General features: G+C 44.7%; 1 long non-coding RNA gene and 1 pseudogene across 1 annotated transcript; one reads left to right on the plus strand and one right to left on the minus strand.

The window, feature by feature from the left end:
• The window catches only part of LOC141247578 (adenosine receptor A3-like), a 2807-nt pseudogene extending 2557 nt beyond the window's left edge, over positions 1 to 250 (minus strand).
• A 19563-nt stretch (positions 251 to 19813) lies between these two features.
• LOC141227012 (uncharacterized) lies at positions 19814 to 43054 on the plus strand. The gene is made up of 5 exons (XR_012294129.1): positions 19814 to 20198; positions 21834 to 21969; positions 23164 to 25361; positions 41502 to 41610; positions 42580 to 43054. It is a non-coding gene; the product is annotated as an uncharacterized lncRNA (long non-coding RNA).
• The last annotated feature ends 29035 nt before the right edge of the window (positions 43055 to 72089 follow it).

The raw sequence follows: 72089 nt of genomic DNA on the forward strand, positions 1-72089 counted from the left end.
GGCATAAAAGCTTTGATGAATTTGGGCCAAAGTCTTCCCTGGAGGGCAACAGATACAATTTCAGAGTAAAGGATTCACTTTTGTTTTTAGTTTTCAAAGATGAATCTATTTTATGTTCACATCTTTATAGAAGTTCCCTTTCCTTAATTATAACATCGATATTATACAATGTCCAGATCACAAGGGTATTTCCAAGAACCCCAATGACCACCTCCACTGCAGTATCCACAATGGTGAAGCTCTCAGCCATTGTTGTTTGATTAGACATATTACAGATTCTTTATACCTTGGCAGAAAAGAAATGGCACATGGTATCCTAAAGCATAAGATCTAACTCTTTATCTTTACTCCTATCCTCTGAATGTAAGTACAGAACTGACTACTTCTGCTGAAAAAAAGGAAACCAGCATTTCCTCTTTGGTCAACTAAGAGCCCCAGAGAATATTTACTTTAAAACATTTTATATTTAGAAAAGTGAGTTATTTGTGTATGTTATACATATCATTTTATTTTATTTATCTTCCACAATCACATTCAGTGGTGGCCTGGAGTGCCTAGGACCCATAGGTAGAATTGACTCTAAGAGTCCACACTACAGCTACATGAAAATACATGTTAAGCGGTTTCCCAGTTAGAGCAGAGTGTTGACTAGAAAATACATATAGCTCCTGCACATCTACTGTGCCCATATCATAAATGTGATGTACAATTATGGTGGTTTGCATTGAGACAGCGACTAAATTCTAAAAATACCAGAATCATAAAAAACATAATGTTTATTGTATTAATAAGTATTGTGCAAGCACTGCCACCTCCACAAGGCATCTGTTGATTGATAGACTTAGTTTATGAATACTGGGGGCTTTAACTGGTGAAAACAAACTAAAACCACACGTGACAGTCACAGTGCTGTTAACATGTTATTCTTCCATCTAAGAGGAACGCATAAAGGTGGTGACAGATTTCTTTAAAGGCTCTGACCTTCAAAGAAATCAGCAATGAAGGCATTCCAGAACGTTTCAATCACCACTCACTACACAGTTAGCGGCTGTAACCATGCCTCTGTACTGACTGACATTCAGATTTGTACTGATGCACTTCTTAGCCAGCTGTTAGTGCTGGGTGTGGTTTCAGCTGCCGCTCCCTGTGTATTAAGTGGTGACTGAAAATACACTGGAACGCCTCCTTAACTGAAAGCCAGAGGCTGCGCTTTCAGTGCGTTGGCCGGGCAGCTTTAGAATGCTATTAATCTGCAGATTAACCCCATATCTGCAGGATAATAGCATTTGGGGACATGAAAAGTTCCCTTACCCCCTTCACGACATATGACATATGAGATACACAGGGACAAACAACTTGCATTCAGGAATATTGGAAGGAGCCAAGGATTGAGCAGTACGGATTTCCAGCTCAGAGGAAACCATGGCCACAACTATACCCTGAGGAAGAATGGAGTAAGGAGGCTCCGGACGAGACACAGAATCAAGGCTACGAAACAGGGCATCAGCCCTCACCTTCTTAGACCCAGGTCTGAACGTAATAGAAAAATTAAATATTGAAAAAAATAAAGACTATCTGGCCTGTCTAGGTGTCAACCGCTTAGCAGATTCGATATACGCTAGATTCTTGTGATCTGTCACCATGGTGACCAGATGAACGGCTCCTTCCAAAAAATGCCTCCATTCTTCAAAAGCCAATTTGACAGCAAGTAACTCTCGATTACCCACATCATAATTTCTTTCAGCAGGAGAAAATTTCTTAGAGAAAAAGGCACATGGTCGCAGATTAGTTAAAGTCTTAGGACCTTGAGACAATACAACCCCCACTCCAACCTCAGTAGCATCCACCTCCACAATGAACGGCCTCTGGAGGTCTGGTTGAATAAGTACAGGAGCAGACATGAAACATTTCTTCAAGTTTTCAAAAGCCCCGACTGCTTCTAATGGCCAAACCTTTAGCTCCACCCCTTTGTGAGTGAGGTCCGTAAGAGGCTTGACGATCTGAGAAAAACCTTTAATAAATTTTATGTAATAATTTGCGAACCCTAAAAAGTGATGCAAAGCCTTAAGGTCTCTGGGTTGAACCCAGTCAATGATGGCCTGAACCTTCCCAGGATCCATCTTAAACCCGGAGGCTGACACAATGAAGCCCAAGAATGATATTTCTTGAACAGAAAAGGTACATTTTTCAATCTTGGCGAACAAACAATTATCTCTTAACCTTTGCATAACCAAACAGACAAGTTTATAATGAATATCCAGATCAGGTGAAAAAATTAGAATATCATCTAAACCACAATAAATCTCCCAATATAATCAGAGAGGATATCATTAGTGCTGAGCGAGCACTAAAATGCTCGGGTGCTCGAAGCTCGGGCCGAGCTCACCGTGATTCTCGGGTGCTCGACCAGAGCAACGAGCCCAATGTTAGTCTATGGGAGACACGAGCATTTTTGCGGCAGCACCCCCGGCAGTCTGTAGAAAGCCTAAAAAGTGCCCAAAACGATAGTGAAAGTGCTCAAATAACATGGGGACAGCATGGGGATCGCCCCAGGAAGCATTTCTGACCCCCAGGTCACTACTGTCAACAACGTGGTCAGAGGTATTAAGCCACTTTTACAGGCTCACAATAAAACGTTCAAAAACGAAACTGATTTCCTGTGAAATATGTTAAGGAACATCCTTTCCAGGGTAAAGACTTGTGTATAAGGTAAAATAAATAACCAAAAACAAAAATACTCCTCCACACCTTGGGCTATGTTCACAAGTAGCATTTTTTATGCATTTTTGCACTTTTGTATTGCTTTCAACCGTGACAAATGCATTCACGGGGGAAATGTCATTTTACAACCTTATCTGGCCATGTGCTGTGTGACACATGCATACAGTGCTGAAAAGACATGGGAACAGCATGGGGAAGACCCCTGGAAGCATCTCTGACACCCAGGTCACTGCCTAAAAGTGTGCCCATCAGAATTGATCCTTGCCGCATCAGAAGATGCAGACTTGCAACTATCCCCGTGCAAATCCTTGTCCCAGGGCAGTGTTGAATTGTACCTCCCCCATTCTTTGCAATGCAAGTGCAAATATGCAGCCAACCACCCACCCGCAGGCTGCAATACTATACTGCTAGCTTTCACTTGAAATGGGGCCTTTTAGTTTGGAGGAGGCCGAAGCTGGCCACGACCTCATGGCTGCGTCGGCCGCGAGGTCTCCATACTCAGTCCCCAGCCGCCCCTATTTGTCCTGGTAACCTTCCCCACACTTTTCTTAGCCTGGCCTGCTTTAGGGCAGCATTGGATGAGCCCACCAGACAACCAGACTCCTCCCCTGGGCCCTGGCTTTTCCATCAGGGGAGTTGAGAGTGCCAAGCTGAGGAGCATGATGATGATGATGATGATGATGAAAGTTAGCATCTTCTTTGTTTTCTTGGAATGCAAGCGTAAGTGTGCAGCCTGCCACCCACCCACCCCCAGGCTGCAATACCATACTGCTAGCTTTCACTTGAAATGAGGCCTTTTAGGCTTGTGGAGGCAGATGCCGGCCACCATGTCATGGCTGCGTCGGCGGCCTGGTATCCATACGCAGTCCCCAGCCGCCAGAGGGCGGCCGGGTGTCCATACTTGGTCCCCAGCCGCCCCTATTTGTCCCGGTGCGCCTTATATACAAGCGCGCATACCAAAACATTACCTGTGCCCTCCCCAGTGAATTTAGTGGGAAGGACAGCCTAACCACAAACACGTGGACAAGTGAATGTGGCCAGGGATGGTCCATCTCATTGACGCCTTCACACTGGGTTAATATTGTGGAAGCCGGGACACAGTTGGACACTGGGATGCAACACATCCTCCAGACATAGAGGATTGCGGGTCCTGGGTCAATCAGGCTTCAACACAAAGTTCAAAAGGTAGACAGCAGCAGTGGTCGGCCTCCTACACAATGAGTAAATTATTCATGATCATGAGGCCATCCATCTCCTTAGCTTTCTGTTCCTTGGAATGCAAGCGCATGTATGTAGTAGTGGCTAGGCCTGAGGTGGTCAGCGTTTTGGTGCATATCCTACCTCCTCCGAGGATTGCTGGATGTTTTCCTGCTACTATCCCAGTTCTATGACTCCCGTTAAAACAAAGCTTCAGGTGATGAATGATGGATGAGGTTGTGGCAAAGGAGAAAGAGCAGGAGGAACAAGGACCATTCACATCAATATCAGGCCAGTCAACCACACATGTCTTCTAGGATATGTTTCTGTACCAAAGGAGCGGTTCGGCTACACAGTTATAGGGCATACAGTGAGTGCAATGCCTACCAAAAATTTCGAGGCACTCCAATGCCCCTTGGAAGTGACATGGAGGTCAGAGGGCCTTAACGAAACCGTTTTTCCATTTATAGCAACTGGGTCTCCTGTACACTGTTGGCCTAAGCAGTGAATGGAAGGCTTTCCAAAAATTATGAGGAACTGCAATGCGCCTTGAAACAGACGTGGATTACAGCGTACTAAAAACTTTCTACCCATTATTAGGGAGTGGGTCTCCCTTAGTGTTCGCCTATGCGTTGAAAAGCAAAAGTTGGCTAAAATTAGGAGGAAATGCAATGCCCGTTGGCAGAGTAATGGTGGTTAGAGGTAATTAAAAACAACATTTCAATGCCCCTTGGAAGAGCTGTGGAGTTCAGAGTGGTTTAACAAGACGGTTTTAATGCCCCTTGGAAGAGACGTGGAGGTCACAGTAGCTTAACAAGACGGTTTTAATGCCCCTTGGAAGAGACGTGGAGGTCCCAGTGGAATAAAAAGACAATATCAATGACCCTTGGAAGAGACGTGGAGGTCACAGTAGCTTAACAAGACGATTTTAATGCCCCTTACAAGAGCCATGCAGTACAGCATATTAAAAACATTATTCCCATTATTGGGGAGTGGGTCTCCCATAGTCTTTGCCTATGCCTTCCAAGCAAAAGCTGCCAAAAATTATGACGGAGGAACTTGCAATGCTGGCAACACAGACCACAGTCACCCTGGTGGTATAGTGGTGGTGGAGGCTGAGGATAAGGAGAAGAGCAAAAAACAGCCGAAATGAGGAAGAGTATACCCATGTGTCGGTGTGAAGCAGTACATGGGAATACACCTCCCGAAATAACATAGTGGATTTGACTTTATGTTACTCTGCTGTCATTTGGTGGTGATGAGAAGTCTGGCCCAATCCAGCCCTTGTTCATTTTGATAAGGCTCAGCTTGTCAGCATTGTCTGTTGACAGGCGAGTGCGCTTATCAGTTATAATTCCCCCAGCGGCACTAAAAACACGCTCCGATAACACGCTAGCGGCAGGGCAGGCCAGGACCTCCAAGGCATACAGAGAGAGTTCATTCCAAGTGTCCAGCTTGGATACCCAATAATTAAAAGGCACAGAGGAATCACGGAGGACACTGGTACTCCCTCACCATCTTTTGAAACTTTCCACTCCTTGTGAGAGTACCCCGCGCCTCAGGGCCTGTAAGCTGGGCAGGTCTCAGAAAACTGTCCCAGAACGTTGACAGTGCTCCCCTGCCTTTGCTGGATTGGAGTTGCGTCTCTCTCGCCTGTACGTCTTGGTTGGTCAACGAACTGTGACCTCTGCCGCTAGCGTGTTGAGATGGGAATTTTTTTTTAACAGTTCTGCAGCAAGGGCCTTCTGGTACTGTCCCATTTTTGTAGACCTCTCCACCTCAGGAATAAGAGAGTGAAAGTTCTCCTTGTAGAGGGGGTCTAAAATTGTCACCAACCAGTAATGACTATCACCTAACATTTTTACAACGCGAGGGTCACGGTTAAGGCAGCGTGACATAAAGTCAGCCATGCGTGCCAGACTGGTAACGGGCAAGACTTCCGTGTCCTCACCAAGATGACGACTGACCATGCTCTCCTCCTCCTCCTCCCCCCTGTCCTCAGGCACCCTTGCTAAACCGATAGTATGACAGTTGTACAGGTACTACCGTCTATAGTGCATGATACCAGCTCCTGTTCTTCCTCCTCCTCTCCCTCATTGTCCCCCAATGCACGTTGGGATGAGATGAGGCTGGACTGTGTGTAATCGCCCGCTACAGCTTCTTGATCCATCTCATCATACTCTGGCTGCAATGCCTCCTCTTTAATTCTCTGCAGAGAGCATTGCAAAAGACAGACAAGTGGGATGCTGACGCTAATGATGGCGCCATAGCCACTCACCATCTTGGTGGACTCCTCAAAGTTTGCCAGGATGGTACATATGTCAGACATCCAGGTCCACTCCTGAGGTCTTATGTGTGGAGTCTGACCTGAATATCGACGGCCTTGTTGCAGCTGGTACTCCACAACTGCTCTATTCTGCTCACAAATCCTTTGCAACATGTGGAGGGTAGAGTTCCAACGTGTTGGAACATCACACACCAATTGGTGTGCCGGAAGCTGCAAACACTGCTGCAACACAGCAAGGGTGGCGGAAGCTGTAGCCAACTTGCGAAAATGAGCTGACTGGCGGCATACTTTGATGAGCAGATCTGGCAACTCTGGGTACGATTTAAGAAACCGCTGAACCACGAGGTTAAGCACATGAGCCTGGCATGATACGTAGGATGTAGGTTCAGCAGTCTCAGCCACAGATCTGCCTGCTCTTTCACAGCTGTCCACAACTCACAAGCAGTGTGAGGTTTATCACCTAAGCTTATGAGTTTCAGCACAGCCTGTTGCCGCTTGGCTGAAGCAGTACTGCAGTGCTTCCAGCTTGTAACTGATGTGGTGATATCTGAGATGGAGGCTGAACATGAGGAGGAGGAAGATGCGCAGGAGCTGTACACTGTGGGGGCAACTCTGACTGACATAGGGCGCGCAATCCTCGGTGTGGGGAGGATGTGTTCCGTCCCAAGGTCCGACTGAGTCCCGGCTTCCACTATGTTTACCCAGTGTGCTGTCAGGGAGATGTACCATCCCTGGCCACAAGCACTTGTCCACGTGTCCGTTGTCAGGTGGACTCTCCCAGTAACTGCGTTGTTGAGGGCACGGCAGATGTTTTGGGACACGTGCTTGTGTAGTGCGGGGATGGCACACCGGGCAAAATAGTGTCGGCTGGGACCGAGTACCGAGGGACGGCCGCCGCCATAAGGTTGTGGAAGGATTCCGTCTCCACCAGCCTAAAGGGCAGCATTTCCAATGCAAGCAGTCGTGAAATGTGCGAATTTAGGACCGTGGCCTGTGGGGCGTTGGCTACGAATTTGCACTTTCGTTCAAAGGTCTGGTATATGGACAATTGAACGCTGCGGTGGGACATGGACGTGGGTGTTGATGCTGTTTCTTGAGAAACTGCCATAACAAGTGAAGGAGGGGGCATCTTTGCATGCAGTATAGACAGGGGATTGCCTTGCACGCACAACAGGGGGTTCTCTCACACACACAACAGCGGAAGAAGCAGTGGTGACACCCGCTGACACTGGTCGTGGACCCTGGGGTTCTCCCCACAAAGTCGGGTGCTTTGCTGACAAGTGCCTGATCATGCTGGTGGTGGTCAGGCTGGTAGTTTTGTCACCCCTGCTGATGCTGGCATGGCAGGTGGTACAAATGGCCTTTTTGGGGTTATCAGCAGAGTCTTTAAAAAAATTCCAGACTCTGGAAGACCTACCGGTTGTACTGGCAACGTTCCTCGTGTTGGCGTTACGGTGAACGGTTGCCCGCCTTCTGTCTGTGGCCACCACACTGCTTCTTCCTGCCTGTTGGGGTACTCTGCCTCCCTCCCCCTGTGTGCTGCTGGCCTCACTCTGCGTGTTCTCCTGCCACGTTGGGTCAGTTACTAGATCATCCACCACCTCCTCCTCTTTCACTTCCGCACCACGGTCCTCCTCCTCACTTCATGGCAATTGTGTCTCGTCATCGTCCACCTCTTGTGACAAATTGCCAGCGTCGCCTTCCTGTGGCCGTGGCTGTTCAAATATTTGGCCATCGCTACATGGGATCTCCTCTTCCACCACTTCAAGCGGAGCAGGCGAGGGGCCCAAATTTGGAAATGGACCAGTGAACAGCTCTTCAGAGTGTCCAATTGTGGGATTAGTTGCTGTCTGACGACACTCGACATGGTGGGACGAAGGAGCATCAGGGTGAGGAGGAGTATGCGGTCGAGACTCACGGCTACTAACACTTGACCGTGTGGAAGACAGACCGGAGGTGGTGGTGCCCAGGTGACTGTAAGTATTATCTGCTATCCAATTAATAACCTGCTCACACTGATCAGTTCGCAATAGTGGTGTTGTTGTGTGCTTCCATAGTAATTCGGTCAAGAACTGGGAGCAAGAAGATGTGGCTGTTGGTTGTGGCACATTTTCACCTTGGCCACGGTCCAGTCCTCTGCACGCACCATCACCAGAACGTCCAGTTCCACGTCCCTTGCCACGCACCTTGCCCATTGTAAGTGAAGTAAAATAGCTTACACTCACACTATCAATGGCAAAAGGGTAATAAAAAGTAGATTTGAACCGTGGAAGAGGAAAACCACAGTTCTAATTTCCTGGCGTATACCAGACTTTTTTAAATAGATATATTTGTGTCTGAACAGTCAGCGAGACACTCAAACTGTTTTTTTTTTATGGAAAAAAGGCAAAAAAGTGGATAATACAGAGATTTGAACCGTGGAACTGCAAAACCACAGTTCGAGTTATCTGGCCAAAACCAGACTCTTTTAAACAGATATATTTATGTCTGAACACTCACAGACACACTCAATTTTTTTGACGGGTATTTGTACAGTCCGACTGAGGAAGGAAAAAAGAAAAAAGAGGATTTAGATGAAAAAAAAACGATTTTTCCTGGCCCCTGAGACCTGGGGCTAAGTCTAGCAATTTGAGCAGCGGTAGCACACAGGACTGTAATGCAGTTTTTGTTGGTATAACCACTGCGTTTCCTATACAGCCTGCCTGCCTGCCTGATATCTGGGATGGATATTAGTCCTCAGAAGGACTGTGTTCGATTTTGCAGGCTTTAGAGAACCTACACTACCTATTTCGCAGTATAAATCTCTCCCTAGCTCAGCAGCACTCTCCCTACACTGTCTGATCCAGAGCGACGGTGTCCAAGATGGTGGCGCCCGGTTTTAAATACTCGAGGTGACACTGTGCGGCCAGCCAATCACTGTAATTCCCACTACCAACATGGCTGCGGCATTACAGTGACTGGCTGGCAATCCCTGCATGTTCATTGGCTCTGTAAAGAGTGCCAAACATGCAGGGCGGAGACCCGAGCTCCCGCCCGAGTAACCCGAAAATGCTCGGTGCTCGCCGAACATCCCGAGTAGTGAGATGCTCGGGCGAGTACCGAGCAGTGTCGAGCATGCTCGCTCAACACTAGATATCATTCATAAAGTTCTGAAAGACCGTGGTGCATTTGTTAGCCAAAAAAGGCATGACGAGGTTTTGAAAAAGACCTTCAGAGGTTAAAAACGCTGTCTTCCACTCATCACCCTCACAAATACATATCAGATTATATGCCCCTCTGAGATCCAGTTTGGAAAACCATTTGGCCCCCGAAAGCTGATTATATAGATCGGGGATAAGTGAAAGCGGATAAGTATTTTTAACCGTTATCTTGTTTAATTCTTGGAAATCGAGGCAGGGACGGAGACCTCCATCTTTTTTTTTAACAAAAAAGAATTTGGCGGCAACCGGCGATGAGGAAGGACGAATATGACCTTTCCGTAAACTTTCGTTAATATAAGCCTTCATGGTTGCCCGCTCAGGGCCAGACAAGTTGTACAAGCGAGCTTTGGGTAATTTGCCGTTAGGAATGAGATTAATAGCACAGTCATAGGGACGGTGAGGAGGTAAGATCTCAGACTCTACTTCCGAAAAAACATCTCCGAAGTCCTTCAGGTATTCCGGAAGACCCTCCAGACTAACGGAGCAAGCATGCACAGATTTAAGACATCTTTCAATACAATGAGGGCCCCATTTGACAATATCTTTCTGATACCAGTCAATGATTGGATTATGCATGCGCAGCCAAGGAAGACCCAACACAATCCCAGTAGGTAAGTTGTCCAAGACATAACAGGAGATTAATTCTGTATGAAGTGACCCCACCTTGAGTGTGAACTCCACCGTAACTAACTGAACCAGATTTTTTAGCAACGGTGTTCTATCAATAGCCACAATTTGAATAGGGTCTTCTAGCTTAACTGTCCCTAATCCTACCTTCTGAACAAGTCCCAAATCAATGAAACTAGCCACGGATCCACAGTCAATAAAGGCAAATGTTGACAGACACTGTTTTTGAAACAGATGTTCAGCATTCAACAGCACTTTATGGGAGGAGTAAAAGGGTAACTGTAAGTCTGGGTGACCTCCTCGACAATCACCCAGACCTAGGCGTTTCCCGATGGCTTATTCGTCGCAGGTCGTGCCAGGCAATCCTTTAAGAGATGTTCAGCTTGGCCACAATACAGACAGAGTCCAAGTTCCAGACGGCGTCTCCTCTCCTTAACCCTTGAGCTGGCAGCTCCAACCTCCATAGGTTCTACCTCAGGTAAACGACCCTGGCCCGGTGGACAAAATGGAACCTCTTGTTGAACCTTGCGTCTCTCCCGCATCCTCCCATCCATGCGGATAGCTTGAGTCATGGCCTCCACCAATCAACCAGGGGAGCATGCAGAGCTAGAGCGTCCTTTAGAGACTCCGAAAGACCCCTGAGGAGTTGGCACCTAAGAACCACGTCATTCGAGAGAACCTCAGTAGACCACTGACGAAACTCAGAACAATAGTCTTCCGCTGTGTGGTTCCCCTGTGTCAGGTTCATGATCCTTGTCTCTGTCACCTTGACCCTGTCAGGTTCGTCATAGATCTGTCCTAAAGCGTCAAAGAAAGTGTCCACAGAAAGACATTTAGAAGCAAAAGGGGGTAGAGAAAATGCCCAAGTCTGGGGACCCCCCCGCAGGAGTGACATTATAATTTCCACCCGCTGTAACCCATTCCCTGATGACCGAGGCCGCAAGGTAAACAATAATTTACAACTCTCTTTGAAAATTCTGAACTGATCTTTCTCCCCCGAAAATTTGTCAGGGAGTGCTATAGCCGGTTCAGGGGGGCTCAAAGATACGTCAGATGGTTCAGAAGTCATGACAGCGGTCGGAGAGGAAAGATTCTGAGGAGCAGTAAGCGTACCAGAAATCTGGTCTTGTAACTGAGCCTGTGAGGACGCCAGTTTGTATTGTTCCAAGGCCAGATCCTGAACTAACTGAGTCAGATTCGCCACCTGATCACACAAAGTATGTAACGGATCCATAGGTGGGAAAAAGAAAAAAATTAACGGTCAATTGTAATGTGACGCGAGTCACTACAGAAATAATAGTCTCAGAAGAGGTGAGAAGAGAAGAGACTAATATTACTGAAAGAAATATTATGTAAGTACTACTTACTGCATAAATAGACGGAGGTCAAACGATCCAAAGTCAAGTCCTGGAAAATGGCACAGTACAACAAGGAGAAGTCAGAGACATAATCCACCACACAAGCCGGGGTCAGGAAAACCAGAAAGACAAGGCAGTACACAGGGAACAGACAAAAGAGTAGTCAGATAACAGGCAAATGGTCAAAATCCAGGTAAGGGAAAATAGTCAGGCTGGGTCAGGCACAGAGCACAGAGAGATCAGTCCTACACAGGTATTAGCAAGTGTACAATTGACACTGGGTGAAGGAGCTAGCATGCTTAAGTAGAAGACTAATCAAGGGAAGTGAACACAGATGATTGCAGAACCGACCCAGCAAAACCAAAACAGACTGACAGCCTCCACACAATAGTAACCTAGCAGACAAGGAAAGTGTGGAGACCGTGACAGTGGCCAAGAGGAGGTTGCCAATGTAAACAGCTCGCTTGGCCACATAGTTAACTCCCTACAAGAGAATTTTTGAAAGAGTTACAACTTGCTATAAGATAGATATTTTGTAAAAATTCACAATATCAAAAAAGTGATTACTTTGTATCTGTTTCAGGATTTTGTGATTGTACAGTAAATAAACAGCCCAAGGTTTTGCTGCTACCTTTAGATTGAGCCCTATTATAGACACTTATATATCGCCTTTGTAGAGTTTATTCCTGATAACATCATATTTAGGGCTCATTCAGATGTGCAATTTCCATGTCCGAGTACTATTCTTGTTTTTCACAGGTATCTATCATACCTGTGATAGTCTATGGGGCCATTCACAGGTCCTTGATTTTTCTTATTGTTATTTCTCTATGTATGAGAAAAACAGATGACACTTGGACCACACTCTGATCAAACGCTGGTCAGAGTCTGATCAAAATATTCAATCCACTTTTTTCATATGTGAGAACATCAGAAGTCTGAATGAGCCCTTGGGAAAAAAAACTTCTATTTATATAGTCAACGCCGAAAGTGTTGGCACCCTTAAAATTGCTCCAGAAAATGACGTATTTCAATTACACTATTGCAATTACACATGTTTTGCTATACACATATTTATTTCCTTTATGTGTACTAGAACAACATAAAAAAAACAGAGGAAGAAAAGATAAATTGGACATCATTTTACACAAAACCCCAAAAATAGGCCGAACAAAATTATTGGCACCCTCAACTTAATATTTGGTTGCACACCGTTTAGAATAAATAACTGCAATCAATCGCTTCCTATAACCATCAACAAATTTCTTACACCTCTCATCTGGAATTTTGGACCAGTCCTCTTTTGCAAACTGCCCTAGGTCTCTCATATTTCTCTCATATTTGAAGGTTGCCTTCTCCCAACAGCAATTTTAAGATCTCACCACAGGTGTTCAATGGGATTTAGATCCGGACTCATTGCTGCCACTTCAGAACTCTCCATAGCATTGTTTCTATTCATTTCTGGGTGCTTTTTTAAGTATGTTTTGGGGTCATGGCTCGAAGACCCATGAACTAGGACGCCAATGCAGATCTCTGACACTGGGCACTACATTATGACCCAAAATCCTTTGGCAATCTTCAGATTTCATGATGCCTTGTACACGGTCAAGGCATCCAGTGCCAAAGGCAGAAAAACAACTCTAAAACATCTTTGTCCCTCCACCATATTTGACTGTAGGTACTGTGTTCTTTTCTTTGTAGGACTCATTCCATTTTCGGTAAACAGTAGAATGATGTGCTCTATCTTGGTCTCATCTGTCCACAAGACGCTTTCCCAGAAGGATTTTGGCTCACTCACCTACATTTTGGCAAACTGTAGTCTGGCTTTTTTATGTCTGTTTGTCAGCAGTGGGGTTCTCCTGGGTCTCCTGCCATAGTGTTTCATTTCATCCAAAATGTCGATGACACTGATGCACCCTGAGCCTGCAGGACAGCTTGAATTTCTTTGAAACTTGATTGGGGCTGCTTATCCACCATCTGGACTATTCTGCGTTGCAATATTTCATAAATTTTTCTCTGCCGTCCACATGCAGGGAGGTTAGCTACAGTGCCATGGGTTGTAAACTTCCTGATTATGTTGCGCACCGTAGACAAAGGAACATCAAGATCTCTGGAGATGAACTTTTAACCTTGAGGTGGAGTTCTGAGATAGTTCTCTTCTCCTCTTTCTGTTCACCATGCTTAATGTGGCACACACAGACACACAATGCAAAAATTGAGTCAACATCTCCCCTTTTTATCTGATTTCAGGTGTGATTTTCATATTACCCACACCTGTTACTTGCCACAGGTGAGTTTGAACGAGCATCATATGCTTGAAACAAAGTTGTTTACCCACATTTTTGGAAAGGTACCAATAATTTTGTCCGGACCATTATTGTGGTTCAGTGTGAAATTATGTCCAATTTGCCTTTTTTCAGTTTTTTTTTGTGTTGTTTCAATACTCACAAAATAAATAAACATGTGTATGACAAAAGATCTGTAATTGCAATAATTTTCTGGGAGAAATTGGAACAATTTCAAGGCTGACAACACTTTTGGCCATGACTGTAGAATTGACATGACATACTCTCACACATACCCCAACGAGCACATTTTTATTTATATTAGTGGGTGGCTGCAGGAGACATGAAGAAGAATAGCCCCGCTAGTCGACTTCTTAAGCAAACTAGTTTTAATCTTACCTTTCCGTACATCACCCTGCAAAAATACATCCAAAAAAGTAGCAGCATTTTCATTACTGTCCAATATAAACCTAAGGTTGAGAATATTTGTGTATAAATAAGTGTTACATTCCACAACCTCTTTCTCCTAAGCGTGCCAGCAAAATAGTTTTTATTAAATGAAAGTAATAAAACTTACAAAAAAAATAAGAAAAAACATATTAGTAATACATTTCATCAAACTATTGATTACAATAATTAAGTAAAGAATAAATGTAAGTGTCCTTTTTCAAAACAAAAAACTTGACATCAAAATGAGACGAAGGAAACGAAGAAAACAGAATATATGACACGTGGCGTTATAATGGTAATGCCATCAGAGAAGTACCATGTAAAAGCACTTAAAGAGAGTCTGTCACCCCACCAAACTCCAATTAGACTGTTAGTACAGTCATAGAGTGGACTTATCCTCTATAAAAGTCATGCCTGTACTATAGATTTTACTGATTTTGCTGTGGAGAACATTTTTTTTAGTCAATATGTAAATCAGGTTTCCTTGATGAACATTTGCCTTGGTCAAAGGCTCCATGCACCATCTCACTTCCTCAATTATCATGGTACGTATTCCCCCTTAGTTTTATTGACAGCATTCACATACCAAAAGCAAGTACTGCCTTAACTGACTTGCATGTGCCCACTGAAGCTTCTGGAGCTTAGCATACTGATGCTCTTGCTTCTACACCCTTTGGAGTAGCGAGCGATGGCTACAATCAGGAATGAGAAAGAAGCGCATGCACGCACTAACACTGTGTGCACAACACTGGGCTCCACAGGACAGTCAGTGCACACATGGTGCCAATTAGGCTAAAGGGCAGTGCGGACTATGCCAATTGAAGTGGCAGAATTGTGGACGGAGTCCTTGGTCATGCCAAAGGTGCACCAAGATGTCCTGATTTACATATTGAATTAAACATTTTTTATGGAGAACAAAAATAGTAAAATCTATAGTGCATGAATGATTTTTATAGGGACCAAGTCCCCTATATGACTGTACTATAAGTTTAATTGTAGTTTTGGGGATGACAGACTCTGTTTAAGGCTTATGGAGCAAGTGGCAAAGCGAGTGGCAAACTACCCCCAACACATTATACTCTTAGTGAAGTGAGAAGTCATGAAAACCATGTAGCGTTCATTACCTGTATTAGCTCCCGTCTCTGTCTAGATTTATATTTGTGTACTATTAAATATTGATTGTTGATTAGAATATGGAAAATTTTAATTTGTTTGGAGGGGGAGACACAATTAGCTAATTGTGGGGTGGAAGACAAGGTAATTGATAGGAGGTTTGTGAGTAGGCCCTCAATCTAGACTGTAGCAGGCAAGACAAAGTGGCTTGTGTTATGGTGCCTCAACACATTTACTCCATCATGCGTCTGATGTATTCGAGTACATGTGAGCTAGTTTAAAGGGAAATAGGGTTTTACAATATACTTTCCATAAGATCCAAATTTTGATGTAGTAAATAATGCTACAGTATGTCTTACACCCAGAAAAACACCACTTGAGTAATCAGTTTAATAAGTCTATGGGCACCAGCTAGGGCTTGTCTTTCCTTTTTGAAAAATACATGATTGCTGTTTATTAAACAGAACTATGCTAATATTTAAAATTAACTGTTACCCAGACAACCCCCTATTAGAACAAAGTCCAGTTTCTCTATGCCATCTTGATCAGCCATTATCGCAGGGGAGGCCACTTCTGAGCACTCATTTACCGCTACAGAGAAGATCTCTGTTCTGGCTCTTAGAGGGAGCTTAGGAGGGATATTGTCATAAATGTAATAAACCACTTAAGTAGTAAAACTTGGGAAAAAGTTCTAAAGTGTTTTTGAGTCATTTCTTGATTGCTCCTGTTGCTGGACCAAAAATAGTTAGTTGAGGTTATGCCTTCAGTTCTGGTACGAGAAAAGACTTTTAGATACTGCAAAGTTTTCAGAGATGTCTAAGTGAGACCTAACCTATCTGTGGATTTACTAGAGGGCTATGATCACACGTTCAGTATTTCACATCAGCATTTGAAAGCCAAAACCAGGAGTGGAACAATCAGAGGAAAAGTATAATAGAAACAAGTCACCACTTCTGTATTTATCACCCACTCCTGGTTTTGGCTTACAAATACTGATGCAAAAAACTCACCAAATACTGAATGTGTAACCATGGCCTAAAGGAGTTGTAGGATCAGTCTCCAGTTTGACTTTCTGCTATTTGAAGCTTTGCAAGAACAACATGGCTTTATAGGGAACACAAGATGGCTACCATAATCAGCAGAGCTGAAGCACAGACAGGACTAATAAAAGTTTTGGTAAAGAGATTCATGTCCACAAGAATCGAAACAATGTCTGGAGGATTTTATGTTAGCACCAAGAAGTCAGTAAGATGTGTTGGGGCTTCCTTTATTCTTTTCTTTTAGGCCATAAGTATTTGATGCCCGTAAAGTCCAGTAGAAAGAAGTTTTGAGCAGCTATGAAAGTTAATTGTGTAGTCAATGGATCTCATAAGTCTGCTGCCATCTTGTTAAATTATTAAGGGCGAATTCACACACTCATGAAATACAGTACACTTGTCGCTGGTCTTCTGACCCGAACTTGACAGCTGCATGGACATATATAAAACTGTTGAGTTTAGGCAGGGAGACCCACAACAAGCCTGTGATTCACATTCCATACAAAGACCGTGTTTCACGACCGTCTGAATTTGCAATAATGATGGTTATGATTTAAAACTTATGGTTGCATAGGACACATTTTCATCTGTAGTTTCCTGAAATAAAAGAAGACAAGGTTCATCATAAAACATATGGCACAATTTCTATTAGTGCATGCCATTAAATATTAATGACACTGCTTATTTTTGCATTATACAGGTGCATCTCACTAAATTAGAATATCATCAAAAAGTTAATTTATTTCAGTTCTTCAATACAAAAAGTGAAACTCATATATTATATAGAGACATTACAAATAGAGTGATTTATTTCAAGTGTTTATTTCTGTTAATGTTGATGATTATGGCTTACAGCCAATGAAAACACAAAAAACACAAAAGTCATTATCTCAGTAAATCAAAATAATTAACAAAAAACACCTGCAAAGGCTTCCTAAGCATTTAAAAAGGTCTCTTAGTCTGTTTCAGTAGGCTCTACAATCATGGGGAAGACTGCTGACTTGACAGATGTCCAGAAGGCAGTCATTGACACACTCCACAAGGTCCCAGAGTTCCAATTTTTTCTTTTGGAAATCAAGTTCCCAGAGTCTGGAGAAAGAGTGGAGAGGCCACAATCCTAGCTGCTTGATGTCTCTTGTGAAGTTTCCACTATCAGTGATGGTTTGGGGAGCCATGTCATCTGCTGGTGTAGGTCCACTGTGTTTTATCAAGAACAAAGTCAGCGCAGCCGTCTACCAGAAAATTTTAGAGCACTTCATGCTTCCCTCTCCCGACAAGCTTTATGGAGATGGAAATTTCATTCTCCAGCAGGACTTGGCACCTGTCCACACTGCCAAAAGTACCAATACCTGGTTTAAAAACAACAGTATCACTGTGCTTGATTGGCCAGCAAATTCGCCTGACCTTAACCCCATAGATTCGGTATTGTCAAGAGGAAGATGAGAGACACTAGACCCAGCAATGCAGACGAGCTGAAGGCTGCTATCAAAGCAACCTGGGCTTCCATAACACCTCAGCAGTGCCACAGGCTGATCGCCTCCATGCCACGCCACATTGATGCAGTAATTGATGCAAAAGGAGCCCCGACCAAGTATTGAGTGCATTAACTGAACATACATTTCAGATTTTAAAAACATTTTTTCAAGCTGTTGTTATAAAGTATTCTAATTTACTGAGATAATGACTTGTGTTTTCATTGGCTGTAAGCCATAATCATCAACATTAACAGAAACAAACACTTGCAATAGATCACTTTGTTTGTAATGACTCTATATAATATATGAGTTTCACTTTTTGTATTGAAGAACTGAAATAAATTAACTTTTTGATGATATTCTAATTTGGTGAGATGCACCTGTATTTACCTACATGATTCCCTGTTGCTATTTTGTCTTCTTGAAATCTATGGTAAGGATCTAAATGGCCATATACACCCATTGTCAGACCCCCAGAATGCCCGATAAGGACACCACATCCTAGTAAATTTTGTGACAAATAAAAAAGGAAAGCTCTGTATCTGTTGTTTGTATAATATTGCTGTGGAGTCCCTTTTTCTCATGTTTTTTAACCTGAAAAAGGCCTCTTTGCGGACAAAACGTTGCCATAGTTATAAAGTTTGTGGATTTTAATAAGATGCAGTAAAGAGAACCTTTGAAGATTATCTGGTGCCTTGAAAATCAATTGTTACACTGAGGGATACAATTATAGTTGCCTATAGAAGTGTATGGAGATGTAGGCATACATTTAAAAAGCTGATGCTCATTCTGCCAACACCATTTTCTCCAGACACTGGTATACACATGCATGTTTAGCTTGCCCTTAGACAAGCGCAAATATTCTCGTAGTTTCATGGTTTTAAGGTTGAAATAAGACACAAGTGCATTAAGACAATCTAGCATGTTGATCCAGAGGAAGACAAAGTCCCCGTTATGCAGATGCTACTTGAAAAGTATTAGAGGAAAAATTCCTTTTCGACTCCCCAACTCAAATAAGTAGGCAACTTCCGTGGATCAACGTCCCATCGCAGAGTCTAGTACCCATAATCTCAATGGACAAAGAGAAATAAACATTTCTCTCAAAAGAACAAAATATCTGGCATGTGTATATCAAGTATGCATCAACAGCAAGCTTGGATAATTCCATACACATTAGATGGTCAACAGGTCCAAAAGATCCAGATTTCACTGTTTAGCGTATGGGGCTGCAAGATGTGTAAAGCAATTCCAATCTCGCCCGTTGATATACAGTACAGACCAAAAGTTTGGACACACCTTCTCATTTAAAGATTTTTCTGTATTTTCATAACTATGAAAATTGTACATTCACACTGAAGGCATCAAAACTATGAATTAACACATGTGGAATTATATACTTAACAAAAAAGTGTGAAACAACTGAAAATATGTCTTATATTCTAGGTTCTTCAAAATAGCCACCTTTTGCTTTGATGACTGCTTTGCACACTCTTGGCATTCTCTTGATATGTAACTATTATACATTGTACCTCTTCAGATGTGTACCAACAACATTTATGTGCCTCCTCGAAAAATGCCTCTGTTTGTTCCTTTAAAAAGGTTGTCCACTACTTTTTCATTGATGACTGTATTATGAACATGAAAAATGGCTATTTTATATTTCAAATCCATATTGAAATATAAACCAGACATATCAGCATGTGTAGATGTCTTACCTCAAGTAGACTAGGGGTCATTAGTTCAGACATACTAAAGCATTAGGTTAAAGTTTGCTGAGGTTTAATCTTTATTACTGAAGGGAATTAGCCTTTTGTATACGCTGTGTTTGTCAGGCGATGTAGAACTAGAGACAGACGATTGCACAAAATTGTAAATGAAACTACAGACATATGGCTTAAGATGGAGAAGCTTATTGTAGTACCAAAAATATAAGTGGCTATCTGAAACCCATTCTGATGTATCCAACCTTTAATCAATATTCTAATTATATATTCTGTGTTAAGGTATACTTTATCAGTGAATGTATCTCACTGATACATAGCTTCTTAACAATATACTGTCTGGGAAGAAAACCTTGTTCTGATTTGTGTAGGATTTACTCTTATCATATGTAAACATTATGAAGAAGAATGGTCCGTGAACAGGTCTTGTCCAGTATTGCTCATCTGTGATAGCTGGCCACTGTCACAAGATTGGAATGCTGGACAACAACCTATGAACTTTCATGCTTACGTAATATTAGGTTGGGTAAGCATTTTTCTAAAGTATAAAGCTGATGAAGAATTCAGTTAAGGCAGAAGCATTGTGGACCTGTGAAGGGGACGCCCTTCACAGTGTAGGGGACCTAGTATGCATTCTCTGCCCATCGCTGAGTGCTTCTCCAGCTGAAGTTTCCGGACAGATGATGTATATGCTACTAGGGAAATCTTTTTCTTCTTCTATCCAATAGTAAGTATGTAACCTTTATAAGTATTTAACCTATGTAACCTTTTCAAATATTTAGCCTTAGTAACCTTTAATCTACAAAAGTGTACGCAATATCATAATATCATACAATTCCTTTGATTCTGTATTTTATCTTGCAAATTAACTATTATAAATAAAATTGTGTTATATTACAAGTGGTTGCCTTCTTTAAAGCCGTATCCGAACCTTATTGCCAAAAACTTGGCAATACATAATTTGGCGTAGTCGGCAGGATACGCAGAAGGCTCAGAAGTTCTTTTTATTGGAAAGTAGAAGGGACTCTGTGTGATAGTGTGATATTGCGTAAAACATGCCTCCCTTTAAGAAAAAAGAGGTTGTAAGTGTTTCTGTAGAAATTCCAGGGTGGGAGCAGGCTCCTTACCATATTTTGGCCAAAGAGTGGTCGCAATGTGTTGGATTAAGTGAATCATGGGACAAATGTTTGAATGATGCTGAACCTGATGATGTCGTTGAATGCTTGCAAAAAGTGAGAATGGAAAAAAAAACAGGAATTGGGTGCTGTGAGCAGGAGAGGATGGATTTTGTTACATGCATGTAGAAAACAGCTTGAGGAAAGAATACGTATATTAACAAAAATTCAGGAATTGGAAAGACAGTTGTGTGAGGCCCATAATGCTTTGGTTATAGCACAGTGTCAGAATAAGTTATTAATGGACAGATGTGATGGATGTCAGCATGTAGCAAAAAAGGCTGCTGTACGTGTAGCGCAGTATAAATACAAAAGGAGGCGAGGGAAGGTTAATAAAAGGAAAGTAGCTTTGGCCATAGCCAAATCAGGGATAGAGTGGAGCCCTGATCAATGGGATGGTGTCCACAGGGATAAAATAGATGGGATTGGTATTGACGAGATGTGGAAATTGTATCAAAAGAGAGGACTTAATAAAAAGTCAGGGGTTTCACATAATAGAAAGGTTACAGTAAAAGATTCTGAATCCCCACAGCAGGGGCCGGGCAGGACATGGGGAGAGAGAGGGCCCACTCCCTCCTCGTCGCCAGCAAAGCCCACAGCACAGGGGTTTGAGGATCTTTATGATGAAGTTAAATCCTTGATACAGGAATTCAAAGCCCAACAGAAGGGGGCATCATTTTCTCCTAATATGATGTCTTCATCTGAAATGGAGGATCGATGGAGGGAGACAGATAAAAGTGATTGACATGCTGGCCACGCCCCACATATGTTGGTAGATACAGGGGCGGAGGCCAATTTGATTAATGGAAATCCAAAACAATTCAGTGAGTGCAAGATTATAACTACAGAATTAGGAGGAAAGCAAATTGAGGGAATTCAGGACAGAGCAAAACCAGGAGTTAGTGGAATCTCCACATTGCATGAGAAGGTAAGCAAAGTCTCTATGGGACTTCAGGAGCAGGAGATACCCTTTGAACAATTGATTCCTGAGCAGAGGAAACAAGTGTGGTTTACAGAAGGGTCAGCTAGTTACCAAGGCAACAACCGTGTGTGGAAAGCAGTGGACTATCAGACTACAAGTATACATAGCAAAGAAGTATGGGGAAAAGAGTTGTGGCAAGATATCTGGGCAATTGTACAAATAATTAAAGTGACTGTGTTTCATGTTGATGCTATTTGTGCTTCAGATCCCCTGGAAAGACTCTTCAACTCAGTAGCAGAGGAACAGTCCAAAATATCAGTCACTGAATCCAGTAAAGACTGACACCACTGAGGAGCTGCTCGGACTGACTCAGTGGGCACAGACCAGAGGGTGCCCATCAGGTTAGATGTAATCAAGGAAACAATTATGAAATGTCCAGTATGCCAACATTCACAACAAACGCCTGTCCCCCATGTTGTTAGGGGTCAAATAGCCCGAGGTAAACTACCTGGACAAATTTGGCAGGTAGATTACATCGGCCCCCTTCCATAAGATGGAGGGTGTGTGTATGTATGCACGGGCGTGGATACATACTCAGGGTATATGATGGCTTGTCCGTGTAAAACGGCCAATGCTAACAGTACCATTAAAACCATGGAAACCATAATATTATATTACGGTATTCCATTGCAAATTCAGAGTGACAATGGTCGTCACTTCAAGAACAGGAAGGTCGCAGAGTTCTGCTCAGAACATAATATTGAGTGGATCTTTCATATCCCATATTATCCTCAAGCCACAGGATTGGTAGAGCGGATGAATGGGTTATTGAAAGAACAGTTGAAAAAATTGGGAAACGGAAACTACAAAGGGTGGAGAAAACATTTAAGTGAAGCCCTTAACATTCTTAATAACAGACCAGTTGGAGAACAGGAAACACCGTTAATAAGAATGATTACCCCCAATTTACAGATCATGCCTTTAAAACCTACTACCACAGGACAGTTCTCTATTGGGAACTAGAGCCAGGGGCTCTGGGACCTTATAGGGTCACCCCACAGGCAGCAGGACTAGATTTACACTCTCATGAGGAAATTAGATTAGAAATAGGGGTGGTAAAGGCAATCAGAGCTGTTATAGGATTAAAAATGCCTCCTGAGCATTTTGGTTTTATAGCTCCAAGATCAGGTTTGGCCCTGAGGTGATGGGAGGAGTGATAGATCAGGATTATCAAGGTGAAATCAAGGTATTCCTGTTGAATAGTGAGGATAGTGACTTGTTGATCCAAAAGGGAGACAGGATAGCTCAATTATTAATTTTGTCTATCCAGAAAATGAAAATAATCAAGGGAACAGCTCCTACAATAATAACAGTTGGAGGAGACATAGGTTTTGGCTCCACTCCTTTTCTGAATGATGGTGCAAAAATCTGGGTGAAGCAAACTGGAGATAAAGGTCCTCCAGAACCTGCAGAGGTGATCGCCCAAGGGGCAGACAATGTGTTAATAGTGATGAAGCCAGGACAAGAGAAGTGGGAACATGTTCCTGCAGACAGGTGTTTTCTCAGAGACTAATGTATATATATTTCCATTTTAGGCTCAAAATTGGAGATGGTGGATGATCGGTGTTACAGGCATGGTCCTTTTGGTCTCTGTCACTACCCAACCGTTATACAGAAGGGAAAGAGAAACGCCGGAGAAGGAGAATGAGGCTTTATGGAAAGTTAAGCAGAATTTATGGAGTTACTTGGCGCAACTGACAAACATGAGACATTTTTGTATGGCAAAAACTGCTACAGCTACAAATGTGTTGGAAACTTGTATGGTAGCTATACCAACCCCCTTACGACTGTGGACCAAATTGATAGGGGGATTTATCCAAGATGAGGAGGTGGAAGAAGGAGATGTGCTTCAGAATTATACATACAACCCGTATTACGCTTGTATAAACTGTACTGGAGAAGATTTTATTACTGAAGATATGATCACTATAAAGACTCAACACATTGCATCTGCTGAGTTATGTTATCAAATGACTTGCGACCAAAATAAAATAGGTAAATGCCAGCAAATGAAAATAGAAAGAAAAACAGGGAATAATGAGATTGATATTATTTCTAGTTCCCGTACAGGTAAAGATTGTAAGAAAATAAGGTCGGGGAAAAATATGAAGTGTAATAATACAGTAATTTCCCCCTCATACATACAACATGTAAAATTGCCCAAGGGGTGGATGTTTTCTTGTGGTAATATAACTTTTAATTATATTCCGGCCAATATAACAGGGGGGCCATGTGTTATCTCTAGATTAGGTTTAATGATGTATCCTTTATTCCCATCTCATAAAATTAAGCGTTCCAAAAGGGGATTTTCTCACTTATCAGAAAATTGTAATTATAATGTAAATTTATTAACTGAATCAGAAATTCTAGGAATATATTTGACAATGGTAGGATCCCCTGTCATAACGGCATATGCTGCCCATACTGTAAGTAGATTATCTTGTCTTGTGGCTAAATCAATAAATATTACTAGTAGAGCCTTAGAGAATATATTATTGGATATACAAAGTTACCGAAAAGCAATTTTACAAAATAGGGCAACTATAGATTATTTGTTGTTAATTTATAATCATGGATGTCAAGAGTTTGATGGGATGTGTTGTTTTAATCTGTCTGATCACAGCCAAGATTTGCAGTCTCTAATAGATCAGTTACAGGATGATGTTAATCACATCACACGAAGTGATAGTAAATGGTGGGACTGGTTATTTTCCTGGCTGCCTGATTTTGGGTATTTACGCTATATTTTAGGAGTAATTTTTGTAGTAATTTGTGCATGTATTACTTTATGTTGCTGTATACAATGTATTTCTTTTTTGTTATCTCTATGTCGCTCATCTGTTGAAGTTATTCCTTTGGGATATGGCGTTGGATATAAATAATATATGGTTTCAGATAACCAAGGGTGGATTGTATTATGAACATGAAAAATGGCTATTTTATATTTCAAATCCATATTGAAATATAAACCAGACATATCAGCATGTGTAGATGTCTTACCTCAAGTAGACTAGGGGTCATTAGTTCAGACATACTAAAGCATTAGGTTAAAGTTTGCTGAGGTTTAATCTTTATTACTGAAGGGAATTAGCCTTTTGTATACGCTGTGTTTGTCAGGCGATGTAGAACTAGAGACAGACGATTGCACAAAATTGTAAATGAAACTACAGACATATGGCTTAAGATGGAGAAGCTTATTGTAGTACCAAAAATATAAGTGGCTATCTGAAACCCATTCTGATGTATCCAACCTTTAATCAATATTCTAATTATATATTCTGTGCTAAGGTATACTTTATCAGTGAATGTATCTCACTGATACATAGCTTCTTAACAATATACTGTCTGGGAAGAAAACCTTGTTCTGATTTGTGTAGGATTTACTCTTATCATATGTAAACATTATGAAGAAGAATGGTCCGTGAACAGGTCTTGTCCAGTATTGCTCATCTGTGATAGCTGGCCACTGTCACAAGATTGGAATGCTGGACAACAACCTATGAACTTTCATGCTTACGTAATATTAGGTTGGGTAAGCATTTTTCTAAAGTATAAAGCTGATGAAGAATTCAGTTATTGCAGAAGCATTGTGGACCTGTGAAGGGGACGCCCTTCACAGTGTAGGGGACCTAGTATGCATTCTCTGCCCATCGCTGAGCGCTTCTCCAGCTGAAGTTTCCGGACAGATGATGTATATGCTACTAGGGAAATCTTTTTCTTCTTCTATCCAATAGTAAGTATGTAACCTTTATAAGTATTTAACCTATGTAACCTTTTCAAATATTTAGCCTTCGTAACCTTTAATCTACAAAAGTGTACGCAATAGCATAATATCATACAATTCCTTTGATTCTGTATTTTATCTTGCAAATTAACTATTATAAATAAAATTGTGTTATATTACAAGTGGTTGCCTTCTTTAAAGCCGTATCCGAACCTTATTGCCAAAAACTTGGCAATACAATGACCTATCTGTAGGATAGATCATCAATGTCTGATCGGCCAGGTCCTGTCACCCAGCACCCCCATCGATCAGCTGTTATCGGTGTCGGCAGTGGCTGGCTGGAAGTACTCTCTTTTTAAGAATTACCTCAATCGGCATAGTCAACATACCACACCTCAGCACTGACATTGAACCTGCATACCTACAGTAACAACTACCCCTTTAGTAACCAGGGCCAGAGGGTATTTTAAGTTTAGCCAGAACACAGAAAATCTTCACTGTTACCAATGCGACATTTTGATTGATAGAAAGTCAGTTGCTGCAAAATCTAACCATTAGTTCTGTCTCATTAGGGTACTGATTTTTGTTTGCAGGGATCACTATAAAAAGTTATGAAACTTTTAAAAGTAAAAGAAGCTGTACAAAAAAATCTCTTCCCGAACTCAACATACTAATATCGCTGTTTATTTTGCATATCAGAGCTTTCTCACTGGGGATTCATTATTGAAAAATTGCCTGGATCTCACCAGCAGTCATTCATCAGGGAGGTAACTAGGTGGGGGGGCGCAAGCACATTTGAAGCCCTGACCGCTGGCTCTTCTGGGTCAGGGAGGGGTTAGCAGCGTGGTCAGGTCATCTGATCAAGCTACTGATGTCACTCTCCAGTGCTTCATAGGCGCAGTGAACATCAGTACAGTAAGCGCTCCAATGAATCTGAAGAGGCAAAAGATTTATTGTAATGGGGAAGTTTGTGACGGGCCAGTATAGGGGGAAGGGGAGACAGGATGTGGAGGGGGAAATGTGTGAGGAAACAGTGTGAGGTGTGGGTAGGGGAATGGGTGAGGAAACACTATGGGGAGCGAGGTGGGATGTGTGAGGAGAGAGTATGAGGAGTAGGGGGGAAATGTGTGAGGGAGCAATATGGGGATGGAGGTAGGAAACATGAGAGGAGACAGATTGGTGCGGGAAGGGGGAAATGTGAGAGGAGAAAGTATGGGGAACAAGGGGTATTATGTGAAGAAACAGTATTGAAGGGAATAGTGTGTGCGGGGAAGTGAGGGGGCACAATATAGAGACTTGATTGAGTGGGGGCGGGCAGTATAGAGTGGGCAGTACAGGGGGACAGTGTGCGGGCACAGCAAGAATGGGGAGTGTGAGTAAGGGGCATAGCATAGAGGCCGGGCAGTTATGGGGCAGACATAGTGTGAAATGATAGTATGATGAGGGGGTCCAGTATAGAATGGATAGGGCAGTGTGGAGGGCATGTACCATTAGAGGGACAATGTGGAGGTTATATTTTGTGCAGTGAGCACAGTGAGGGGTTGTTACTTATTTAGGGGTTCTACCTAGAGCATATATTTTTATTGAGGAGTGTTATAATCACTCTGCTATTTTTAAGGGCATCATGTCGGGATGTGAAAAGTCATCTCGGCATCTGGATAAGATGAATAACCCCAATCAGAGAAGATGTCACCTAAAAGGTTCCATGATATAAATGTTTATTTGTGATACTGACTGCAACCCATCAGTACTGTGGTTCTTGTTTGGTCCTCAGTCTGATGATGACTGATAACAACTCCCAGTCTCTTCTTACCATTGCTAAGGACATACTCCGAGTTTTAGGTTCATCTGATACAATTGTATATTTGGCTGACCTGACATTGCAATTGATCGCTGTACTAAGCTTGTTGATGTATTCCTGTACTGAGGGTGGTCCTGGTGATGTATTCATATACTGAAGGTGGTTCTGGTGATATATTTCAGTACTGCTGAGGGTTATGATGCTGTATTTCTGTAATGGTGGTTGTTCTGGTGTTGTATTTCTGTACTGATGGTGGTTCTGGTGATATATTTCGGTACTGCTGAGTGTTATGATGCTGTATTTCTGTAATGGTGGTTGTTCTGGTGTTGTATTTCTGTACTGATGGTGGTTCTGGTGATATATTTCGGTACTGCTGAGTGTTATGATGCTGTATTTCTGTAATGGTGGTTGTTCTGGTGTTGCATTTCTGTACTGATGTTGGTTCTGGTGATGTATTCCTGAGCTGCTGGTGGTTCTGGTAATATATTTCTGCACTGCTGCTGGTTCTGGTGATGTATTTCTGTACTGATGAAGGTTGTAATGCTGTATTCCTGTACTGATGGGCAGTGCCGTATTTGCTGTTCATGCTGTCCTAGGCACATTAACTTGTCACGGCCTCTATTGGCAATTCAGACTAAGACTAGGGTCACACCATTGTCTTTTCTCCCATCCGAGAGTATCGGGATGATTATGCTAATCATATTTTGTTCAAATTCTGATCAGAGTTTGATCAGAGTGTTATCATAGTGTGATTTGATTATCTCGGAGGATGAAAAGAAGAAAAAAATATTCTGTCAGTCCGTGAAAATTGGACTGCACTCAGATGTCATATGAGTGCAGTCTGATTTTCTCTAGACTCATTGACTTGCATGGCCGAGTGTCATTCGAATATCAGATGAAAATCGAGCATGCTGCAAATTTTTGCCTCAGACAAACTCTGTTTGAGGAGAAAATCGGACATGTGCATGACCCGATAGAATAACATTGGTCCAAGAGCGATCTAGTGTCTTGTCGGATCACACTAGGACCAAAAATACAGTATTCTGTACGAGTCCTTAGGGTATGTTCACACAACATCTTTTTCAGGCGGATCCGCTCCATAAGCTGCCTGAAAAAACACTAAATAAACGATAAAGAAACTGAATATATGCACTGCAGTGTAAAAATGACTTGCTGATCATGTTTAGTCTTTTGAGTTTCTTTTAACCACTACAAGCTTCCAAAGATGAGAAGGGGCTAAACGAAGTGGCCCGACCATTACTCAGACGACTTCTGCTTGGATGTTGTTCACTAGTTTTTTGTTAAAATTTTTTATTTAAAACCGATTGCCAAAAGATGTTGGAAAAGATGACTGAAAAGAAGCAAAAAAAGTAGCTTTAGCACAAAACACGCTGGTGTGTCCTGCAATGACTCCTGCCTGAAAAACTCATGGAATTTGCAGACATCTAATAGACGTTGTATGCACACACCCTGAAAGTACCTATACCCTGTCTATGGTAGTTAAGTCCTCCCATACACATTACACTGTGTGCAGAATTATTAGGCAAATGAGTATTTTGATCACATGATACTTTTTATACATGTAGTCCTACTCCAAGCTGCATAGGCTTGAGAGCCAACTACCAATTACGTAAATCTGGTGATGTGCATCTCTGTAATGAGGAGGGGTGTTGTCTAATGACATCAACACCCTATATAAGGTGTGCTTAATTATTAGGCAACTTCCTTTCTTTTGGCAAAATGGGTCAGAAGAGAGATTTGACGGGCTCTGAAAAGTCCAAAATTGTGAGATGTCTTGCAGAGGGATGCAGTAGTCTTGAAATTTCCAAACTTTTGAAGCATGATCACTGAACAATCAAGCGTTTCATGGCAAATAGCCAACAGGGTCGCAAGAAGCGTGTTGGCCAAAAAAGGCGCAAAAGCGTGAAGCTGCCAAGATGCCATTCGCCACCAGTTTTGCCATATTTCAGAGCTGCAACGTTACTGGAGTATCAAAAAGCACAAGGTGTGCAATACTCAGGATTATGGCCAAGGTAAGGAAGGCTGAAAAACGACCACCTTTGAACAAGAAACATAAGATAAAACGTCAAGAATGGGCCAAGAAATATCTTACGACTGATTTTTCAAAGGTTTTATGGACTGATGAAATGAGAGTGACTCTTGATGGGCCAGATGGATGGGCCAGAGGCTGGATCAGTAAAGGGCAGAGAGCTCCACTCCGACACAGACGCCAGCAAGGTGGAGGTGGGATACTGGTATTGGCTGGTATCATCAAAGATGAACTTGTGGGACCTTTTCGGGTTGAGGATGGAGTGAAGCTCAACTCCCAGACCTACTGCCAGTTTCTGGAAGACAACTTCTTCAAGCAGTGGTACAGGAAGAAGGTGTCGTTCAAGAAAAACACGATTTTCATGCAGGACAATGCTCCATCACATGCATCCAACTACTCCACAGCATGGCTGGCCAGTAAATGTCTAAAAGAAGAAAAAATAATGACATGGCTCCCTTGTTCACCTGATCTGAACCCCATAGAGAACCTGTGGTCCATCATAAAATGTGAGATCTACAGGGAGGGAAAACAGTACACCTCTCGGAACAGTGTCTGGGAGGCTGTGGTGGCTGCTGCACGCAATGTTGATTGAAAACAGATCAAGCAACTGACAGAATCTAAGGATGGAAGGCTGTTGAGTGTCATCATAAAGAAAGGTGGCTATATTGATCACTAATTTTTTGGGGTTTTTGTTTTCGCATGTCAGAAATGTTTATTTCTAAATTATGTGCACTGATATTGGTTTACCTGGTGAAAATAAACCAGTGAGATGAGATTATATTTGGTTTTTATTAAGTTGCCTAATAATTCTACACAGTAATAGTTACCTGCACAAACAGATATCCTCCTAAGATAGCCAAATATAAAAAAAAAACACTCCAACTTCCAAAAATATTAAGCTTGAATATTTATGAGTCTTTTGGTTGATTGAGAACATAGTTGTTGATCAATAATAAAAATAATCCTCTAAAATACAACTTGCCTAATAATTCTGCACACAGTGTAGACTAAAATTGTCTGAATCCGCCAACATCAACTGCTTCGGCCATCAGTCTAATGTGTATGGGGTGCTCTGAGTGGTGATGACCCTGGAGATATAGAGCCAGGATGTCCAATTTTTTTGTTCTCTAACAGATAAGCCACCATCAGAGAAGTCTGGCAGCAGCTGTCTCATACAGAACATAGGAGCGCTCAGCAAAGTGAGCAGGCCTGTAAATGGGAGAGTCAGGTGAGATAACTGCCAGCCAAATGATCAGACAGCTGTTTATAATGTTAGTAGAGAAAATCGCTGCGCTCTGGACACTGGTGCTCGAGTAGGGGCCGAAACCGTACTATACTATAGAGTAACCTCGGCACTCAAAAGTTCATTAAAGTAAAATTTTTAATGCAGTTCACAAATGAACAAACGTTTCGGTCAAACAGACCTTCATCAGTACACTGTTGGACATAAATAAGAAAAAAATAACGTAAGAAACCATAAGAAAACATAAAGGAAATATAAATAAAATAGAACATGGACAATAATAAGGCCACAGGGCAGAACAGGACTATTTAACATACATCAGTTCTGGTGTCAAACCTGTGAGAGATAATGTAGCATCCTTCTAATGACGCGGATAAATACAATGAATCAAAAATAGAGATTAGGAATCACCTACCAGACTGCTTGTGGAAGCTAAAGCATAGATGCAGCGGAAGAGGACTCAGTGTCTCAAATAGTGTAAATCTATATGGGGAGCAGAAATGTAAGGCTGCGTTCACGTGTAATGTGACTGCATGTCCAAGCAGTAGTGTAGGAATAGCATACCTTAGAGAGAGTATGTATCTGGAGCTGGCAGGGAACGCGGTATCCACCGCTAGTTCCTGGTGCTGTGTGAGTGATGGTGGGAGGGTCCCTAGTTAAAGGAGAGGGGTGGGGCTACTGATGAAGTCCGGCCAATCACCGCAAAGCGTCGATATACTGGCCTCGCTGGCCGGAAATGCCCGCGTGACGTCACCGGAAGTGACATATCGCTAGTGAGGTGTGTGCGTTCCAAGCGCTCAGAGATTGCGTTCCACGGGGCCGGATGTAAACGTGCCTGACCCTGGAGCATGCGTTCCACAAGCTGGAAGTATGTATATGTCAGGGCATGGTTAGAGATGGGTGAATCCCTGAGCGAGGGACCAGAAGATGGTATATCTGTAAGACAGGAGGAGGAGGGGGAAAAGAGGGAGAAAAAGGGGAAAAAGGAAGTTATCATGGTATACAGAATTTCTTATCAGCATTAACAACAGTAATGGCAAGACACCCGCTGAGAATAAATAAATTAGACATGCAGATATACATATATATATATATATATATATATATATATATATATATGTATATACAGTACAGACCAAAAGTTTGGACACACCTTCTCATTTGAAGATTTTTCTGTATTTTCATGACTATGAAAATTGTACATTCACACTGAAGGCATCAAAACTATGAATTAAAACATGTGGAATTATATATTTAACAAAAAAGTGTGAAACAACTGAAAATATGTCTTATATTCTAGGTTCTTCAAAGTAGCCACCTTTTGCTTTGATGACTGCTTTGCACACTCTTGCCATTCTCTTGATGAGCTTCAATAGGTAGTCACCGGAAATAGTCTTCCAACAATCTTGAAGGAGTTCCCAGAGATGCTTAGCACTTGTTGGCCCTTTTGCCTTCACTCTGCGGTCCAGCTCACCTCAAACCATCTTGATTGGGTTCAGGTTTGGGGACTGTGGAGGCCCGGTCATCTGGCGTAGCACCCCATCACTCTCCTTCTTGGTCAAATAGCCCTTACACAGCCTGGAAGTGTGTTTGGGGTCATTGTCCTGTTGAAAAATAAATAATGGTCCAACTAAACGCAAACCGGATGGAATAGCATGCTGCTGCAAGATGCTGTGGAAGCCATGCTGGTTCAGTATGCCTTCAATTTTGAATAAATCCCCAACAGTGTCACCAGCAAAGCACCCCCACACCATCACACCTCCTCCTCCATGCTTCACGGTGGGAACCAGGCATGTAGAGTCCATCCGTTCACCTTTTCTGCGTCGCACAAAGACACGGTGGTTGGAACCAAAGATCTCAAATTTGGACTCATCAGACCAAAGCACAATTTTCCACTGGTCTAATGTCCATTCCTTGTGTTCTTTAGCTCAAACAAGTCTCTTCTGCTTGTTGCCTGTCCTTAGCAGTAGTTTCCTAGCAGCTATTTTACCATGAAGGCCTGCTGCACAAAGACTCCTCTTAACAGTTGTTGAAGAGATGTGTCTGCTGCTAGAACTCTGTGTGGCATTGACCTGGTCTCTAATCTGAGCTGCTGTTAACCTGCGATTTCTGAGGCTGGTGACTCGGATAAACTTATCCTCAGAAGCAGAGGTGACTCTTGGTCTTCCTTTCCTGGGGCGGTCCTCATGTGAGCCAGTTTCTTTGTAGCGCTTGATAGTTTTTGCAACTGCACTTGGGGACACTTTCAAAGTTTTCCCAATTTTTCGGATTGACTGACCTTCATTTCTTAAAGTAATGATGGCCACTCGTTTTTCTTTACTTAGCTGCTTTTTTCTTGCCATAATACAAATTCTAACAGTCTATTCAGTAGGACTATCAGCTGTGTATCCACCTGACTTCTGCACAACACAACTGATGGTCCCAACCCTATTTATAAGGCAAGAAATCCCACTTATTAAACCTGACAGGGCACACCTGTGAAGTGAAAACCATTTCTGGTGACTACCTCTTGAAGCTCATCAAGAAAATGCCAAGAGTGTGCAAAGCAGTCATCAAAGCAACTTTGAAGAACCTAGAATATAAGACATATTTTCAGTTGTTCCACACTTTTTTGTTAAGTATATAATTCTACATGTGTCAATTCATAGTTTTGATGTCTTCAGTGTGAATGTACAATTTTCATAGTCATGAAAAGACAGAAAATTCTTTAAATGAGAAGGTGTGTCCAAACTTTTGGTCTGTACTGTATATATATATATATATATATATATATATATATATATATAAAGTTCTCAATATGCTGTCAAAAATAGCATTGATAATAGTGCAAAAACCTGCTACATAATTCATGTAATTTGCAAAATAGAGCAATAGGGACTAAGGCATTACAAAACAAGAATGAAGCCCTACAGAAAAGAAAGCAAATCATATTCCCTATTCAATCCCTTAGGTGATAGGGATTCCATTTCATGTATCCAATAGGCCTCTCTTTGTTTCAGGAGGCAGACTCGGTCTCCCCCCCGGCGTGGTGGCAGTACCTGTTCCAAAACCAGATATTTGAGTTGGGATATGTTGTGGCCTGCTGAAATTAAGTGGTGGGGAATGGGTAGTAGCAGATTCTTAAACCGAATCGTAGATTTGTGTTTGGAGATTCTATCTTTGACAGGCTGAGTAGTTTCGCCTATGTAGATCAGACCACATGGACACTTTATGAGATATATGACAAATGCACTGTCGCAGGTAAAATAGTTTTTAATATTGTATTTCTTGCCTGTGTGAGGATGATAAACAATATTGCCCTTTAAAACGTTATTACATTGCTGGCATTGCAGGCAAGGGAAAGTTCCCATTTTAGGATACTGAAGGAATCGTTGTTTTGGTCCCTGGTTTGTTGTGCCAATGTCTGCACGTAACAGAGAATCCCTAAGATTGGGGCTCTCTTGAAGCAAGGGATGAACGGCTGTTGAAAGGAAGCGATATTGGGGTATATGGCGACCCTGAGGGTTCAGTCGCCACAGAGGTACTGTACCTCACCCAGAGGTGTGGTGTCTCCTTCTCTCAGGTAAGGAGGGAGTGCTGCCCGGAACCCCAACACCCGCATTCAACACTACACTACTCCAGGCTGGCTGGAAGGGCAAGATGCACTGTGTTTCTGCTGAGCCCTGTCCCTGGCTGGAGTGGGGGTAACCAAAGAGAGGGGGAACCAGTAGTGGGTGAGGGTGGAGGATGCAGAACAGGGGAGCACCATAATAGGAGGTATATAAAGGGAAGCCATCTTAGGGTGGCAAGTCAGTGAGGACAGAGAGACAGAGAAGTCAGTGAAAGGAGAGGAGGGGAGCAGAGTCTCTTCAGGAGCTCTGCTCCATGTGTGGGGCCTAGTAATAGAGGCCCAGGAGGGGAGCAGAGGAGAAAGGCTCCGTTTCACAGAAGGGATCCCAGGGGGTACGGTGAGTGCAGGACGGCACCCATACACCCCGCATCTGCCAGGTGTCAGAGGGATCAGGCCGCAGGAAGGGAACCGGTCCCTGGACCAGCCGTGTTACTCCAGGTCTCGGCTGGAAAAACCGGAGGCTTCTGCACTTCTATGGTGCAGTCGCTACAGTCTCACCCTAGTCACCGTGAAGGCCATCTGTGTCACCCCAGGCCTGGATGCCACAAATATTAAAGGCTGTGTCTTAGAGCAAGAGGGAGGTTCCCTGGTCAGGGACAATTAGCATACAGCACCTCCTGTCCCAGGGCAGTAGGGGGAGCTGGCTGCCCCTATAAAAGCTGGAACTGAGGGCAGGGTTAGAGAGAACTGGACGACCTAGCTCAGGACTGAGACTAGTCCCAGAGAAGGAGGGACAGTTCAGCTGTAGTCGAGGAGTCCGTGAGGCAGAGGAGTAGCTGCGAGCCAGGGACAGAGGCGACGAGAGCCGGCCCTGGCTGAGAGAACTACACTACTGGACATTGGGGTCCGAGGCTGTCAGGGTTGCAAGCCCAGCAGCAGAGAACCAACCCGCGAGGGATTTCAGGTCCCTTGGCCTAAGAAGCCTGGAGGCTCCGCCACATAGAGGGACCAGTACAGCACGGAGAAGCAAAAGGTACCTAAGGCCCGAGTCGCAAGCCATACAGGCGAAGTACACGGCCAGCTCAGGGACGTGGGCTATTACACCACGAAAAGGGGGATAGTCAGCAAGGGCAGAGAGAGAACGGTAGGCCTTCACACTCACCCTGACCAGTGGGGCTCGCCCGAAAGCTCTCAGACACCCAGGCCCATTCCTACCCGGTACTCCTGTTGGGTCATTAGTAATACCTACAATAAAGACCCTGGACTGTTTGAAGCGGATTCAGAACTCTTATTATTGCGGCCTGCACTATCACCCCCAGCATTCACATACGCTGCCCTGAGGCTACACTCTTCCCGTGGGGAGTTATCCTATCCCTGTGCTGCACACCAACATCAGCCTCAGCGGTCTGCCTTGCAGCGGCGGTCATCCCTGACCGCAATCCACGGGTGGCGTAGTCGGACATTCATAACTCTACAAATAGACTGCCACAGCATTTGGTCTGACCACCCTGAGCCACGGGATCGGGTTGCCACTACTACCCCCATCATCGCACTGAAGCCCGGTTCCGGGTGCCCCACGGCCCAGGGGGCGAGTCAGCTTTGGCGTAGTCGGCAGGATTGTGACCAACCCGCCACAAACGGGTATTGCGCGCCTGAAAAAGACTGTACATGTACCTCAAAAGGAAGTTTCCCGCCATTCGGAGCCGTTTCCCGCCATCTTCAGCCGTTTCCCGCCATCTTCAGCCGTTTTCCCGCCATCGGACGCCATCTTCGGGACACCGCGCGGGAAGAAGAGGGGCGTGGACATCAAAAACGCGCGAGACTTGAAGCTCCGCCCTACGCTGAGACGCTGCGCAAGGTCCTGGATGGAGAGAGAGCGACGCTGACGTCATCACCCCGCGACGCAAGGTCCTCACCCAGAGCATCGCGAGCGGAGCCGCGGCCTACAGAAGAGGATCGTTGGAAGGTAGGCCACGGTTAACTAGGGGGGAGGAAGATGTCGGACGCGGAGGGACCCTCTACCACCAGCGTAGCCGCTGCAGCTGTGATGCCGTTTTCCATGCCCTATATCCCCGGAGCGGCCTGGCTGCCACAGTATGCTGGCGAGTCGCATACCTTGGGCGACTTTAAAGAAAGGTTGTATAGCCTGTTCAAAGTTTATCCCCTGACAGAAGAACAGAAAGTAAGCATACTGATAGGGCAGTTAACTGGTGCGGCCCAGCGGGAGGTAAAGTCTTGGACAGCTGAGGAGAAAAGGACTGTAAAGGGGGTTCTGACCCGTCTACGGGACACCTTTGACACCCGTACCTCAGCAGAAATCAAAATGCGGTTCTATGGCTGTAAGCAGCGAGGCCAAGATAGTATCAGAGACTATGTCGTGAACCTGCAAGAAGCTCTGGGAGCAATCAAGCAAGCTGACCCTGGCAGCGTGCAGGACACCAATAAACTGTTGACTGACCAGTTCATAGAAGGTCTGCTGTCTAGCGCCCACAGAACCCAGCTGCGCCTCATGGCCCTACAGAACCCCGATTTGACTTTTGCGCAGTTCAAGGATAGGGCCATCCGGGTGCTCCGAGAACCCGCACCAGGTGGCGCTGTAGCTTCCCGGCGCCCTGCCATCACTTACCACCAGGGGGCGGCGCCCTACCCCGCAGACCTTGTGGGGGCTGATGCACAGGCCCTAAATCCATCCCAGCCTGCAAACCTGCAACATCAGGTCCAAGAACTAACAAGGAGTGTGGCTGCATTGACCAGGACCGTCCAGTCGTTGCAGATGGAACCGTCAAGACCAATCAAGCTGGCTTCCAGCCCGGAGGATGTCCCATGGCGTCGACAGAGGAGGATCCCGTCGTTCAGAGGGAGGCCCGCCGACCGTTACACTGAGGATGGACAGCCGATTTGCCGCCGTTGCAGCCAGCCAGGACACATAGCCAGGTACTGTACTTTAAATGGGTCCGACCTGGGGCAGAGGGCCAACCCCCAGGCATAAGGTCATCAGGCCCATCTAATTGGTGCGATAAGTACTTGGGGGGATGCCCGGTCTTACCCGTAGTGCTGGACGGTATCCCCATGAGTGCACTGCTGGACACCGGGTCTCAAGTGACTACCATCCCCTACGTACTTTTCAAGCGGTACTGGAGTGACGCTGATATAACCAGTTATCCAGACGATGACTTAAGCATCATCGCCAGCAATGGCCAACCAGTGCCGCAGGTGGGGTTCAGAGAGATGACCATCAAGATTGGTAAGGTTGAACTGCCGGCACAGGGAGTGATCATTGTGGACATTGACCGTCGTGAAAGTCACCCTAAAATAACCTTGGGTACTAACGTGATTGAAAATTGTCTTTCAGAAGTAATTGTAATTTTGCAGCAGGTGGCAATGAATGCGAGCTCCAGCCAACAGAGGGTCCTCCAGAAAGAGATAAGAGCCCTGATGAGACGGCAACAGGTAGAACTGTCTGGTGGTGAGATCGGTAGCGTAAGGATGAGCGACCCGTTCCCCATTGCCATGCCTCCCAAAAGCGAAATAATGATCTGGTGTCGGACTGCAATCGGGTTAAGAGGGAGAGACTACCAAGCCATGGTAGAACCCGTGTACTCAGACAGCAGGCCCACCATTTTGACAGCCCGGGGGGTGGTTGATGTCCGCCATGGAAGGGTGCCCTTCCGGATCTTAAACATAGGGGAAAGGGAAGTACACTAGCCCCGGTACGCTACACTAGCCAAATTGTTTGCCGTCGAACACAATGCTATCAGGATCATGGAACCCTTGCCTCCATCTCCCCCGGTGGAGGGTAATGGCTCCCAGAAACACAAGGAGGACTGGTGCCAGAAACTCCATGTGGGTGCTGACTCCACTCCCCTGCACCAAAGACAAGGAGTCTACCGGGTGGTTCAGGAGTATGAGAGAATTTTTAGTAAGCACCCGCTAGACTTCGGCCGAGTAAAGGGAGTAGAACACCACATCCCCACGGGGAGCCACCCACCAATAAAAGAGAGACACAGACCTGTACCTCCTGCACATTATCAGAACGCAAAGGGCATGCTGAGAGAAATGAAAGAAGCTGGGGTCATTAGAGATAGCTGTAGCCTCTGGGCAGCTCCCTTAGTTTTGGTAAAAAAGAAAGACGGTACCATGAGAATGTGCGTGGACTATAGACAAATCAATCGTATCACCCATAAAGACGCGTACCCGTTACCTAGGATAGAGGAGTCTTTAGCCGCACTAAAATCAGCTAATTTCTTCTCTACTTTGGACCTTACTAGCGGGTACTGGCAGGTTCCTGTGGCAGAGGCTGACAAGGAGAAGACCGCCTTCACCACCCCGATGGGATTGACCGATTCAACTGTATGCCATTCGGGCTCTGCAACACACCCGGGACCTTCCAGAGGCTGATGGAATGCTGTCTAGGGCACCGAAACTTCGAGACGGTCCTACTTTACCTGGACGACGTGATCGTCTATTCGAAGACCTACGAGGACCATCTAAAACACCTGGCAGAGGTGTTCGAAGCCCTGGCAGGCTATGGCATGAAAGTGAAACCCTCCAAGTGCCATCTGTTAAAGCCAAAGGTACAGTACCTGGGACACATGGTGAGTGCAGAAGGAGTAGCCCCCTTACCCCGACAAGGTCACAGTAATCAAGAGCTGGCCAAGCCCCTCAAACATCAAAGAAGTGAGGCAGTTCCTCGGGTTGGTAGGCTACTACCGAAGGTTCATCCCCGGGTTCACTAAGATGGCAGCCCCATTGCAGGACCTCCTGATAGGGCAATCCAAGACCAGAAGCCAAAAGCCACCCTTCAAAACCTGTCCGGCGTGGCCCCCTTGTGGTCCAAAGTAGTTAGCTTTTACCTTGCCGCCACGCCCAAGGCCAGGAACTTGGGGTTTATAGGGACAGGTCCCCACATTGTGGAAAACTTCACCTAGTTGTGTGATATGGACACCCGGTCACGGAAGCGCCGTGGCCTTAAGGACAAAATGTACTTGTAAATATGTTATTATTTATACCCTGTATTTGTGTTTCCTGTTAGTCCCGGAGTACTAAATTTTACTAGGGGGGAATGTGTCACCCCAGGCCTGGATGCCACAAATATTAAAGGCTGTGTCTGAGAGCAAGAGGGAGGTTCCCTGGTCAGGGACAATTAGCATACAGCACCTCCTGTCCCAGGCCAGAAGGGGGAGCTGGCTGCCCCTATAAAAGCTGGAACTGAGGGCAGGGTTAGAGAGAACTGGACGACCTAGCTCAGGACTGAGACTAGTCCCTGAGAAGGAGGGACAGTTCAGCTGTAGCCGAGGAGTCCGTGAGGCAGAGGAGAAGCTGCGAGCCAGGGACAGAGGCGACGAGAGCCGGCCCTGGCTGAGAGGTCTGCAGCAGTCACGAGACCAAACTGTACACTAAAACCCCTTTTTAAAGAGAGACCCAGAGTACGGGCCCGGGAGCCGACTGCCATGACCTCCTAAACAAGGTAAAAGGCCCGGGTACCGAGTCCCCTATACTCCCCCTGGGTGACACAGGTACCCTGTCCATAATATGTTCCAGTGTTTCTGAATGTCTACCATCCTTGCACAAGCCAGCATACCCAGTGATTTCTTGAGAGTCCGACCTAAGGAAACAAGGGGCCGTGACTTAAAGAGGGAACAGTGACGCGCCCAAGGGATGGGGACTTGGCGCCCGGGCCTTGCTGTTTGGTTTTGGGGGATGTCGCAGTGGCCAGCTCCCGGGGCCGTACCCTGGGGTCACTCTTAAAAGCAAAGGAAGGGGGAAAAGGTGTATGGGAAAGGGGAAAGTTTGTGACGCCACCCGCGGAGTCTGGTGAGGATCACCAGCGCTGTGACAGTCCTCTGAGGCCGGTGTTCAGGCAGCTATAGATGGTTCAGCTCCCCACAGGTGGAGCAGGGCCTCAGGGCAGCGTAGGGAGGGATGCAGAATAGAGCGCTGGCGGGTGCAGAGCCGCGGAAGAAAGAACAGACAGAGGCAGTAGTTGAAGTCATCCAAGTCTTTACTCACGGTATCATTTTCTCAGCTCAGAGCTTCTCTCTGCTGTCACACGGCGAGCTGCGGCCACCAGAGTGGGGTTCAGCACACTCCAGGTAGTACAGGAGCGCTTGACAGGACTCCCGCTCTAGTGTGTTCCTCTCCTGTTGTAATTCTCCCGCCTTGTGTCCCCACTGAGTTCCGTACGGGTACTGCGATGTCCCTTGTGGATAACGTGTAGTTCCCGGACCGACTGGGTGCCCTTTTTGGTGACTTGTGGTGAGAACGTGGCATAAGGCCGGGTCCCTCTGGATAAACTCAGATTAGGGCATACAGGTGGCGACTCCGCTCCGTCCGTATCCCCCTGGGATCCACATAAGCCTCCGGACTTTTCCGACAGAGACGTGAAGTGCAAAGTCAGATAATCGGGGACCGGTACCCCCTCTTGCGGCAGGGCCTCTCTGGCAGGGCCAGAATAGGGTATGCAGGTGGCGACTCCGCTCCGTCCGCACCTCCTGAGATCCTTTCGCCTGTGGAGCCTATCTCCTCTGCTCCCCCCCTGGGCCTTCTTGGTTGGACTCTGACCGGGGACAGAGCCGATTTTAACTCTGCCCCAATCCCCCGTCTCGAGGCCTGAGACCGGGAACCGTGGATCCTGAGGAGACTGCAGCCTTGTGCTGACCTGCCGTCCCAGAGACCCACGACCAAAGACCCGGTTCTTAAAATGGCCTCCAGTTATATATGATTCTATTAAGTGCTAAAGTAAAGTGCTTCCTCCACCCTCACTCACTACATGGTTCCCCCTAACTTTGTTCCCCCCCAACTCCTCCATTCAGGCCCGGGGCAGCACTTTGGTGCTTTAGGCCCCCTTCAGAACTGGAGTGGTGTAGTGTTGAGTGTGTGGTTGGGGTCCTGTGAGGTACTCCATCCTTACCTGGGAGAGGAGATACCACACCTCGTTCTGAGGTGCAGTACCTCTGTGGCGACTGAACCCTCAGGGGCGCCACAACAGCAATACCTGATCAACATAGAGTTGCATTGCGCAACCCTAACCAAATACTTGAAGGTCCAACGGATCCCCAGGGGACTGAGGGTACCTATACGACCTACTTTATTTTCCGACCAGCCGGAGTACTGCGATAAATTTGAGCAAATTCTAAATAAATGCTCGTTTGATCTGATGACATTAACTGTTGACTTTTTGCACAAGGCTAGCATCTATACGAAAGACCAGAACAAAAACATTGAATCACAACTCACATCATCCATTAGTCCGGAGGAGTGGACTTCCCTCCAGAGTAAGATCAAGAGTAACATCGACCATCACAGAAAGGATACCGAATCCAGGAAAAGAAACAAATTTCTAAGGGATACTGAGGATTAAGAGCAGAATAGGGTTTATCGATGGCCGGACAAATATTCTGCAGGGGGAAACCCACATCGATTTGCCAGATCATCCACCGAAATATCTTCCTCCGGCTCGGAGGCAGACAGTAGAGATCCATTTATCCCTTCTTCTTGTATTTTAGGACAGCAAAGGAGACGCCCATCGAGAAGAAGATGAGAAGAGGCGGTCAACATCAGAGGCAACATGGATTTCATCAGGGTGACCTGATCTCAGGCACAGCCCCCCTGGTGGTAAATATTTCCTCCAAAACCCTAAGCATTGCCCAACTGTCTGTATTGCAAAAAGGTCTCTCCTTCTGCCCAGTTAGTCGACGTAACACCTTTAATCTCGACATGGAACTTCAGCGGTTCTATCGCTCTTTACAACTTAAGATACACTTTGCAAAACCTGAGCGTACAGGCATTAGCAATTCCACCTCTACTTCTTCTAACCCGGTTGCAGCTACTACATCCAACAGCCTAGGTCTCTATACCAAAAGCCTCCCATGGGCTCTCATGCCCTAGAAACCTTTATTGGTTTTGTAGACACTGCCTTTTAAGGAATTACGGTCCAAGATTGATAGAGGTAAACTGTACTTGAACCTAATCTGTCTCCCCCCCGACCAACAGGGCCTCAATAGTCTGAAGAAGGATAAGAGTATTATTATTAAACCAGCAGACAAGGGGGGCGCAATTGTTATCATGGACAAAAGTCAGTACATCAGGCCACAATATATCCCAACTCAAATACCAGGTTTTGGAACAGGTACTGCCACCACGCCGGGGGGGAGACCGGGTCCGCGTCCTGAAACAAAGGGAGGCCTATTGGATACATGAAATGGAATTCCTATCACCTAAGGGATTGAATAGGGAATATGATTTGCTTTCTTTTCTGTAGGGCTTCACTCTTGTTTTGTAATGCCTTAGTCCCTATTACTCTATTTTGCAAATTACATGAATTATGTAGCAGGTTTTTGCACTATTATCAATGCTATTGTTGACAGCATATTGAGAACTTTATTTTTATATATATATATATATATATATATATATAAATATATATATATATATATATATACGTATATCTGCATGTCTAATTTATTTATTCTCAGTGGATGTCTTGAGATTACTGTTGCTAATGTTGATGAGAAATTCTGTATACCATAATAACTTCCTTTTTCCCCTTTTTCTCCCTCTTTTCCTCCTCCTCCTGTCTTACAGATATACCATCTTCTGGTCCCTTCCTCAGGGATTCACCCATCGCTAACCATGCCCCGATATATACATGCCTTCAACCTGTGGATTCATCCATCTCTAACCATGCCCTGACATATACATACTTCCAGCTTGTGGAACGCATGCTCCAGGGTCAGGCAAGTTTACTTCCGGCCCTGTGGAACGCAATCTCTGAGTGCTTGGAACGCACACACCTCACTAGCGATATGTCACTTCCGGTGATGTCACCCGGGGATTTCCGGCCAGCGCGGCCAGTATATCGCCGCTTTGTGGTGAATGGCCGGACTTCATCAGCAGTCCCACCTCTCTCCTTTAACTAGGGACCCTCCCACCATCACTCACACAGCACCAGGAACTAGCGGTGGATACCGCGTTCCCTGCCAGCTCCAGATACATACTCTCTCTAAGGTATGCTATTCCTACACTACTGCTTGGACATACAGTCACATTACACGTGAACGCAGCCTTACATTTCTGCTCCCCATATAGATTTACACTATTTGAGACACTGAGTCCTCTTCCTCTGCATCTATGCTTTAGCTTCCACAAGCATTCTGGTAGGTGATACCTAATCTCTATTTTTGATTCATTGTATTTATCCGCGTCATTAGAAGGATGCTACATTATCTCTCACAGGTTCGACACCAGAACTGATGTATGTTAAATAGTCCTGTTCTGCCCTGTGGCCTTATTATTGTCCATGTTCTATTTTATTTATATTTCCTTTATGTTTTCTTATGGTTTCTTATGTTATTTTTTTCTTATTTATGTCCAACAGTGTACTGATGAAGGTCTGTTTGACCGAAACGTTTGTTCATTTCTGAACTGCATTAAAAATTTTACTTTAATGAACTTTTGAGTCCCGAGGTTACTCTAGTTGTTTATAATGTATGACAAATACGGGCTAATTCAGATGGCTTTTTATCAGTCCGGCACACTGACCCTTTAATTATAAAGTATCATGTCTAATAAAATAAAGATTACAACATCTACATTAATAAATCACCAGAACCACCAAGAGTACATAAATACATCACCAGAACCACCATCTGTATATGAGTACATTACCAAAACCATCGTCAGTACATGAATACATCACCAGAACCACTGTCAGTGCATGAGTATATCACAAGAACCACTGTTAGCACATGAGAACTTCACCATAACCACCGTTGATGATGTATACATCACCAAAACAATCATCAGTACAGAAATACAGCACCAGGATCACAGTCAGTGCATGAATACATCACTAAGGTTAGTACAGCAATCACTTGCAATGTCAGGTTAGCCCCCAGTATATACATTTGTATCACATGAAACTGCAGATACCAGTATTTCCTTAACATTCATAAGAACATCGATGATGGGAGTTGTTGTTGCCAGCCATACTCAGACTGCAAACCATACAGAAACCACAGTACTGATTAGTTGCAGGTAATAGCACTAGTAAATATTTATAGAGTAACTTAACTTTTGGGAGAAATCTTTTATGTTTAAGGTCCATTAACTCTGAGCAGATTGGTGTGGCTCTGTGTCCTGATACATTGATTGCACAAAAGACCTCATAGAACTGCACAGCTCAGGTAATAGTACTATGACTTTCTACTGCATCTGCACTAAGCTTTGCTGACTATGGAGCTGCGTTATTCTAAGAGGTCTTTTGAGCGATTGGTGGGGGACGCAGGACCAGGTTCCCCACAGATCTGCTCAGGATTAATGACCATAAGACATATAAAATAATCTCACAAAAGTTGTATTACTCTTTAAACTGCATTTACACTGCACACTATTATTGGTCTACCTAAAGAGGCTGTCAATCACCTGACGCAGGAGCAAAACATTTGTATGTAGGGTGAAATTTTTAAGCTTACTTAAAATTAGTCTGTCACCCACAAAATACCCGATTATGCATAAACATTTATAATAGAGAACAGCAGCCCCTACAAAAATCATACCAGGCGTATACAGTTTAACTTAAAGAGGTTGTCCACTTTTTTATATTGATGACCTATCCTTTGGATAGGTCATCAATGTCTGATTGGCTGGGGTCCGACACTCCCGCAGATCAGCTGTTATCAGTGGCCACTGGCCTGAAGTACTCACTTGCCAAGCTACTCCGTCTACTTGTAGTGACTGGCGCAGGGTACTACACATCCACCTCCTATTCAAATAGATGGAGCAGCTCAGCAAGTGAGTACTTCTGGCCGCCAGCGGTCGACGACGCCACCACCGATAACAGCTGATCGGCGGGGTTGCCGGGTATTGGACCACGGCTGATCAGACATGAATGACCTATCCTAAGGATAAGTCATCAATGTAAAATTAGAGGACAACCTCTTTAATATCTGTTGAAAAATCTACCTTTGTTTAATAAGCAAATGAGAATGCTTCAGTGCACCATTGGCATCTCCTATATTCCCACCACACCATTCCCCCCACTATATGCTGTGACCACCACACCATTCCCCCTTATATACTATGACCACCACACTGTCCCCTCTTATATACTATAACCACCGCACCATCCCCCCCTTATATGTTATGACCACCACATCATACCCCCTTATATACTATGTGCCGGTCATACCCCCTTATATACTATGACCGGCACATAGTTCCTGCTTATATATTATATTATGACCACCACACCGTGCCCTTATATACTATAACCACCACACTATCTCCTCTATTTTATGACCTCCACACTGTCCCCCCTTATACTATGACCTCCACATCATCCTCCCTTATATATTATAATGTCCACACCTTCCTCCCTTATATACTATGACCACAGCACTGTCCCCCTTATATACTATGACCACCACACCAACCCCCTTATATACTATGACCACAATAGTGTCCCCCCTTATATACTATGACCTCCATGCCATCTCCCCTATTCTATGACCTTCACACCGTCTTCTCTTATAATATACTATGACCTCCACATCGTCCCCCTTATATATTTTTACCTTTACACAGCCCTCTGTTATACCACACCACCCCCCTTAAATACTATGACAACTACACTACCACACCAACCCACTTATATACTTTGACGACCACATTATCCCCTCTTATATTCTCGGACCATCACACCACCACATTACTGCACGTTTGATAAGGGAGCTAATTGGAGCTCTTGTGATCCTGGAAGCGCTCGAGTGCACAGAGGTTTATTTGTAATAGCATTTTAAAGACAGTAATGCAAATGAATACAGGGACACTGCCCCCATCCCTCCCTCCTCCGCAAAGACGCCAGTTTTCTTATGGAGTTTGAAAGAAGGGAGGGAAGATTTTAAAAAATATATATATTTTTTTAAATCTTGATTCTGGCACAGCCCCCCCACTATCTGCCATCCTATGCACAAGACCTCCAGTGCCTAGTGGCAAATACAGATCTGTTGATGGGGGTTCTATTGCTGTATTTCTGTACTTTTGGTGGTTCTGGTTATGTATTTCTGTACTACTGGTGCTTCTAGTAATGTATTTCTGTACTGATAAGGGTTGTGATGCTGTATTCCTGTACTGATGGGGGTTCTAATGCTGTATTTCTGCACTGCTGGTAGTTGTGGTGATGTATTCATGTAAAGATGGTGGTTCTGGTTATATGTTTCTGTACTCATGGAAGTTCTAGTGATGTATTTTTATGATGTTATTGGTGCTGATCCTGTACACATGTAACACTCCATAACTTGTAAAATCACGTGATACATGGCCATGTTAATAAAGTCTTGTGTCTTCTGACAAGTTAACGGTTACTACAAGAGATGGGGGAACCCAAACAGTTAAGTTTGGTGTCCGTACCAAACACCTAGTGTTCGGGAACAGACCCCAAACACGGACGTCCTCAGGCAAATCAGGTGCTTCCCACTCTGTCATCTATGTGACAGTGCGAGAAACACCAGCGACTCTGATCGACGGTAAGATCATTACTACCGGTCAGAGCGCTGCGGGCTCACGCAGATGACAGCGTGAGCCCACAGCTGTGACCGGTGGTAAAAAGATTACCACAGGCCACAGGCATCAGCTGATGAGAGTACTACTCCCATCAGACAGCGAGAGCAGGTGCTGTTGATGGGAGTATTCATTAGCCGGCGCCTGTGCTCCAAGAAAAAAAAAATTAAATAAATAAATAAATATTGAAATAAAAATAAAAAAGTATTATACTCACCTTAACGCCTAATCTCCATTGCCCTTGTCCCTTGTAAAAGAGAAAAAATAAAAAAAACACCATAATACTCACCTTAACGCCTAATCCCCAATGCTCTTGTCACCTGTAAAAGAGAAAAAATAATAAACCTGATGAACGCCGATGAACTTTCTCACCGCAGCTCAGCGCTACACACTGACACAGGAGCAATTATGCTCCAGTGTCAGTGTGAGCCTGCTATCCTGGAGATCAATCACATCAGTGACTGCTGATGTGACTGCTCTACAAGTCATCAGGATTGTCGTGGGACAGTATGGATTATCTCTTCACTTCGAACAGGTGAGGAATATGGTTTGTTTTTTTACAGAGGACAATTGCTTCATTGGATTAGACATTAAAGTGAGTATAAATTAGTTTTTTATTTATGTTTTTTTACAGGGGGAGAATGGATTCAATGGATTTGGTCCTAGGTGAGTATAACTATGTTTTTTTACTTTCAAATAAGTATATAAAACCGTGGGGACATTTATTTGAAGTAATGGATTGCATTAAGATTGTGTCTTTATTTCCAAAGTTTTACTATGAGGTTAGCAATAGGGGCGTCTTATAGACGCCTCTCCATTAGTAACCCCTGGGATTCATATCAGCTACCAATACAAGGTTAACATAAACCCCAACCCTATTGCCACACTTGACACTGCACTAGGGCAAGTGGGAAGAGCCAAAGCTAAGCACCAGATTTGGCATATCTAATTGATTTTTCATTTCGGGGGTGGCTGAGGGCTAATGTTATTAGCCTCGGAGGGGGCCAATATACATGGCCCCTTCCCTGGCTATTAATATCATCCCACAGCTGTCTGTTTAGTCTTGCTGGTTAGAATTTATAGCGGGACTTTGCATCAATTTTTTTCTGGGGTCCCGCTGTAAACTAGCCAGTAAATGCTAATCAAACAGATGTGAGCCGCTATTAATAGTCAGGGAACATTTGGGACTAATGGCCCCTTCTTAAGCTATTAATATCATCCCCCAGCTATCTGTTTAGTCTTTGCTGATTAGAATTTATAGGGGGACTCTACATCAATTTTTGGGGGGGTCCCCCTGTAATCTAGCAAGTAAACGCTAATCAAACAGCTGTGAGCAGTTATTAATAGCTAGTAAACATTTTGGTCACAGCTGTGCCTGGGAACCTTTAGGGCTATTGGCCTGTTCCCAGAATATTAAAATCAGCCCCAGCTGTCGGCTTTCCCTCTGCTGATTATGAAAATTATGGGGACCCCACGCCTTTATTTTCCTTTTATTTTATCAACATGTACAGTAAAATACACACCCAAGGCAACCTTAGTTCCAGCAGCTGGAAACTCCAGTAACCTTAAAATGTCCCTGAAAGTTTCCCATGAGGTTTCTGGGCCTCGCAGCTACCAGGAGACCCAATGGCTTTGAACTCTGGTGAAAGGTTACCTGAAAGGTTACCCGAGTTCAAGCCATTGGGTCTCACAGTAGCTCTAGTGCCGGACTGTTCAATGCCGGATTGCCAAAATCCAGACAGGCACCGGGTGCTGAGTGAAGCTCACATAATTGTCATCTGTTCTCGCTGAGATCAGCGCGACCAGGCAACAATAATAATAATAATAGTAATAATTTTTATTTATATAGCGCCAACATATTCCGCAGCACTTTACAATTAAGTAGGGACATATACAGACCATATAAACAATACAATATATCTCATTTCAACAGTTACAGAAGGAGTGAGGGCCCTGCTCGCAAGCTAACAATCTATATGGAAATGGGGGGGGCACAATAGGTAGAACATGGTCATCAGCCAGTATTTGTCTAAGAGCAGTTACCGTGTGCTATTTGGTGCATGGAGGATGTGGAGACAGATGAATTGGCAGGGGCTGATTAAGATTAACATTTTGGAGGGGACAGGGAGTTGTAGTTAGCACCCACAGTGCACATTATGTGTAAAAGAATTCAATTAAAAAAACAGCGTGGGCTCCCATCGATTATTCATAACCAGCAGAGGGAAAGCTGCCCACTGGGGCATGATATTACTAGCCAGGGAAAGGGGCCATTAGCCAAAATGTTCCCTGGCTATGACTAACAGCTCACAGATGTTTTCTTAGCGTTTACTGGCCAGTTTACAGGGTTAACATGTACCCTCAAAAAAATAAAAATCTATGCTTTATTAATTAGTTTTAAAATAAGGACTGACAGACAAATATCCAACCTAGAGGACACAAAAAAACATATCAGGTCACTCAATTCTTATGCATGCTTATATGGTGAGATCAGAACTCATGGATCAAATTCTATGTCCAATCAATGCAGATAACAATCTCACTACTAGCAGAAACAGTGACCCAAATAACCTTCAACAATGGATGTTGAGTGTCCTCAGGACAAAGTGACTAAGTGCAAAACAAGTGATATAGTGCAAACAACACATACAAAACATATAGAGATAAGTCTATAGTCTATAGCCTATTTTTATCTTTTTGAGGGTACATGTTAACCCAGTTTTCAGGGGGACCCCAGAAAAAAATTGACATGGTCCCCCTATAAATTCTAACTAGCAAAGGCTAAACATACAGCTGTGGGCTGATATTAATAGCCAGGGAAGGGCTCATGGATACTGGCCTCCTCCGAGGCTAAAAATCAGTCCTCAGTGGCCCCAGAAATAGCACATCAATAAGATGTGCCAAATCTGGCGCTTAGCCTCAGCTCTTCCCACTTGTCCTGGTGTGGGGGCAAGTGAGGTAATAGGGTTGGGGTTTAAGTCAGCCTTGTATTGGCAGCTGACATGAAGCCCATGGGGTTAGTAATGGAGAGGCGTCTATAAGAAGCATCCATTACTAACTCAATAGTAAAAGTTTGGAAATAAAGATACAGCCTGAATACAATCCTTTATTTTAAATAAAAGTCCACATTGTTTTACACATTTATTTAAAAATAAAAAACACAGTTATACTCACATAACACCTAATTCATTGAATTCATTGTCCCCTGTAAAAAAAAAAACAAAATAAAAAAGCCAATTTATACTCACCTAATGCTGTAATCACTCCTGTGTCAGTGTGTAGTGCTGAGCTGCAGTGAGAAAGTTCACCGGAGTTCATCAGCTGATGAACCCGCTGACCTCACTTACAACACCGCTGCTGCGTGAGAACTTTCTCACCGCAGCTTAGCGCTACACACTGCAGGATTGCTCCTGTGTCAATGTGAGTTGTCTGTCCTGGACAGCTATCACATCAGTGACTGCTCTACAAGTCATCTGGATCATCGTGGGACAGTATGGATTATGGTGGACTGGTGAGTATTATGTGGTTTATTATTTTTTCTCTTTTACAGGTGAAAAGGGCATCAGGGATTAGGCGTTAAGGTGAGCATTATGTTTTTGCTTTTTTTTCTCTTTTACAGGGGACAAGGGCAACGGGGATTAGGCATTAAGGTGAGTATAATACTTTTTTATTTTTATTTCAATATTTATTTATTTAATTTTTTTTTTTTTACTTGGAGCACAGGCGCCGGCTGATGAATACTCCCATCAGCGGCACCTGCTCTTGCTGTTATCAGCGACAGCAGGCGTAGGCTGATTGGAGTAGTACTCTCTCATCAGCCGATGCCTGTGACCAGCGGTAAGCTTTTTACTGCCGATCACAGCTGTGGCCTCACGCTGTCATCTGACAGTGTGAGCCCGCAGCGCTCTGACTGGTGGTAACAATCTTACTGCTGATCAGAGCCCATGTTTCCTGCGCTGTCACGCAGAGGACAGGGTGGGAATTCGGGCCCAACATTCATAGGAATGGGGTCCGGGTTCGAGTTCGGGTACCGTACTTTTTTTAGACGTTCGGCCAGACCCAAACAGCCATGGGTTCGCCCATCACTAGCTCCTACATCTGTATTTATATTAAAGGCATTGTCCAGGATTGTCATGAAAGCCTGCATTCACTCTATGTGACTAAAGACTTCTGAATCCTTAAAGCGCACGTACTGAATGCTGTCAGGATACTCCGGTGTCGGTGGGAACAGCGGGAGGTCATATAACCACAAGTATGTGATTTACATCCATGTGGTCACATGCCTGCTAAATGTGCATTGCCCTGCTCAATTCACTTGTATTGAGTGAGGTTCAGCACGTATAGTCAGATATAGGAGGGGGCGCCAAACTGAATTCTTGCTCCAGGTGCCGGAAAATCTAGAGCTACCTCTGCACTGATCACAAGAATTACTGTAATAAAGCATTCATGAGAGCAGGAGATGTAAGGCACAGTAGAATTGTAATTTTGATGTTATACTTTATTGGATGATAGTGTCTTATAATACTGTCCATATTTTAGAAATGTAACAAACATTTCTTATAACTACACAAAGAAATGTAAAACATTTAATCCATTATTTTGTGTGCCGAATTATATTATTATTATTATTATTATTATTATTATTATTAACGCCATGCTCCCACAACCCTAAATAATAATATTCTTAGACTATTTTTACCATATAATGAATGGTGTAAAAACAAAACAAAAAAAAATCAATACCAGCATTACATGTTTATCACCATTTTATCACATTTGAATTGTCTCATTTAAAATTAAAACTTTTCCTGAAAGAAAAAGCTCTCCTATTGTTATATGGATGGACAACTAAAAGAGTTATGGCTCTTGGAAGAAGGGGATTAAAATATGAAAGCACAGAAATGGGACATTCCCAATCATTAAGTGGTTAATGTTTCTTTGTCCATTATTATTGTCAGAGGATCATTATTTCCATAAAATTGCATGTGAGGTCTTACCATGTGCTGACCACCAACACTATTTGAAGCCTCCTCATTTTGATATCTGTACCCAGACTGTTCAGACTTCCTGTTAACTTAAAAGCAAAAAAATTATAATTTTACCAAGAAAAACATTTTTATTGCTGTATTGTATTGCTGCTTAGAATACATTAAGAAATAGACAGATGATAGATTTAGTTTGTAACCTAAGGCTAAAGCAAAAATTGAAAAACTTGCACATGCAGCCAGACCTAACATGAGCCAAAATATATGCATTGCTGGAGTAGTATTACCTAGTGCTATAACATTAGAGACACAGAGATGTATGAATCCAAATTGCACGGTACATAAAATGAACTGTCCTATATCTTTCTACCAGATACAACTTTTAATAAACAAACTTCGGCCCACATCATAAGTCTTGCAGGTAGGGGGTCTGGAAAGGCAACTCATCCCCCATCCATCGACGCCTTGAGGCTATTTTGGCCACTGTTCTGTCCCTGTGCTGTCCCCTTCTGAACTGGGTCCCCTTCCACCGGGTGAGTGATTTTCTACTTGTTCATTTTGATGGAATTGATTCTAAGAGTTTATCACAATTAAAACTGAGCCACAGGACCACTTGATCCTTTACCTGTTTTTCCATCATTGTTCATTGTGGCCCTGTTGGGGCCCCCTTTCTGAGCTCAGTAATGGAGTATAGCCTAGTTGTCTGCATGTTTCCATTTTTGTAATACTATTTATGCTTGATGTACCATTTTTAAAGGAATTGTTTATTAATAAAGTTTTTCATGCCATTATACTCATGAGTTCTCCTGTTTATATACAGATACAACTTTTGCATTTTTAATAAATAAAGAATTTAAGTGTATCCTTCAATAAGGTAAGACTCAATTACTACAAATTTTAATTTTTAGCATTTACCTTAACGATTAATGACTTAATCATAGCATGTTTATGTAGAAATTAGGCTCTGTTCTCATGATTGTTAATTGGTGTTGAGCGAACGTGCTCGGATAACATGTTATCCGAGCATGCTTGGTCTTATCCGAGTATTTTCGGCGTGCTCGGCTAATATGTTTACCTCCCTGCAGCTGCATGTTTTCCGGCAGTAGACAGACGCAACACATGCGGGGATTGGTTAATAAACAAGCAATCCCCGCATGTGTTGCGTCTGTCTATCGCCGGAAAACATGCAGTCACAGGGAGGCAAACATATTAGCAGAGAATGCCAAAAATACTCAGATAAGGCTGAGCATGCTCAGATAACACGTTATCCAAGTACGTTCATTCAACACCACTGTTAATCTTTTTCATTTGTCTTTCTGTTTAGAACAGAAAAATGGAATTAGCATCCTGTGCATTACTGTTTCAAATGGAAACAAAGGGGCCCAGTCATTTATATGGGGTCCGTCTGGTTTCAATTTGTTGCTTATTTTTAGAATAGAAGAAATAGTCCTGCATGCATAACTTTCTTTCATTCTAAAAATAATCAATGAACAGCCTTTAGTTTATAAAGGCTGATACCACCTAATTTATAGTGTTACCTCATATAGTTTCATAGGGTTTCTGGTTGGGCTTCTTATCCTAGGTCATGTGGCAAGGCTTGTTAAAGGGGTGATATTGACTTTTAGGATTGCTACATCCAATAGGCTAAATTAAAATACTTAAAGGGGTATTCCCATCTCCAAGATCCTAATGTAGTAGGTGTAATAGTAATAATATTAGCAAATGCCTCCAATTAGAAATGTAGTATAGTTCTTCTGATTCGCTATGTCACTTACCCCTTTTGCAGGCATTGCAGTAGCTTAGGTATCCATGGCTTCGACCACTAACAGCTAACTAAGTGACTGTCCCTATATGAGTGGTCGTAACCATGAATACCTAAGCTACTGCAATGCCTGCACATGGGGTAAGTGACGTAGCAAATAAAAACAACTATACTACATTTCTAATTGGAGGCACTTGCTAATATTATTATTATTACACCTACTACATATTGGGATAGAATCTTGGAGATGGGAATACCCCTTTAACATTAAAATTACTGCTACCCCTGACCAAGAATTTCCAATAGGAGTGGGAGAGGATAAGTCTGGGTCCCCAAATTAAATCTCGGTCTATGGGATACTATTGCCCCTTATAATGAGGAGTGACAGTATAATAATAATTTGGCAGCACTGTAATTCAAATAATATTTACAATGAAAGGAATTTTTATGAACTGATTGAGCCCAGGCTGGCTGAATATAAAATACTGTAAATGATTGTATTGGTCATGAATTATGTTGAAATCTATTTAAATTAATATTAGGATAAAGTAGTATGTATTAGGATAGAACATACTGTATATAGTAATATGTTGCAAATAAGATTTTTTGCAGTAATTATACAATTGTATGGTAATAATATCCTGCCTTGATCCCATCTAGACTCTGGTATTGCCACTTTGCAATATTGTTGAAATAATTGTGTATTGAGTTGCAAGCTTTCTTTTGAATAAAGTCTTGGATGATAATATAATGCTAAAGGAAATGACGCGCCCCTGGGCCTGTGTCGCGCTGCGTTGCGCACGCGGGAGCTTACCCGGAGTCGGATCTCTTGAGGGTTGTAGTCTCGTGGCGGTGATCCGGTCCGTGCCCAGGGAGTCAGACTAAGTGGCGCTGTATTAGCGGTAGATGTTGGACGACTACGCCACCCGTTGAGTACAGCTAAGGAGCTGCTGCTGCAGGGCAGACCGCTGAGGCCGGTGGTAGGATTGTGCAGCGTGATAGTATAACCCCCAACGGGAGGGGTATGGCCTCAGGGCAGCCGACGTGGATGATGGGGGTAGCAGGAACCACTCGGAGACGGTACGGTGTAGTTCAGGGTCTTTACTGGTGACAAAGATAGACCCTCCCGGAGTACTGGCTAGCGATTGGGGCCTGGTCAGTCCTTGAGCAGATGGGATCTCCCCTGGCCAGGCGGAGTTGTAGGCCTCCCAAACTAACGATACTCTTCCGGCTACCTTGCTAGAGGCGGGTATAAGTAGCCCACGTCCCTGAGTGTACCGTGTGGTGCTCACCCGTATGGCCGGTGACTCGGGGCCTTCTAGTAGCTTCCGCTCCACGACGGCGGTGCTGGTCCCACGCGTGTGACCGTGCCTTCGGGTTTCTGGGCCAGAGGACCTGCAATCCCCTGCCGGTCGGTTTCTGCTGCTGGATAGGAGTTAGTCCCCACAGCCTCGGACTCCGGGTCCGGTGATAACTTCTCAGTCAGGGCGAGTTCTGCAGCTGCCAGCCCCTGACTCCTTGTAGCACTGCTCCCACAGAGCTCCTGATGTTCTTTTCCTATATCTGCTTCTCTGTCTCTACTTCTTCTCTACTCACTAACCCTGCCTCAGCCCTAGGTTTATATAGGGGAAGTTCTTCCCCTCCCAGGACTGGGCAGGAGGTGTGGCATGCATAGGATCCCTGACCAAGAGACCTCCCACCTGCTCTCAGACATAACATTGCTGTTACTGTGGAAACCAGACCCCTGGGGTGCCACATTCCCCCCTAGTGAAATTTAGTACTCCGGGACTAAACATATTTTTAGAAAAACATAACAAGGTATAAACAATAATAATACAACAAGAAAAACACATAAGGATGTTCACGGCGTGTCCGCAACCGGGTGCAGTTTTTGAAGAAAAGCAAGGTGTCCATTTCACCAAAACAGGGAGACGTAACCAGGTAGGGGTCTGTCCTGCCCCGAGTCCTTAACAGTCTTTAGTCCATTCCTAGGTTACGCTCCAACCAATTGTACAAGCATTCCCGGTAAATCCACCAAGGACTCCTAAAAATAACTAGAAACACATAATTATACACAAGCAACAAGAAAAACAGGTAACCATAAATAAAACAACTTATACACTTCAAATCCTCCAACGTGCGGGTAACTGGCCTCTAGTGGCCCTAGTGGACCTACGGAGCTGACTGTCTAGCCCCGAACTACAGGGTGTAGGAACTATCAAGGGTAAACTGGGCAGCTGTCCACGGGCCCTTTGGCTCACTAGAGGCATGGCAGGTTCACTATAAGCAGAGGGTTGATCCTCCTGGTCTGCTGGTGTGGGGTCTTCTGCCTCCTGGACCGGCTGTTCTTCCAGCTCTACCTGTTGCTCCGTAGGTGCTTGGGATGCTGGTTGGAGGAAGGTGAGTACGGGTACCACAACTGCGCCATTGACTTGAGTCCAAGACCGAGGGAAGTCTCCGAGCACAGTACTAACCATATCTTCCCTTTCCTCTACGGGTCGAGGGTCTTCTTGTTCCTCTTCAGGGTTCCGTAGCTGTTCGGGACACTTCTTCAGGTGATCCCGGGATACAATGGTTGTGGTTTCCCCTCCGTCTTTACTGATGGTACAGACCTTTGGGTTGTCGTGGCTTGAGGGCAGTACGATGTACGGGTCCTTCTCCCACTGGTCGTCCAACTTGTGGAGCCGCCTTTTCCTCTTCAAGACCTGCTCTCCGGGTACCAGGGGAACAGCGGGAGCATACTGGTTGTAAGTTTTCTCTTGTCTTTCCCTAGCTTGACAGAGACTTCGCTCCATGCTCTCCTGTACTTTCCGGTACTGCTGCTGCCTCTCTGTGTCCCAGTCTGCTTCTGGTGAAGTGTCCTCGGGTGTCAGGACTCCCATCTCCAGGTCAACAGGTAGCTTACCAGGTCTTGCCCTCATCAGGTAAGCCGGGGTACAGTTGGTGGAACCTACCGGGATGTGGTTGTATAGGTCCACTAGGTCGGGCAGCCTCTCAGGCCACAGACTGCGTTCTTCCAGGGGCAATGTTTTCAGAAGATCTATCACCACCTGGTTCATTTTCTCACAAAGTCCATTAGTTTGCGGATGATAGGGTGTCGTCCTTATCTTCCGGCAGCCATACAGAGTGCAGAATTCTTGGAAGACCTCCGCTTCAAAGGCAGGTCCCTGGTCTGTCAACACTTGGTCCGGGTACCCGTGTGGACGGCAGAAATGCTGCTGGAAGGCTCTAGCTGCTGTTCGAGCGGTTAAGTCCTTGACGGGGACGACAACCAAGAACCGGGAGTAGTGATCCACGATGGTTAGTGCGTAGACGTAGCCACTTCTGCTTGGGGTCAGTTTTACATGATCCAAGGCTACCAGTTCCAACGGCTGCCGGGTGACGATGGACTGCAGGGGAGTCTTCTGGCTGGCACGGTCCTTCCTTCTTAGGTTGCACGGGCCACAGTCTCTGCACCACCTCTCGATGGTTCCCCTCATGCCTACCCAGTGGAACCGCCCGCGCAGCAGGAACTCCAGCTTCTTCCATCCGAAGTGTCCAGCCCCGTCGTGGTATGCCTCCATCACCACGGCTGCGTCTCTTCGTGGCACCACTACTTGCCAGATTAGTTCATGCGTCCGGGAGTTAACCATTCGGCGGCAAAACTTCCCCTTATAAAGGAACAGTCGACTCTTCTCAGCCCACAGTTGCTTGGCTTCCTCCGGAGCGTCTGGGTCAAGGCGAGCCTCTGGCCGAGTCAGCATCTCCTTCACCAGTCGGACGGCAGGGTCACTGTCTTGCGTTTCCGCCCAGTTGTAGTGAGGCAAGGGATTAAACGTAGCAGCTTGCTTACTCCTTACCCGGTGGGAATACTGGATAGTCCCATGACGGTGGAACGCGGGGAGTTCGACTTCTTCCAGTCCCTCTGGATCTTCTCCTACGTCCGGTAGGTTTGGCATCCTGGACAGGGCGTCCGCGTTGGTATTGGAGCGTCCTGCCCGGTATTTGATTGTGAACTCGTAGTTGGACAGATGGGCCATCCATCTCTGCTCTAGGGCACCGAGTCTTGCTGTGTCCAGGTGTGTCAACGGGTTGTTATCCGTGTACACGGTGAACCGGGAGGAAGCGAGGTAGTGCTTAAAGCGTTCGGTGACTGCCCACACCACTGCCAGGAACTCTAGCTTAAATGAGCTGTAATTCTCAGGGTTTCTCTCGGTGGGTCGCAGTTTTCGGCTGGCGTAAGTGATTACTCGTTCTTTCCCCTGCTGGATCTGGGACAGCACGGCTCCTAGCCCGATGTTACTTGCGTCGGTGTAGAGGATAAAGGGCTGGCTGTAATCAGGGTACGCCAGGATTTCATCCCCCGTGAGGGCCATCTTCAGCTGGCGGAAGGACTCTTCTTCTAACTTCTCCCATCTGAAGGGTGGCTTCTGGTTCTTGGCCTTCCGGGACTGGCCTATCAGGAGGTCCTGCATAGGAGCTGCCTTTTTGGTGAAACCGGGGATCAATCTGCGGTAATAGCCTACCAACCCGAGGAACTGCCGCACTTCCTTTACACTGGAGGGACTTGGCCATTCCTTAATTGCGGTGATCTTATCAGGGTCGGGAGCCACTCCATCAGCGCTCACCACGTGTCCCAGGTACTGCACCTTTGGTTTCAGGAGGTGACACTTGGAGGGTTTCACCTTTAGGCCGTAGCTTGCCAGAGCTTCGAACACTTCCGCCAGGTGTTTCAGGTGGTCCTCATACGTCTTGGAATATACGATGACATTGTCCAGGTACAGCAGGACCGTCTCGAAGTTTCTGTGGCCCAGACAGCACTCCATTAATCGTTGGAAGGTTCCTGGTGCGTTGCAGAGTCCGAATGGCATGCAAGTAAACTCGCTAAGTCCCATCGGGGTGGTGAATGCGGTCTTCTCCTGGTCCGCCTCTGCTACAGGAACCTGCCAGTACCCACTAGTGAGATCCAAGGTAGAGAAGAAGTTAGCAGATCTTAAAGCAGCCAAAGACTCCTCTATCCTTGGTAAGGGGTACGCATCCTTGTGTGTGATACGGTTGATTTTCCGGTAATCTACACACATCCTCATGGTGTTGTCTTTCTTTTTGACTAAGACTAGTGGAGCTGCCCAGGGACTACAGCTATCCCTGATCACCCCAGCCTCCTTCATGTCTCTAAGCATCCCCTTGGCGTGTTGGTAGTGTGCAGGGGGTACGGGTCGATACCTCTCTTTTATGGGAGGATGGTCTCCCGTGGGGATGTGGTGTTCTACCCCCTTGACTCGCCCGAAGTCTAACGGGTGTTCACTAAACACTCTCTCGTACTCTTGAACCACCCGATAGACTCCCTGTTTCTGGTGTGAGGGAGTGGAGTCAGTACCCAAATGTAGTTGCTGACACCAGTCCTCCATTGTTTTCTGAGAGCCGTTACCTTCCTCCGGGGAAGCTGGAGGCAAGGGTTCTACGGACTGTATGGAATCTTGATTGATGGTATACAATTTGGCTAGCGTGGCATACCGGGGCAGGTACACTTCCCTCTTCCCGATATTTATTATGCGAACGGGCACCCTCCCATGACGTACATTGACCACCCCCCGTGCTGTCAAAATGGTGGGCCTACTGTCTGAGTAAACTGGTTCTACCATTGCTGGTAATCTCTACCTCTCAGACCAATAGCTGCCCGGCACCAAATCATCATTTCACTTTTCGGGGGCATGGCAATAGGGAAAGGGTCACACATTCGCACGCTACCAATCTCACCACCGGAGAGTTCTAGCTGTTGCCGTCGCATCAGTGCCCGGATCTCTTTCTGGAGCACTCGCTGCTGGCCGGAGCTGGCGTTCTTGGCAACCTGCTGTAAAAGGAAAATCACCTCTGCAAGACAATTTTCAATTACATTAGTTCCTAGAGTTATCTTTGGGTGACTCTCGTGTTTGTCAACGTCTACAATGATCAGTCCCTGTGCTGCCAGTTCGACTCTACCGATTTTAATGGTCACCTCTTTAAATCCAATCTGTGGCACGGGCTGACCATTGCTGGCGATGATACTCAAGTCGTCGTCAGGGTAGCGGGTGATATCCGAGTCATTCCAGTACTGCTTGAAGAGCACGTACGGGATGGTGGTGACCTGTGACCCGGTGTCCAGTAGGGCACTCATAGGAATGCCATCCAGTACCACGGGTAAGACTGGACGTCCTCCCACATATTTGTCGCGCCAGTTCGATGGGCCTGGTGATCTTTTTCCTGGGGGTTGGCCCTCTACCCCAGGTTGTGCCAGTTTAAAGGACAGTACCTTGCCATATGTCCGGGTTGATTGCAGCGGCGGCAGATGGGTCGTCTGTCCTCGTTGTATCGGTCGCTGGGTCTTCCTCTGGCCGGTGGGGTCCTCCTTGGTCGACGCCACGGGATGTCCTCCGGTCCGGATGCCAGCTGGATCTTCCCTGGAGTGGAAACCTGTAAAGACTGCACAGTTCGGGTTAGCGCAGCAACGCTTTTAGCTAGCTCTTGGACCTGATGGTGCAGGTCTGGAGCCGGGTCATTGTTCAAAGCCTGCGCACCAGCTCCCACAGGCCCTGCCGACAAGGGCGCCGCCTCCTGGTGGTAAGTGGTAGTGGGGCGTCTGGGGGTCACAACGCCACCTGGTGCCGGTTCTCGAAGCACCCGGATGGCTCTGTCCTTGAACTGTGCAAATCCCAGATGAGGGTCCTGTAAGGCCATTGCCCGCAACTGGGTTCGGTGGGCATTGCAATATAAACCCTCTATAAATTGTTCAGTCAACAGCCTGTCCTCGTCTCCCACGCCGTCAGGGTCGGTCTGCTTAATGGCTCTCAGGGCCTCTTGTAGGTTCAGGGCATAGTCCCTTATACTCTCATGTGCCCGCTGTTTGCACCCGTAGAATCTAAGCTTGATCTCGGCTGAGGTGCGGGTATCAAAGGTGTCCCTCAGCCGGGTTAGTATCCCTGCAACAGTCCTCCCCCCAGGTGGCCAGGACTTTACCTCCCTTTGGGCTGCCCCGGTTAATTGAGCCACCAGGATGCTCACTTTTTGCTCTTCTGTGAGGGGATACACCTGGAAGAGGCTATCCAGCTTTTCTCTAAAGTCATGCAGGGTATGGGACTCCCCTGAGTACTGGGGTAGCCAGGCCGCTCCCGGGATATAGGGCATGGTGAAAGGCATGACTGCAGCAGCGGTGGCGCTGGCGGGGGTTGAGGCAGTGAAGCTCTCCTCCGTATCCGACATCTTCCTCCCCCCTAGTGGACCGTGGCCTACCTTGCGATGATCCTCTTCCGTAGGCCGCGGCTCCGCAGTGGATCGTCAGGGTTGAGGACCTTCCGTCGCGCTCCTGTGACGTCGGCGTCTGCTGGGCTCCTTCCAGGACCTTACGCAACGTCCGGACGTGAGGCGGGGCTTCAGTTCTCGCGCGCTTTCGGAGTCCACGCCCCTCTTCTTCCCGCGCGGCGTCTTCAAAATGGCGTCCAACGGCGGGAAAACTCCACGGATGGCGGGAAGAAGGCAGAAGATGGCGCCGGATGGCGGGAAAACTTCGCGGATGGCGGGAAGAAGGTAGAAGATGGCGCCGGATGGCGGGAATCTTCACCACTGGTAAGTTTGAACAGTCTTTTTCAGGCACGCAGTACCCGGTGGTTGCGGGCACGAGATCCTGCCGACTACGCCAAAAGTTGACGCGCCCCTGGGCCTGTGTCGCGCTGCGTTGCGCACGCGGGAGCTTACCCGGAGCCGGATCTCTTGAGGGTTGTAGTCTCGTGGCGGTGATCCGGTCCGTGCCCAGGGAGTCAGACTAAGTGGCGCTGTATTAGCGGTAGATGTTGGACGACTACGCCACCCGTTGAGTACAGCTAAGGAGCTGCTGCTGCAGGGCAGACCGCTGAGGCCGGTGGTAGGATTGTGCAGCGTGATAGTATAACCCCCAACGGGAGGGGTATGGCCTCAGGGCAGCCGACGTGGATGATGGGGGTAGCAGGAACCACTCGGAGACGGTACGGTGTAGTTCAGGGTCTTTACTGGTGACAAAGATAGACCCTCCCGGAGTACTGGCTAGCGATTGGGGCCTGGTCAGTCCTTGAGCAGATGGGATCTCCCCTGGCCAGGCGGAGTTGTAGGCCTCCCAAACTAACGATACTCTTCCGGCTACCTTGCTAGAGGCGGGTATAAGTAGCCCACGTCCCTGAGTGTACCGTGTGGTGCTCACCCGTATGGCCGGTGACTCGGGGCCTTCTAGTAGCTTCCGCTCCACGACGGCGGTGCTGGTCCCACGCGTGTGACCGTGCCTTCGGGTTTCTGGGCCAGAGGACCTGCAATCCCCTGCCGGTCGGTTTCTGCTGCTGGATAGGAGTTAGTCCCCACAGCCTCGGACTCCGGGTCCGGTGATAACTTCTCAGTCAGGGCGAGTTCTGCAGCTGCCAGCCCCTGACTCCTTGTAGCACTGCTCCCACAGAGCTCCTGATGTTCTTTTCCTATATCTGCTTCTCCGTCTCTACTTCTTCTCTACTCACTAACCCTGCCTCAGCCCTAGGTTTATATAGGGGAAGTTCTTCCCCTCCCAGGACTGGGCAGGAGGTGTGGCATGCATAGGATCCCTGACCAAGAGACCTCCCACCTGCTCTCAGACATAACATTGCTGTTACTGTGGAAACCAGACCCCTGGGTTGCCACAGAAACATAGAGCGCAAATATGGTCTTATCCAAGTTAGGGATGTCCAATGGTGTCCAATATCAGCTGCTGCAGCATCCACGAGGATTCAACGTTCCAAGATACCATGAAGGTCAGTCAACGATCCAAGGACCAAGGAATATAAAGTGGTTTATTGTCAACGTGTTTCAAAGTCATCAAACTCTTTATTCAAGGTCCTTGAATCATTGACAGATAGTTCAGCATCGCAGATTAAATCCACATTCCTGGTATCTTAGATGCTAATATAGGTTCTCCATATAATACCCTAATATACTGTAATTATCTAGTATAGTTTAATCCAGCCCGTATAGTTTAATCCACTGCTTGTGACTGTAATGTGCCGAGGCTGATGAATTTACAGTGCGTGCCTAATTGTCCCAGCACTAACCACACAGATTCGGCTGTGTGCCCACGATGCGTTTTTGGTGCGTATTTTGGTGCGTATTTGCAGCACGTAAACGCTCCAGAAACGCATTGCATACCTTATCCCATGACTTCCTATGACATTCTGCAAGTTCTGTGCACATGGTCCGTATTTTTTCTGCGCAGATTTTACTCGCAGGAAAAATACGGACATGACCAATTCTTGTGCGTTTCTGCATGCGTATTTGCCTATACAATGCATTGGAAAAACGCATGGCAAATACGCATGCAAATACGCGTCAAATACTCGTCAAAAAAACGCATATAAAAAACGCATGCGTTTTTCTGCCAAGGAGATGCAGAAATGCTCAGGAAAATTTCTGCTTCATTTCTGCATCGTGGGCACTAAGCCGAAGGCAGATCAGCTAGCGAAATGCGCGTTGGGACGTAGTCCTGACCAAGTTCAGAGAGAGGCAAAATTATTCGCACACATGCCAGAAACGGATAGTGCAGGGACAGTTAGGCACACACTGTAAATTCGACAGTCCCAGCACACTATAGTCACAAGCAGTGGCATACAATTGATTACTATCAGCATGAACACTAATATTGCCGGCAGCGCTAGCACTGATGGCAGATAATTACAACTGTGCTTAATGTTATGCACCCGTGGATTCTGCAACAGAAACTTGGATATTCACACAGGTTGGATTAAACTAAATTAGGGAACTACATTAGAGTGTTATATGGTGAACGCATTGCTGGCGTCACCCTCCGGCGCATCCGGGCAAGTGACGAGGCCCTAAGCAAGCGGGGGGGCCAACTCACCATCGAGAACACCGGCGCGCTATGAGGGCCATGCATTGGGCCCCCACCCCGTGCTTTAAACTGCTTGCAATACTTACCTCTACCTGTTCCTCCGCAGCTCCGGTGTCTTCCGTGTCTTCTGACTCTGTGATGACTCAGGGCAGAGGGCTTGATGACGTCACTACAGCGCACCCTCTACGCTGAGCAGTCACAGTGCGGAGAGCCGGATGTTACGATACTGACGTAGCACTGCTGGAAACCAGTGGCCGAAGGAGTGCAAGCAGGAACAGCGAGCTGTTATAGATGCTCTTGGATATAGCAAAGATAGGTGAGAACAGTCTGGTTAAGACAGTCCAGAAGCTGGAGACAGGAACTAGACTAAACAGCTAGACACAATACTCAAGCAATGAGTGAGAAATCCATGTGGCTTTAAGTAGGCTCAAACAAGAAACAAAATGGATTCCACAGGTTCAGAATCTGCGATCTTAATAAAGGGCAATTGCAGAACACAAAAGCGGCCTCTAGTGGTAAGGAGTGGGATTGCAGCACAATTATTAAGATGAACAATAGCGGCCACTAGTGGTCAAACTGCAGAAGGATAACAGGAATCCTGACACCGGAAGACGCTGAGGAGTCCAGAGCAGCGGCCAGCGAGGAGAGGTGAGTATTTTATTTTTTTATTTTTTTATGTACATATAGAGCAATATATGGGGCCCATACTGTATGGAGCATTATATTGGGCCCATTCTGTATGGAGCACTATATGGTGCCCATTTTTCTCTATGGAGCACTATATGGGGTCCATTATTCTGTATGGAGCATTATATGGGGCCCATTATTCTGTATGGCACAATATATTAGGTCCATTATTCTGTATGGAGCATTATATGGGGCCCATTCTGTATGCATCATTATATGGGGTCCATTATTCTGTATGGAGCATTATAAGGGGCCCATTGTGTATGGAGCATTATATGGGGCCCATTCTGTATGTAACATTATATAGGGTACATTATACTGTATGGAGCACTATGTTGTGCCCATAATACTGTATGGAGGACTATGTGGTGCCCAGAATACTGTATGGAGGACTATCTAGTGCCCATAATAATGTATGGAGGACTATGTGGTGCCCAGAATACTGTATGGAGACTATCTAGTGCCCATAATACTGTATGGAGGACTATGTGGTGCCCAGAATACTGTATGGAGGACTATCTAGTGCCCATAATACTGTATGGAGGACTATGTGGTGCCCAGAATACTGTATGGAGGACTATCTATTACCCATAATACTGTATGGAGGATTATGTAGTGCCCATAATACTGTATGGAGAACTATACTGTTTGGTCTAAAATTTAACTTTTGAATCCCCCCAGGGCATGCACTGTGCGCTGCGAGGATTCGCCAGTTTCGGAGCTATTGTAGAATTTACTATAGATAGCACTCATGTAATGGGAGAAGTAAGTGAAATCTTTGGCCTTGTACTACACCTATATTTCCCTGCCGTATCTGTGCATCATGAATCGTGGTATGTGTTAAAGGGGCCCACTGAGACTCTTTCGCCTGGGGCCCACGAAAACCTGGAACTGGCCCTGGGTGAACCTATATTACCATATAGAGATTATACAAAAGAATGTTTGCATCTCAATACGCAATTATTTAAACAATGTTGTAAAGTAGCAATACCAGAGCCTAGATGGGATCAAGGTAGGATATTATTGCCATACAACAGATTTTTCCAGGACCAGTTGAAGCGCAGGCTAGCGCGAAACGGCTGTCATCCTTTCCATGTGCTTTTTCCCTCTCTGCAGCCAATTTTAATGTTGTGTTAAATAAAGACATTGCATTTTTCAGTGAGAGACACTATTTTTTCTTCTTTTTTACCATTGAATAATTAGTGCTATAATTCTTTTTATGCAATATATTACTACATATATTCTATCCTAATACATACTACTTTATCCTAATATTAAGTTAAATAGATTTCAACATAATACAGAATCATAGCCAATACGATCATGTACAATAGTTTATATTCAGCCAGCTCAATCAATTCATAAAAATTATTTTCAATGTAAATATTATTTGTATTAATTACAGTTCTGTCAAATTATTATTATACTGTCACTTCTCATTAGTATATTACAATAGCATCCCATAGACCAGGATTTAATTTGGGGACCCCGGCTTGATCGGGAATAGGGACAATTTTAATGTTAAAGAGAATCTGTCACCCCCTGGCACTAATCTGACCTCTAATATGAGCATACAGGTGATAGAAATGTGAATCTATACCTACCTGTATGCCTCATATTAGAGGTCTGGTTGCTGTAAAATGTATTTTTAATCAGTGAAGTTTCTGATGCTGTGGAGCCAGGGCCTGGAAGAAATGCCCGCCTCCTGTGTGAATTACAATGTTTCTCCCCTCCCCTGCACGTCAAAGTGCCCTGTGATGTGCTGTTGCGGCAGTCAAATCCAGGCACTGTGACATGCAGGGGAGGGGGGAAACATTGTAATTCACACAGGTGGCGGGGATTTCTTCCAATCCCCGGGACTGGAACACATCAGAAACTTGTAAGAATAAAAACACATTTCACACCAACAAGACCTCTAATATGGGCCATACAGGTAGGTATAAATTTACATTTCTATCACCTGTATGCCCATATTAGACGTCAGATAAGTTCCAGGAGGTGACAGATTCCCTTTCAGTATTTTAACATTGACAATAAAATTTAAATTTTAGTAATATATATTCACACTCTTACCCATTTTCTCCTTCCTTCTATTATCATTCTATGTGACTATAGATATGGGAGGACTTTTTTTGTATACATCCAATAGGTGGCGCTAGAGTTCAAGTTCTCTTCCTCTCTGAACAAGCTATTGCACAAGACATGTTTGCACATGAGGATAACTTTGCCAACCAGGAAATCTCTGCTAGAAATTTTGAAATTTTGTTTGCAGGGGGTTTACTTACTTTCTTAAGGTCTAATACCTTAAAGAAGAAACTTTCGTATAAAATGTTTGGCTGTGAAACGATACATTGCGATTATGATCAGTACTATTAGTAAAATTATTAAGATGTTCTAGAATATGCACTTATCAATGTTAGAAGCACATGCTATTAGGATAATGGTATAACACAAAAACACTAATTAGTAAATGAGTTTAGGAAAATTCATACCTTTCTCTTTAATTTTAAAAGCACAGAAGCCAATGACAAAAAGGATGAGCATAACCAATATTCCACCAAAAAATGCTAAAAGCAATTCAATAAGACAACTGCAAATAAAAAGGAAGAAAATAGTTATTAAACTATAACAATGGCTTCATGGTTTATAATCCAAGATTCTCCTGTAACTATTCTACCCATCAGTGTGTGTAAGGGCGCAGTGATTGACAGCTCTGTTGTCCATTCCGGTGCAGGGGCTTGCTGAGCTGAGTGTGTTTTGATTGACAGCTCGGCCATCCAATCTGAAACTGGGAAGGGCTGAGCTCTCGCCAGATTCTCCCTGTTCCCTTGATTGCTCAGCTATTTAACTGAGATGTCAGTCCTAGATAGCTGTCAGTCGTAGCTTCAGCTCTGTGTGGATTGTTTTACCTGTGCCTAGTGCCTTGCTCATTGACATATAGCTTCCTGACCTTGGACCACTTTCTGACCATCCATTTGTCTAATCCTATTGCTCTGATCCGCTATCCTCTCAGTATTTTGACCTTGGACAGTTACTTGACTACGCCTTTGTCTCTTCCCTCTGTTTATGATGTCCTGCTATTGACCTTGGACTCCTGACTATCCTGACTCACAGCTTGTCCATGGGGAGTGATTCAGCGTCACATCTCCACATATGGAGACACTGGCAATATATGGCAATATCATGCATTCTTGTGGTACAAATCCACAAAATAGTGCCCCTAGAGTTCCATGCCCCCTTATTGTGCCTCCATGTGCCTCTGATCTTTAATTGAATAACAGTTTATTTTCCAGCTCCATATTCCATATTATGGAGACATCTTTATGACACAAATTCTTGCAGAGACATTAGATGGCAGTGAACAATGCCTATATGGATCTGTAATATATACTTGAATGGACTCAATGTTAAACAATCCTTTATTACTAAATTGCCAAGAATGAAATATGACAAGACTGCTTTTTTAGAAAGTCATTTTTTGACATTAGCGCTGGACTGGGCACACATGCATTTGACATGTGGACAGGATCCAAGGACACCTTTTTAATTAAAGCCAACTATAGATTGTTTGGCAATGTTCTGGGTCTCCTGTAGAAATTACTGGAGAGATTAATGCAAGTTCCAGCAACCATGTTCTCTTCCTCTCTGAACAAGCTATTGCACAAGACATGTTTGCACATGAGGGTAACCACTAACGGACAGACTTCATTCTTCAGACTCTTTGATTTACTCCTGATGACTTACATTTCTTGCTGGTAAAAAATGAAGGGGGTTTAATTTGGCGAAGTGGTGGGCTTAACAATTCTTGTGTCTTACTGCAGAGAGCCTTACAGTCAGACACACATAAATTATTGAAAAAATATTGACAAATTCTTTGTATATTTCTGAGTTTAAAATTGCAACAAGATAATGTGATAATAAAACAAAAGCATCAATGAAAAGAAGAAAATTAAGTGAGGAAATCCTGGATTATTTTTTAATTGTATATGCTTATTGTTTTGGTCATTTTTTGAAGAATGCACCCAATCTTGGCCTTGAGGGCACAATGAATGTTTTTTTTTTCCAATGTATTCATATAGTAGTAGTACGACTTTATTAAAATGACTTGTATTATTCAATAGCACCATCTGGGAGTACATACAACTTAGTGTTTAACTTTATGAAATTTTGTTTGGCAGGGTAATGAGAAAAAAAGCAATTCCACTATCAAATTTTGCCTTTTTTTATGCTGTTTATTCTGCAAGTCTTTATGTCCATGAGAAATGTGAAATATGATTTTTTATGTTTACTCATTTGTATTCAAAAAGTAATTTTTATGGGAAAAAAAATGTTTATTCTTTTTTTAACAACTCTGTCAAATAAAAACGTACAGGAATGATTTATGCAATGCCTTAGAAATGGACTAATAGTCATCAATATATGGCAGTCCAGTGGGCCATTCTAAGGCCAAGGCCCCCACACTGCTCCTAATTGTGGCCCGTGCAGTACTGACCAGAAACAAATGATCGCAAACCAGCTTCTGTGCTGCTCAATAACCACCGATAGTGGTGTGTGTGCTCTATGTGTCTGATATGTGAGTGGTGTGTTTGCTGGATGTGTCTTATATGTGAGCAGTATGTGTATAATGCATGTGTCTGATATGTGAGCGGAGTGTGTGCTGTATGTGTCTGATATGTGAGCGGTGTCTGTGCTCTATGTGTCTAATATGTGAGTGGTGTGTGCTCTATGTGTCTGATATGTGAGTGGTGTGTGTGCTCTATGTGTCTGATATGTGAGCAGTGTGTGTATAATGCATGTGTCTGATATGTGAGCGGTGTGTGTGCTGTATGTGTCTGATATGTGAGTGGTGTGTGTGCTCTATGAGTCTGATATGTGAGCAGTGTGTGTATAATGCATGTGTCTGATATGTGAGCGGTGTGTGTGCTGTATGTGTCTGATATGTGAGTGGTGTGTGTGCTTTATGTGTCTGATATGTGAGCAGTGTGTGTATAATGCATGTGTCTGATATGTTAGTGGTGTGTGCTGTATGTGTCTGATATGTGAGCGGTGTCTGTGCTCTATGTGTCTGATATGTGAGTGGTGTGTGCTCTATGTGTCTGATATGTGAGCAGTGTGTGTATAATTCATGTGTCTGATATGTGAGTGGTGTGTGTGCTGCATGTGTCTGATATGGGAGTGGTGTGTGTGCTGGATGTATCTAATATGTGAGCAGTGTGTGTCATGCATGTGTCTGATATGTGAGCAGTGTGTGCTGGATGTATCTAATATGTGAGCGGTGTGTGTCATGCATGTGTCTGATATGTGAGCATTGTCTGTGCTCTGTGTCTGATATGTGAGTGGTGTGTGTGCTGGATGTATCTGATATGTGTGCTGTATGTGTCTGGTATGTGAGCGCTGTGTGCGCTCCCTGTGTCTGATATGTGAGTATGTGCTGTATGTGTCTGATATGTGAGTGGTGTGTCTATAATGCATGTGTCTGATATGTGAGTGGTGTGTGCGCTGCATGTGTCTGATACGTGTGCTGCCTGTGTCTGGTATGTGAGCAGTGTGTGTATCTGATATGTGAGCAGTGTGTGTGCTGCATCAATTGTCTGAAATGTGAGCAGTGTTTGTACGCTGTATGTGTCTAATATATGAGCAGTGTGTTTCTTGCATGTGTCATATGTGAGTGTGTGTGTCTTGCATGTGTCTGATATGTGAGCTGTGTATGTGTCTGATATGTGAGTGGTGCATGTGCTGCATGTGTCTGATATGTCAGTGGTGTGTGTGCTGCATGTGCCTGATATATGAGAAGTGTGTTTCTTGCATGTGTCGTATGTGAGCGGTGTGTGTGTCTGATATGTGAGCAGTGAGTGTGTTCCATGTGTGTTATATGCGAGCAGTGTGTGTGCTTCATGTGTCTGATATGTGAGCAGCGTGTGTGCATACTATATAGAATAAGACCTGAACAGCAGCTGCTAGAGAATAATGAGCAATTCTAAAATTGAGTATATGTGTGAATTTCATTGTTTAACCTACCACTTAAGTTGCTACCACTTTAAGTACGACTTGAGTACCAATGCCATATTAGTACAACATAAGTGGCTTAAGGTTTTTTTGCAGCCCCTTAAATCTTTGGCTGAGAATCTCCTGGCTTCCTGTGATATCATGTTAGATTTTCCCTCAGTTCTGGGCTCTGGAAACTGATGAGTGGGCAGGGCTGCATTCAGCAGAGCTCACTTGGTTGCTGTGAATACTGCCAGCTCTCCCTGCAGACCCAGCTCTCCCTGCAGACCCAGCTCTCCCTTGTATCTGTATCTATACAGCAGAGTGGTTATACATGTTCACACACTGCTCGATACCCGGTGTAATGTATATATATTCTGCTGTATAACATGAATAAATTCAGATCTCTCCCCTTCCATCCATTGATCCAACCTATCATCCATGTCAGTTAGGGGGATTAAGCGATAATCTTTGTTGTCAGGGCTGGTGTAATGGTGCTTTGTGCACTACTTCATTTTCCTGCAGTGTCTTGTACAGGAGATAGTGCTGGGCCTGTGTGTGTTGATGGGTGACGAGTGGGACTGGTTTAGTCAGAGTTACAGGTCTGTGCTCACTGCTGGCTTGCAGTCCAGCCCAAGGAATAATGGGAAAAGTAGATAGAGCCGAGCAGAGGATTCTGAAGAAGTGATCGCTATGACAACAGAAATGGTGCCAGGACACAGGAAGCAAAGCAGAAAGGCATAAAAAACATGAAACTTGGCAAAAAATGGGATTATTTAGTGGCATTACCCTTATTCATTTATGGCAAAACCAGTAACTGAGTCAGAGTATTGGACAACCTCTGCAAATTAGAAAAAGATGACAAAGTGGCCCTTAAATTTCATCCCTGCCATAAATTGTCTCTTGCCCACCACCAATATAAGTAATTTGATCTTAAAGTGGTTATCCAGGCAAAAGGTGCTTGTAACCTGGGGGTGGGACTCTGTAAAAATAGCTAAATAAATCATACTCACCTGCTGTAAGCCTCCTTGATTTAGCGCAGGCCACTCCATGGTCTTCAATGGCACCAGAAGCACAGTGATGTGATGGCTTTTTGCCAGCGTAGACCACAGAACAGCCTGCGCTGTATCCTAGAGGGTGACAGCAGGTGAGTATGATTTCTTTTGTTCTTTTTACCAGCACATTTTGACCATACAATCCCTATAGTTCTAAACATGTGATATAGGTATCTATCTACACATGAACATTGCAAGTTACAGTACACTCAAGGAGCTTGGGGCATCGCTACATGAAGCATTTACCATGGGGCTTCCCCCTTATGTTTCCCTTACTCATGGATGGATGCTGCATATGATTTAATGCGACCGGGCCTGGTGGGTCAGGGGCCCACTGATGCCAGCAGAAACTTCAGCTGGATGTGCATGCTCAGACCCACATCCAGCTAAAGTGTATTGCACCACACAGGCCCATTGGGTCCATGTGCAGCAAGACACACTGCTAGCCAATCAGAGGCTGGCAGCTGATGTCAGCATGCACGTGATCGGGGGAGCATGGCAGTGACGTCAAGCGCTCCTGTTGCCCGTTGAAGACAGCTGCAGGCTTCAGAAGAGGATGTCTCGTGGCGGGGGAGCACAGGGAAGATCAGTATTTATTTATTTATTTATTTTTAAATCAGTGGCCATACAACTACATGGATGATTATGGGCTGTGTATTATACTTTATGGATGACTATAGACTGTGCATTATACTTTATTGATGACTATGGGCTGTGCATTATACTTTTTTGGATAACTATGGGCTGAGCATTATACTTTATGGATGACTATGGGCTGTGCATTATACTTTATGGATGACTATGGGCTGTGCATTATACTATATGGATGACTATGGGCTGTTCATTATACTATATGGAGGACTGTGGGCTGTGCATTATACTACATGGATGACTATGGGCTGTTCATTATACTATATGGAGGACTGTGGGCTGTGCATTATACTTTATGGATGACTATGAGCTGTGCATAATACTATATGGATGACTATGGGCTGTGCATTATACTTCATGGATGACTATGGGCTGTGCATTATACTTTATGGATGACTATGGGCTGTGCATTATACTTCATGGATGACTATGGGCTGTGCATTATACTTTATGGATGACTATGGGCTGTGCATTATACTTCATGGATGACTATGGGCTGTGCATTATACTTTATGGATGACTATGGGCTGTGCATTATACTTCATGGATGACTATGGGCTGTG

Source organism: Phyllobates terribilis, unplaced genomic scaffold (assembly GCF_046119375.1).
Source record: "Phyllobates terribilis strain yellow unplaced genomic scaffold, ASM4611937v1 Scaffold_2__4_contigs__length_985480577, whole genome shotgun sequence".
NCBI classification, from domain to species: Eukaryota; Metazoa; Chordata; class Amphibia; order Anura; family Dendrobatidae; genus Phyllobates; species Phyllobates terribilis.